The following is a 69,310-nucleotide window of genomic DNA, read 5'->3' as shown; positions in this document are numbered from 1 at the left end:
TCCCGGACCCATGGAGGCAATTAATTACAGAGGTGAAAAGCACATCCCTGTGTTTGCTCAGACTGTTTTACCTTGTGTTCAGATGTCCTGGTATCCCAGCAAAGCCTTTCCTTGGCTGGTTTCAGTTCGAGGGGCCACCAGTGGTGGCTGAAGCTGGTGATTTTCACTCAAGGTCTCAGCGCTCTGAGCAGCGAGGGGACCCTCATTGCACCTAACGTCATTTGTAAGTGCAGCCTCCAGCCTGAAAGTGATCCAGGCATTTCCCACCAGTGGAAGGAACATTTCTCAAAGCAAGTTCATCTTCTGCCCTGCCTGCAATGGGAAGCACCTCACCATGGAAGTTTTTAATCTTCTTCCAAGATCTAGAAATACCTTTGTGAAGAGTTAAGTCTCTTCTAGGCTCAAATTGGCCCATTTTGTGGCCACATGTGTCATAGCTGCTCGCAGCAAGCGAGCAACCAATTGAAAGCACTGAACTTTTCAGTGGGAGCCCAAGGAAGACATACATGTTACGCGAGAAGAGATTGTAGATAAATCTATAGCCCAAAAAGATCAAGCTGTAGCCAGATAAAGTCAGAGTGGTAAAATTTTCTAATATTTTTCCAACAAGTTGTTTAGTTCTATTGGACCAAGTGACTACTGGTAGTGCTGCATTCCCCGCCACTTGCTCTTCATAAGCCAAGTGGGATGGCATCTCTGGAAGACCTGAGTTGAAAATGAAATTACTGGCTTGTACCAGATATAATTACTGCTGGAATATCTTGGCTTGCTCGGAAGATAAAAATTTAAAATTCTCTCTATTTCTGAGCCAACAGCCAGAACCAAACGGAAGGCAGAGAGCACACCACAGGGCGACCCACCATCTCACACCTGACCTGTGTGGAGCCCAGTCCGTGGTGCTCAGCCAGCTCCATCCCTGCTCAGGGCTCAGCTGTGGCTGATACAGCTATTTCTGCTAAAGCTTGCAAAACACAGAGGTAATTCCACCTTCTGTAGCACTGACGTTGAGGAGAAACTGCCTCACCAAAGCAGAGGTCCTGGAAGTTCACCCCAACGTGAGTGCCCGGCAGAGCCGACACGCAGCTTTGCCAGTCAAACCAGCAGGAGAGTTGAGTGTGAGCACGTCGTCCAAGCAGCAGCCAGTGCTGAGCGTTGCAGGTGAGCCCCATCACCCGGCCATTTCATCCGCATCTCAGCTGAGCTCCATGTAAAGTTGTAACACCTGGATTAGTTCTGTTGCAGAGGGCTCCATGTCTCTGGGAGGTCTTGGCGAAGAGGACAGGTCAGAGCTGCCACTCTTCCAGCAGCAGAAGGTAGTGAGAAAGGTGCAGAGGGGCTGCCAGGAGAGCTGCTCAGGCACTTTTTGCGTAGGTGACATTTTGGTAAAAAAGGTGGGTTCTTTCAGCGCAGTCAGTTTGAAGCTGAAGCTCCAGAAATGCTCTTTCTGGAATGTGGTGGAGAGCAACACGTAGCTTGACTACAGTGGCGCAGCATGGCAGGAGGAGACTAAGGCTGACTGCCTTCCTCTACCAGACTTGGTGGAGAAAGATGGTCCCTCCACCAGCCAAAAAAGCTGGGGTGCTGCTCAACCACTTCCAGCTGTGAACTTCCAAAGACCTTTGTGAGCATCTGTTGATGCTGAATGAAGGTAAACTCAGAAACCAAACACAGCTGACTGAACACCGTGTCCTCTTCTGGCCCCTGCCAGTGAGCTGGGGGCACCTCTGGTGGGACCTCAGCTCTGGGGACCCCATCACTAGGGGCCAAGGAGGATGAGAGGTGGCCCAAAGGCTGATCCCTCCAACATCATGAGCATGGGCTGCAAACAACCATCATCTTCTAAGTCCCACACCTGCAGGCATGGTGGCCAGCATCACCGTCTCCCACTCTGGGGGATCCCAGCGTTTCTCCCAATGAAATGGGGATGATGAGGGGACTTCGCAGGGCTGGGACCCTGAGGATGAGTGCACTGCTAGGGGATGAAGACAACACCCACAGCAAGGAGCGGCAAGCACTCCAGGTGAACTGAGAGTCCATCAATCCAAATGAAGGATAGGGCACGGACTCTCACCCTCCAACACTGCTTCAATCACTTTCTGCCACCCCTTCAGCACAGGGTTGCAGTGCGTGGCCCTTACGTAGGTCTTTTTCAACAGATCAGGTGAATCACCATTAGGGCTTTCTAATTTTTCCCTCCAAATACAGCTGAGGGGACAGGAGAAGTTGTGGGAGAGGAGGAGGAACAGCAACAAGCTCTTTGGCTCAAAGGCTGTCCAAGGTCTATTGCTGTCCTGGATAAATTACCCAGATGCTCTGCTCTGCTTTTCAAACGAGGATTTGCTTCTCCGATTCCCAGGTAAAAAGAAGCTTTTGGAAGGTGACAGGTTTTGCTCGTAAACTCAATCCTAAACCCTAAAAATATGCAATTTGATTTTACTTTTTCTAGTTTGCAAGACTACATCTGAGATACCCCGGGGAGAGCAAGGCAGAAGGACACCAGCCGTGCCCTGCCAAGCAGCTCTGCAAACCGTCAGCTTGAGACACCCGAGACCCTGATGTCAAAAATGACAGGTTCCTCGCATCAAGAGTCACCGAGGGAGATTAAACTCCCATGCAAGAGCTGAAGAGCTGGGGAAATTTGAAGTTCAGTGGGACTGACAAGGAGCTTAGCCTAGGAGGAGCTCAGTAAAGTCATCCTCAACACACGGGCTCATAAAGCAAGCCAGAATTGGCATCCAAGGGGACAGCCCTCTCCTGGAGCTATAGAGGGCACAGGCCCAGGGCACTGCACCGTCCATCTGTACTGTGCAGCAAGGTCTCAAGCCTGGGAAAATGAGCAATGTCCCATGGGAAGCCCAGAAATGCTTGAGGAGAAAAAGCAGAACTAGAACCAGCCCGACAGGCAGTTTCTAAAGCGCAGCTGCATTTTTGGAGAAGAAGAGAGCTCAGCTTTGCATTGAGATGTTTGGTTTCCAGGTGTTTATAGCACAGCCAACATGCCCCTGACCAGCCATCACAGATGTTTTACCTCCTGAGCAGTTTCCACAAGGACCAGAAAAAGATCCTGCAAATATTCTTGGAGACCCTTGGGATCTCCCAGCAGTATCACACATCCGCAACCCAAGGCCAGCGTCCCCACTGGAAGAAGGATCACTGTCACCTCCATCTCATGGCCGTTTGCTCAAGGTTACCCACCACACAGACCAGGGTGGAGAGCAACCCACCTCTCCCCTACACCAGCTGCGTTTCCAGCATGCACAAAGCCTCTCCATCCCATCCCATGCTCCGAGGACCATTATCACTCCTGATAATCACAAACTATCAAGTACATTTCCATGGCCCATTCAACATGCGCCTCCCTCCAGAGACTGCCAGCAAGGAGATCAATTAGAAGCAATTAGACTCATGCTTTCAGCAGAAAGATTGTCCTTGCTATGTGTGCGTTTGGACAGAAAGAGCCAAAGCCTAATCCCAGCCCTATCGGAACTGTTTGTGATAAAGCTTCCCCCACAGCTTGGTGGTTTTGGGAAGGTTTTGTTGCCTTCTCCACCCCGCAGCTGTTGATGGCAGCCCAAGAGCTCAGAGCATTTCTGCGGAGATGCAGTCATCGTTGGGGTTTTGGCCATATCTAAGTACATGAATATTAATGTGTTTCATTTTTTGACTTGAGGTTTACACTATCGGAAGCTGCTCTTTTTCCTCCCCTCCTCTGCGTGGTTCCCTGCCTCTGTATTGTTATTCCAGGTACAGAAATATTTCTCAGCCTCCTTAAAAAAAAACAAAATATTGACATTCTGCTGGGTTTCTGCTCTTCCCCGAGCCAAGGAGCAGCTTGTCGCCACCAGCACGCTCGGAGCACACACTCAGTGTTGGCCAGAGACCAGAACGAGCCAGCATCACTGTGTTTCGTCTGGGAAATGCTGGGGAGGGCTTTTGGCACAGGGAGGCTCAGGCTACCCCCACCCCCCCCCCTAGCCCCTGAAGGACCGTAGCACTGAAACCCTCAGCCACATCTCCATATTTGCCTTGGTGGAGCTCTGGAGTGAGATGCGATGGTGGGTCTTGTGGGTGGTGGTGTAGAGAAGGGGACCTCCCTCAGGAGGTTTGAGAACTTCCTGATCACAGATTGCATTTTTATCCTCTCTAGTCCTCCGAACACTTTTGTTTCCTTAATTTTATGCCAATCCCGTAGCCTGTCCCTGATTTTGGCTTCCCCAGAGCAGCAGGTCCCCAGGCTCACTCCCTGCCGGCTGCAAAATTGCTTTGCCATTTCAGTCACTTTAAATAATTTTCTCCACCTCTCCCTCCGGTCTTCCAGAGACCTCAGCAGCTGCAGCTTGACACCATTTTGTCCGAACATGCCAAAGATGCTCTGTGTCTGCTCTCTCCATGATACATCCAGGGTGGCTGCACCAGGTGCTTCCCCAGGTCCTGGCGGTGCCACATGTTCTAGCAAAGGAACATCCAGCCATGGCCATCAGATGCCACAGCCCCTGCAGGGGGACAGGCTGCTCCCCCATTTTCCCACTGCAGACACCGATGGGGACTGTTCGGCTTGTGCTCCTTCGTGCAGTTGCGGTGGTGTCCCCAAGGGACGGGCAGGGATGGCTCTGCTGAGGGATAAGAAGTTTGGTGGGTCTGAGATGGATGTGCAGCAGCTCACGTCTTTTTCCACTGTGTGTTTTATCTCCTTTTTCTCAGTCTGGTTGCAAACGTCACTGGGCCCCCTCCAGGGTCGTGTCCTTCCTTGGAGACTCCCAGTGCTGGTGGCCACGGTCACCCCAGGGACTCAGCAAAGAGCAGGAAAAACAGTCAAAGCAGAGAAGCTTTGCAAGAGCAGAAATCCTCTTTTCCTACCACGCTGCCCCAGGAAAATGTGGCAGGAGAAGAGCAAAATGGAACACGTCCAGTGCGTGCAAAGGCACGTGGGTGTCTACCAGCCCCAGCTGGCATTCGCAGCCCCCACACCCTGCAGCCCCCTACAGCACAGGACCCAGCTCCCAGGCCTTGGCAGAGCCGGTCAATCTGTTGCAGCAGATTCCCTGGCTGGAAACTGTCAGTCCGTCTGTCAAGCGTGAGGTTTGATGCGCTTGGACGTGACGGGCTCACGCGTGGTGGCCGGCAGAGCACCCGGTGCCAGGCGCCAACCCGTGCCAATTAAAGCGAGGGACGTGCAGCATATTGTGCCAGGGAGCGATTCGCTGCGAGAGCCGAGCTGACCGAACAAATAAGCCAGACTCCAGAGATGGCTGGAGGCAGGGTGCAGGCTACAGGGACAGAACAGCTTCCATGAGACACAGGCTGCACAGCAGAGAAAAGCTCTGGCCACAAGTTGGAGAAACACCAAGATGGGGAGATCTCACCTTTGGCTCCTCTCAGACACTGTCCCCAGACGATTTGCAGGGCTGGGATGTGTCAGATGCAGGTTTGCTCTCATGCTGCCACGGTCCGTGGAGGATGCTGCTCACCCAAAGGCTCCTGTGGGCTTCTGTGAGTCTCCCTCGTTGGTCCCTGGGTGGATTTTACTCATTAGGGTTATTAACGGCGGTGCAGCCTGAACGCCCAGCTAGGAGCTTTGCCATCCAACCCTAAACCATTGCCGTCAGACCCACCAGCATCCTGGCCGTGTCCATCAGCAGGGTCTGCTGTCGTGCGAGAATACCCCCATCCCGCACACGCACGGACGCGGCTTGGGGGTGGCATGGGCACGTCCAGAAGAGAGGGCAGCAGCTACAGAGGAAGACCACAGCAATCTGGCCTCAAAATAAAAGTGTAATGAAAGACAGGGTGGTGTGATTCCTGCGATTCTCCTAGAGAGCTGGGCCAAGCTCAGGGTTGCCCCATAGATTCCTATAACTTTCCAGACAAAAGTGAACGGAGCAAAGGCACAAAGCACCCTGGCTAACACTGGGGCTACTAATGAGGGCCAGTCTCTCGGCGACACCGTAGCCCACCCAGCTTACGGCTCTGCCTCCCACCATGTGCACCGCTGGCGACTTCACAAAATGTTGCAATAAATCAGTGCTGAAACGATCTGTACAGGATGTTTCTTCTTAATCCTACTTAGTTACAGCTGACCTGTGGCCTCCATGAAAGCATCTTCTGTTGGTGCACAGCTTGGAGCAGGGATGTAGCACTCTCTGGTCTCCCTGGGCAAGGAGAAAGAGTAGGGAGAGGTGCCCAGTTGCCCCCAGAGACCACTTCATCGCATCACTCTGCTCTTAGCTTCTCCTCTAAACTGCACTCCTATGGTTGTTACCCTCTCCCAGATGCCTGCATCTCCCAGGACCAGCCTCTGACCCCCTCAGGGCAGTGGAACTTCAGGTACAGTTGAACATGCTCAGCTAAACATACTGCCCAGGAAGCTACTGAGAAGCTACTTTTAATCTAGAGCCTGATAACCCATAAGTGTAATAAAACATGTTCCTTCCAACACACATTATTTTCATTTGACAAGCACAAATTTCATTTTCCATCACCTGTCTGGGGAAAAAAAAAAATAAAAATTGTGCTTCATGAGCTCCGTGGAGTTGGTCATGACTCTAACAGGTGAAGTGGGATCAAAGGTGATCACTGATCCTGGTGAGCACCGGGGGCCCCTTTGCAGAGCCGGTGGGAGGAGGGCTGGAGCCCATCCCCAGGATAGGGCTGGGGCAGCAGCCTGATGCTTAGTGTGCCATGGGCGGTGGGGTTGCCTTGGTTGCAAGCTCAGCCTCAGAGCTACAAGCCGGGTCTATTCCTGGTGCAGCCACGCTCGTCTGCAAAAATAAAAGTACAAGAGCAGCCCAGGCCCCGTGAGTAGGTGCTGGAGGCAGAAACCAGGAGGGGTGGGAGCCAGGACCCCAGGAGAAGGGCAGAGCCTGAGGGACACCTCCAGCCGCCTCCAACAGGGACTTCTCCAGCTGTGAAGATGGGAAGATCTTCCCCAAAGGGGACCCCACCACTATTCACCACCAGCCCTGCGGGGGAGAGAAGCTGCTACAGGGACTGGTAGGATCCAGAGGAAAGCATCCTTGTAAACTACGTGTTTGTTTGCTGAGTACAGGATCCAGCGTTTCAATTATGTATGACAAAATAAGGCATAATAGTTGTATTTACAAGGAGCAGTTTGTCATGTGGGTCACAGATGAAATATTTAGAGGCCTTTTTCAAAGCGCCTTTTTTGCCTGGATAGGATTCTTGGCCTTCCCCCTCATGCACAGGTTTGCAATCGCTGTGCCAGCTCCTAGGAAAAACATTAAAACCCCAGAACGGAGTCCCAGTTTGTAGCTAAATTGTACATAAAATATGATTTCCCATTTGTGTTTGATGGCCCGTGGTGGAGCGCTCCCACATGGGACTGCATAATGGTTCTAAGGGCTCAGGAGGGGGGAGTGTCTACAGGGACACAGCGGGGAAGGGAAGCGGGACCAGGCGCCGTGGAAGGTGGTCCAGAGCCCACCAGCAGCTCTGCCAAACACATCCCCAAGGTCGGGAGAGGCAGAAGGACCCAAAAGGCAGGGATTAGGAAGGGAAGGGAGAAGGAATCCTTTCCCCGGTGCTACCAATACCCCCCACCTGGGGGCTGATGCATTGGAAACCGAGTGGTGCAAGAGCATCCCAGGCTCCTCAGCCCTCCCAGCAGGAAGGTGCTTTGCCCACAGAGCTTTAAGATGCATTAACGGGAATAAACAGCGCATTAGAGAAGATGAATCTTGTCCAGGCCGATACGATCCATCTCCCAGAGCACGCTCCATGTGAAATTTCATTAGCTTCCGGAGGGGAGGTTGCTCTGCTTGTAATAATTGATAATTATCCCCTGTGATACATGGCTTAGTGGTGTTGAATGATTGTTTCCCTCCACGCCAGTGACTTCATCATTTCGCCTGGTTTAAGGCTTGCTTTTACGCTCACATCATTTTTAGGGGAGACTTTGGGGAGAGTAATTCAGACTTTTATGGCCTCCATTCAGCACAGACCAACGCTCCACCCCAGCCTCCAGCACCACTGAGACCTGCTCAGCAGGGTTTCCCTAGCGATACTGCAAAATTGCTGAGGAGCCCACCGGGGAGTGAAGGTCATGGATCTACTGCAGAAATCAGTTGTCACCTTTCGTTTGCCCCAGGGCCAAGCCCAGAATCCCTCCCTGATGTCCACAGGGGAGAGGAACACGGCAAAGGCTCGTACGGCTGTGAATCCCTCTGTGCACCGAGTTCCCTGTGAAACACTAGATCCGATCCCTGTGTCCTATCCTCACCCATCCAGAGGGACATGCTGCAAGGTGGAACTGATGAAAGCAAGAGCAGACAGCTAGAAAATCAGGTCCATGAGGAAGAGGAGACCAGATTTCTAAGTTAGATGTGGAAAATCTGCTGCAGGAGCCCCCGAGCCCTTGGTGAGGTGTTCTAGCCCTGGTTCTACCAGCACCCCCCAGGACCACAGGATTCATACCTGCCCCAAATGGCAACCTGGGATCAGCGACTTGAGATCATTTGATAAAACCAGGGAAATCATTTGCATTGTTGGGATCACTGGAGGGAGCTTCTCAGCTTCGATTTGTCTGCTGCTGTCATGGTCCTGCCAAGGCAAACTTAAACGCATAAATTAAATCCAGCTCAGTCCCTCTTCTCCCAAGCCCCAGTGCAAATAGAATAAATCAGTTTCATTTAGAAGATCAAACCAGGCATCACTCACAGACAGGTTTAAAAATAAACTCCTTCGCTGCATGCATTAAAAAAACAACAAGCAATTTATCTTCTCCATCACTCTTCAATTTGTTTATTGTAAGCTGGGCTGGCAGTTATGAAGAGCACTGCGGTTGCCCCAGCACCTTGACCATGCAGAACCCCTCCCGCCATGGTGGCCCAGCTTTGGGAATGAGTAGCCACATCCCTGCAGCCGGCAGACCTCCTCCTTGCCTGCTCTGCCTGGGCTTTGGGGTTTATCCTGGTGCTGTGCGTGTTTGTACAACCTGAATGCTGCAAAGCCCAAGCCTGGTTTAGAAGGAGTTGAAGCTCCCCACAATGATGCTCAGCGGAGGAGATGGCCAGTTCTGCTCCCCCGTGGGGCTGGACCCAGGGAAAGGGCTGGGAGCCGGGTGGTGGTAGCGGGATGAGGAGTGCAAGGCACAGGGCAGACGGGCTGCTCTGAAGACATGGTGTTTTCCAAACTTGCCACCCTTCACCCCTACCCTCAGCCCCTTTAGTCCTGAAATCACCGTGACTCCTGCTAGAAAAGTGAATGAGTGATGCCCCACCACTTCCCAAGGTCAGCCCCGCTCTCGCTCCTTGTAGGAAGGGAGGAATGAGCCCCAAGGTGACAGCCCGGAGCCTCAGAACGCGGGGAGGTCAGTCCCTCTGCAAGCAGGAGAAGGACGGGGCCAAAAGCCCCCGAAGACCTGCACAACAGCAACCTCCCCAAATCGCAAGCCACCTCCTAACCCCACAGCACCCCAAGTCCAGGATGGAGGAGTCCCCCCAGCTATGGCAGCAAGGACGGGAGTCAGAGACACGAATCTGGGCAAAACCCCATGAATCCAGCGGGTAGTGACAGCCGTGAGCCTGTCCCCATGCCTCGGCCACCCCATCAGTGGCAGGGGGGGACTGGGGCGCAGGGTGCTCTGCGGAGAGCGGCTCCATGCAAAGCACCGACTTCTGATTTGTTTTTAATGACATTGTTTACTGCTAGCAAAATCTCCCGGAGCCAAAACTTGTCTTTGCTAATAATAAACAAGCAAATAACAATGAGAAGGAGAAGGAAGCACATTTTTAAGCCATCAGGGTTTGATTTGATTGATCCTGGTAATAAACCCCAGCAAAATGGAGTTGTTAAGCTGGAACGGAGGTTGTAGATCTCCATCAATAATGTAAGTAGGGAAACAGGAACGAGAGCACTGCATTTGAGCATGCAAAAGCCCCACGGACTCAATGCCGAGATAAGGCTGAAAAATGCAGAAAGGCCAAAGTGAAGGTTTCCTTGGTGCTGGGGAGCCTGCCAGCTGGCGAGGAGACTGGGGGCTGCCACGGCATCCCAGTCCCAGTTAAGAGATGGGGCAGGCGCAGAAGCCAAAACCTTTTTCTGGACAGGAGGCTTCAGAAGCTGAAACCATGCTGGCAGCATCTGGTCATCCTGCTCCATCATCCTGCCCTATTTTCTTTTCCCCGTGTCCTTCCAGAGCCAGAGATCAGAGATCTTCCTCCCCCCAGCCCCAGCCCTTTCCCGTGCATCACCCAGCCCACGCACCACCGAGCCGACAGAGGAGGGACTGAAGAGCAAACCCTGATGCAAGATCTCAGGCCACGGCACCAAGGCTGCACCGTCCTCAGAGCCTTCCTGGTGCGTGCAGGGGAGGAGGAGGAGGGGATACGGGGAGGGAGGAAGCCTGGCCTTGCTCTCCTCGTTCCCCTTTCTGCAGGGGGTCCTTCATGCCAACAGCGCTCTGTAAACGGGGGGCGCGGGAGGCAGAGCCGCTCTTTACAAACCGCAGGGAAAGAGGCAAGATGAAAGCTTAATCCTTTAAAGGCTGGCTGGGTAACGGGGAAGCCGATAGACTGTTCTGGGAGCACTCCATCAGGCTGATTCTTATTTAAAATAGCAAATGGAAGACACTTCTGCTACTGTAGGATTTAAAGGCAATAAGGCGTGACTAATACCCCCTTGCTGAGCTCAAGCAACAGCACTTCACCAGCCATGCAGATTGGAGATGCTGTAAGTGGCTCTTTAATGTTGTTTTTTTTCCCTGAAAGAAAGTGATGTTTCATGTACTTGCAGAAGACATGCTCCCAGCCTCACATTGCTGGTGAGGGGGACTCACAGCCCAAGCCACAGGCCAAGAGAGATCTCCACCTTCCTGCTCCCCCACGCCCATACAAGCAGCTCACCACCTCCAGAGCTTTCCAGCTTATATTGTCCCATCTCCATTTCCCCCTGGAAGCACCAGACTGCCCGAGAGCAGGTTGCTGCAGAGTGTATGTGAACTTGCTGCAGGACATCCTCCACAGAGCCCTTTTGAGCATCCCCTGCAGCTGCTGCAGTCCATCTAGATGTGGCCACCTTAGAGCACGCTGTAGCATCCTCGATAGAGGTTTTGGTCCAGTAGGGCCATGGGATGATGGAGAACAGGGCTGTCTGGGGCTACCAGCCTGTCCTCTGCTCAAGTGAGATGTTCATAAAAGCAGAAAGACACCAGTAGCCTGGCTGTCCATCAGGGCATGGTCAGGGTCCCCACATGGCCGAGGGCACGCTGGGCGCCATGGGCAGAGCATGGGCTGCCCGAGCCCTTTCTCTCATCTCCCTGTCCCTCTGTAGGAGTGCAGCCACGGGTACCTGGCTCCTCCAGAGCTAACCCCTCGGGGAAAAGGTTGTTTTATGATGTGTTTTAAAACATCCAGCATCCTCTGAGATCCAGCAAGAGTCCCTCCTTGCTGCGAGGGCCGGCAGCAAGCCATGCTTGCACAGGTGAGAAAGGAAGATGAGAGGTGATGGAGAAATGTCCTGCGTTGACTGCTGCCTCTGGTAAAGCACCACGGGCCCTGAGCAAGCATCTGTGGTGGTGGGAATGTGCAGTTCATGCGTCTCCCTGGAGCAGCGAGGAAATACACGCTTGGCATGCAAGACAGCCCCGTGCCTGCTTCACCTGCTCCCACAGCGCCAAGCAGGGAGGACGGTTTGAAAATTGGTGTCACTGTAAAACACGCTGATGTCTTCAAGCCTTAGAGCAAATCGAATGTACAACGTGGCAGTCGTCGCTTGATGGATTTCCACTGCCTTGGCTCCTTGCAAATTACCTGCGGGGGGAAAAAAAAAAAAAAAAAAAAAAAAAGCGATATTTCCCTAACTGCTTCTTTATGTGGGATCAGCTGGTGCTGATGCTCAGGTGTTCACAAGCACTTCTCCGCAGACATCCAGCATGCCAAGATCCAAGATCCCAGGACAGGTTTCCAAAACCTGGGCTGATGCCTGGGGATGAGCTCAGAGGTGCAGAGAGCAGAGGGTGCTTGTACCAAAAGGCACCCTGCAGCTTTGGGAACCCGCTGGTTATTCCGAGGGGACACCCTCGCTCCATGGTGTACACAGGGTCCCACGTGGTCTCTCCTGCTGTCCACCCTGGCACACCTCCATCACCTGCTTGTCTTGGTGCACCAGGTGGGTGAAGGGTGAACTCCCACATGGGGGTGCATTGCTCCTGGGGGCCCAGACTGATCACATTTTTGCAAGCAGCTTGGAAAAGGGGTTGAATGAGAGTGAGGAATAACCCCCCAGACCCTCCCTGCTGCGCACCTACCTCGAGCAGCCTTCTTGGGTTGCACCTGGGAGCTGAGGACCAGAACTCTCCTCTCCTTCAGCCAGGGGCAAGAAGGAAGCTGGGAACACCCTGTCTGGCCAGGGAAAGGGAGACCGGCTTGGACCCATCCACCAGCGAGTGGTGAACACCAGACGCCAACCTGCGTGCCTGCCCCATCGACGGTGCAGCAACCTGCACAGTTTCCTACCCCTAGTAACCACAACCTGCACAGTTTCCTACCCCTAGTAACCAAACTTCACCCACTAGTTGTAAGAGCCCCAGGCCCTGTGCACCGTCCCCCGCGTGGGAGCCTTCGGACCCTCTCCTCTTCCTCCATGAGTGCCCTGACCACTCCTGGCAAGTGGCCGAGCTTTCTCCATCCCTACAAATGATTAGCTGCTCTCCATTTGCAAGCAACGTAGATTGTGTGAACATCCCCTCCCCACTCCTATCACATTAGGCACCAGGGTGAACATGGGAGGGAAGTTAAAGGAGAAAAAAAGTTTTTACTGGCTGCAACCACCCTGCCAGCATTTGGCCACTGCCAGCAGGAGCGGCACAGGCTGCTGGAGGAGCAGGAGACCTTGTCCTCAACCAACGCTTTTTGACCGCACGTGGCTGCAGGCTCGATGCCTCCAGGGACGTGCCATTCCCTGCCAGCTCAGCAAGAGCTACTCCTTTAATTGCATTACCGATGCCCGGACTTGGGGACAGGCACGCTGTATCCCACAGACAGAGCATGAAGGTCGTGCAAAGCCCTGGGACAAGGGACAGTGTGCGGCGATACGTGCGTTGCTGCTCTGGAGCTGCAGCGGGAGCCTGGCCCGTGGAAATCAGAAATTCAGAGCCACTCTGCTTTCCAGGAACAGCTGTGTCTCTGTCATCGGCATGAATTATGGCTAATGATAAGTTATGCTTATTAAGTATGTCAATAATTTACCCTCTTACAGACAGGAAGGACGTGTTTCATCGCCGCTCAGAGGCTGCTGCAAGTCCAACGAAGCAGAGCGTAAGTCAGCTGAAAGCAGCGTGATCCCCGAGCCGGGCTGCGGAGCAAAACGTCCCCAGGGTGCAGAGTGAGCTCCCCTGGAGAGACACAGAGCTGTGCAAAATCCCCTCTGTCCCCACCCCAGCCCAGCCCCCGGCCCCCATCTCCCTGGGGACCCACCAGTCCCTGTACGATGCTGCTCCCGCAGAGCACGCAAGGTGCAAGGGGAAGGTCAGGCACGCAGAGACACCTGGAAGATGCAACGTCCGTCTTTAAAAAGACATTTTCTGAGTGGTGAGGGGTCACACATCCTAAGGACGTGTTGCACGAGCCTTGCCGCAGGCAGCACAGCCTTGCGGAGCTGCTGGAAGGGCAGGACACACCATCACCGAGGTCTTGAGGGACCACGACCACAAGGATGGGGCGCCCAGGGGAGGCGACATGCCCGGTGTGTAAATACACCCCACAGCCCAGCCTGGGAAGGCCCAGGTTAATCCTCCTGCTGCCAGCCAGGCTGGGGAGACGCGGCCAGGTCTCTCCCTTCGTCTCTTTTCTCCACTTTCCTCACTGACAAGCTTGCTTTCTTCTTTGATTGCAGGGTGTTGGCTGGAAATTTGCCACTGCCAATTTTTTTCAATCAAAAAACCAGAGGATATGATTACATGCAAATGTCTGCCCAAAACATCTGCTTTTCTCCAACGTGTTTGATTACTCACTTGGAAAAAAACATTCCCATTTCCCCTTCTGCTGCTCCGGGTAGAAAATGTCCTTCCCTTCCATTTTATTGAAAGATTCAGTCTAAAACAGCGGGTGTGCCCTCACCCACATCTCCCCCTGCCTCTTCGAGGTCCAGTTTAATATCGATTTCCTTTTCCTCCCCACTGGAAGGGATGAAGAATTTTCCTTCCGACCCACACACATCCACAAATGTTTCTCACATCTTCCTGGACACAAAAATATGTTTTCTCGTAACTCAAGACCAAAGGCATGGGCTTGGAGTGGCACAAAGTGAACCGTTTCTTCTTCACTTTCTTGTCTTTTTCAAATACGTTCCTGCAAGAAATTTAAAATACATTCCTGCAAGAAATTTAAAATACAATCCTGCAAGAAATTTAAAATACATTCCTGCAAGAAATTTAAAATACATTCCTCCAAGAAATTTAAAATACATTCCTCCAAGAAAGGCATCACGGCTGTTTGTGGAGATGGTTGGTGACAGCAGCCATCGCCTTCTCCAGCCCTTCTCCACCCTGCAACAGCGCGTTTTTGAACTATCTCCCTTTGTTTTTCTTGCCTAAGACATTTGATTGAGAAACGCAAGAAACTCCTCCACCTCAAAACTTTGGGTTTATGCTTTCCGGCACTTAGCCGATTTTTCCAAAGCAAGAGGAGCCGCTTCTCACACGCGACCTCCAGTTTTCCCAGTTCTCCACCCAGACACACCACTATGGCCCCACTGTGGCGGGAAGCCAGCGGGCAGCTTGCTGACAGCCCCACACCTCTCGTGGCCTCCAAACCCCGCGGTATTCAACTGCCCCGTTAATTTTAACCAGGAGATGCTTGGATGGAAATAAAACCAGGCAGCTCCCATCTCTCCTGCGGGCTGGGATAGCCCCAGCAAGGCTGATTTAGGGACCATGGTTGCTCCTCGCTATCTTGCAGGTCAGTAAGAACAAGTTACACGCAGCACTACTGCAGGTCATTAACACTGGGTTGATCCTCCCAGCCTTTATGCTTTTTTAATTAAACGCTTTTAAAGGTTTATTGAAGTCTCAGAGGATCCAACTTCATTTCAGCAAGAATCGTGTTCTGCTGTAGCGAAAACCCTGTAGCTAATACAGTTTATGTGCAAACAGGGTTTGCCAGCCCTCTGGGTTGGAGAGTTGTGTAGAAATCAGGGCTGTGGAGCATCCCTTACTCCAGGGATTGCTCCAACTGAGCAACATGAAGTAGGGAATGAGCTCTGCAAGACCCTGGAGCTCCCAGCCGAAGCCTGAACCCACCTCCTGGCTGGGCTGCCTGCAGCATCACTGCCACGGTTCCCACCCGAGCTGTTGCGGAGGTTTTCTTGGCAAGCAGGGACAGCATGAGACCTGGCAGATAATAAAGGGTGGAACATAATTGATTTTACAAGGAAAACAGAGTTTCCAGAACATCCACTCAACAACAAAGAGATGCAAGAGTAGTAATTGGGAGGAAGGTACAGCCATGACTCACAGTATTATTAAATCACAAGCAAACACATTCCCAGCACTCAAACACAGTCCATATGCTCAGCTCCAAAACCAGCTAGATCTGCATTCCTTTCCAAACACCAAAACCACAGGGTTTTGTTTACTAGGGGCATCTGCGTGAAGCTACTCAGAAAAGCTCCGTAGCGGGGAAATGTCAACGCTTTGAACGCACAGACCTCTTGGAGACGGGAGTAAATACTCGTCCTGGCCTTCGAGGGGAACTGTGGTCTGGAAACGATGCTCTTACTGCTACTATTAGCATTAGTATTGGAGTGGCTGGATGTCTCAGATGCCGGCAAACATGACAAACAGAAGCCAGCACACCAGCTAGCCTTCCTTCTAGCTGATAAGAGAAACAGGGACCAGAGGGATGGAGACATCATGGCTCACAGGGAGGGAGAGCATCCTCTATGAGACCCGCTGATGGCACCCCAGAAAATGAGCAGCTCCTGTGCACAGAGTCCATTCATGATGCCCTTCCTGCAGGATTGCACTGAGAAATGAAGAGGCTTACCTCCATGGGAATAAAATCTGTCTCCAAAACAGCTCTAAGCACTGTATAAACCCCTGTGCATATTCTGAATGCTGAGTGTGGCTTGGGTCTCCCACCTCGGGGCGCAGCAGGATGGGAGAAAGTTCAGCGTGTGGTAAGAGGGCGAGGAAAGGCTTGGCACAGCTTCTGGTGAGGAGCAGCCGAGTAGGCAAAGCCAGTCCAAAATGAAAAGATTGCCACCAGAGAGGGGATAAGGTAAATCAAACCCTGAATGGCAAAGGGAAGAGGGAACCAGAAAATAGTTGTTCACCATCTGTTCCACGGCAAAAATGTGGCAGACAAGGGAACTAGCAAAAGCCAAGCTCGTTGCAGACAGCAAGGTGTTTTTCATACCATGCCTGTGATGCCTTTTCCTGCAAGGTGTGTAACTTCAGAAAGCGATGGAAAAAAATCGAGAAAAGAACATTTGGGAAAAAAAAATAATCAAATGTAAAGCAAACAGGTCTGTCCTGGAAAACACCTGCACTAAAAACTGGTGGGGGTGGGGGTTTGGGGGTGGGCATGCATCACACCTCGCTCTCCAATTCTTATATGTTACCCAGAATGTTGGGAAGGTGCCCACGCTGGCCCAGATGTCGGTTTGGACTGAGCAGGTCAGGCTATCCCTAGGTCACATCCCAGCCCCTCGCCCCATCTGCTCCCTGACGTGCCTTCTTGCAGCACCTCTCGGCTGACAGCACATCCTACCTGCCAAGGAACCGAGGAACCCCCACCCCAGGTAATTCGCTGCCTTTTGTTTCTTGAAGCAGCTGAGATTAAAGAGCAGCTCTTCAAATGTGACATTTGGGTTTAAAGCAAATAGTGCAGCATGATGGAGCAGATGCTCCTCGGTGCACTGCTGCGTGCTAGGGAAAAGGAGAGGATTTGGGGGTCCCAGAGACCTGCACAGCATCCACCATGGGGCACAAAGGTGGAATTCTGCAGGGTGCAAAGCCTCAAGGGTACCTGAGGATCCTGGTCACAGGTAAGTCATTGGACTGGGTGCTCAAGTGGACCCAAAGTCCTGGATCTCACCCCCAATTTTGTTTCAGCTTTGCCCAAATCTGAATAAGAGCAGGGCTGGTGTCCACCCATCACCCAAGGGTGCAAGCTGAAGGCCACCAAGGGTAGGGGAGCCGGGGCTGTGGAATTAGCATGGGTACGCCAGGATGTGAATGTGCAAAATGGTGATTTAACTCTAAACTCATTAAGTTTTCTCATTGAACAGAGACAACAATGGTTATTACCTGCACCGGATCATAGCAGAAGAGCAATAGCAAAGCTTGAAATAGATAAAATCCCAAGTCATTATATTAGCAAATTATCTGTTTGGGTCTGTTTCCTATTGACAGTATTAAGCCTATTTTCATTAATATTTCACTCTTCAGGGAAATTAAACTTTAATGAAAGTATGGTACTTACAATGCCAGTCTGATGACTCAAAAAGGAAAAAACAGCGAGGCCACGGCATCTGAACTATCCCTTGCAAATAAGTCATCTAGGAAGCAGAGTCCTTATTTATTTGAAAATTATGAGCCCAGACGCAAGTTTCTGGGAAGAGGCAGGTTACCTATGAGTAACTGCTGCACCAGGCTTCATGTGGCACGATGCGATGGCCTCACATGGGACAGTACGGGGGAAAACACGGTGGCCACGGACCCCCTCAGGGTTATGTCCCACTAGGGCACCCTGTCAGGGGTCCATTCGGACAGAATTAGCTTGAGCTCCGCGCTTTGCTCTTCGCATCCTTCACCCTCTGCGTTTCCTACCCGAGGGTGGGCGGCAGGCACCCGGGACACCCACCGCTGCCCCTGGCACCACATGCCGGGGTGAAGCAGGTCCAGGAGCCAAGGAGTGAGCTCTGAGCCGAATCTGTTGCTGTCTGTGTGACAGTGATGGACGGTGCAACACATCATGTACGAAGCCTCATTTGGAGGCTGAATTAATCTTGTGTGGTCCCAGCTGCCTCGGTCCCACCAGCTTCCCCCACCACCCCCAGAGCCCAGCACTTTGGAAACCCACTTACTGCTCAGCATTAAAAGAATATTTTTCTCTGTCGCCACTTGACATTTCATTTTTACTAAGACAAAGTAACTATCACTGCGACTTAGGGGAGAGCTGCCGCTGCAAAATGGCAACGCTCCCCGCTCTCCTCCAGACTGTGTTTGCTGGCACCGTGGCTGCTGATGAAAGAAAATTAATTAAGTTCTTGGAATGCTTCCTGGGCACCCAGTAGCACCAGCAAGAGAAGCTTTCTTGTAGAGAGAGCATGTGGCAAGCCCGGTTCTGCCCTTTACCTCGCCTCCCAGCACTCCTCCCCCAGCAGCAACGACTTCCAAGCAAGCTGACCCACTGCCCAGCAGTTCATGGTAGCTAGAGAAGGATTTTTTTTCCCCCTTTACCACCACACTTTGCAGCTCCAGGTCCCTGGGTGACTGGCTCTGCCAGAGTGAGCCCAGCAGCAAGCCTTTGCTGGGCTAAAACGAAGGGAGCATCATCACTGCTTGAAGACAGCTTTGCTCTGGACCACGCAAGGCACTGGTAGCACCGAGAGGTCTCTGCTTCCAGCACCACATCACCCCGAGCTGCAGCTCTCCCCAGGCCTGAAAATACTCGCAGACAACAGCAGACAGCTCACGTGCTCCTTCACTTCTCAGCCAGCACTTGCTCCAGCCATCGGTGAGGGCAACACAGCTCCTGCAAGCACCCACCTTGCCCTTGGGAAGTGCCTGCATCCCTCTATCCCAGGGGACCTGTGGCAGCTCAGCTCCCCAGTTAAATATCATCATTTTGTGCCTTCATCTAACCTGCACCTCTCTCTGCTGCCCTGCAGCTGCAGACGCATGAGTGTATCGATCCCTCTCCACCGTGCCAACTCCAGCTGTAGGATCCCTGGCACAGGGACCTGCTGCCAGCACCGAGAACAGGGGGCCACCGAGGTGCCAGCAGCCTGGGGCTACTCACCCACAGCCGGGGCTGACGTCCTTCTTGTGGACCCTGGGGCTGCACTGAGGCCCCTGTGCATGGCAGAGGCACCCACCGCCCCTACTCCATGTGGGTCTCCCATGGAGCTGGATGGAGGAGCTGGGGACAGCTTGGTGGCCAAAGCATGGTCCTGTCATCCCCAGGCTTCAGGTCCCCCAACAGCAGCTGCTGAAGTCCAGGGTCTCCAAGGGAAAGGCTTTTTTTGTCTGAAAATTTTACAGAAAAGGTCACTTCCTTGAAATCCAGCTTTTTGCAAGGGCACAAAAATCTCGGTTCAGGAAAAGAACCTGCGACCTGACATTGAGCTGCAAGTCAGAGCTGGAGAGGAAGCTCCCCAGAAGCTGCTGGCCCTGTGGTTACAGCTCACAGCTGGAAAGGAACGCTCCAAAATCCTCTTCCAGGGATTTTTCATTTTTATAAGGATCAAGCTTGAAGAGAAACCACCAACTGAGTAAGCATGGATGGGTCAACAGTGGCTGGGGTGAGATTTCACCCTGAGGATGCCAACAAGCTCCACATCCCCATATTATTTCTCTCCTTTATAACAAAAGTCTTAAATAAACAAAACCTGGGGCCAGAGGGGGAATAATCCCCATTTTCTCCAACGCGGAGCAGTGCATTTTACAAGTGGCCAGAAGTCTGTATTTTCCAGTCCTCCATGCTCATCATCAATTAGCAATTACACCGTTAAAGCTTTATTTATAAAGTTTGGCTTGCTTTTAAGACTAGCCAGAATGCATTTTCTCTTCTTTTATTTTGATTAGTAAATAAAATACCCCTGGCCCAGGAGCTGTTAGCGATGACATTTGGAGTAATCCTGAGTGATTTACCTGTCAAGAGCCACACGGCTGGTTTCGATGTGCCTGGGCTCGGCCACCAGCATCGCGGCACGGATGGGGCTGTTTGTTTTCCCAAAGCATTTTTAGCGGAGTAAACGACTGGCGGCTGCCTTGCGCCGTGTAATTTGAAGTCATTAACCGCAGCTGTACACACCGCTGCCGGGCTGACAGAGGATCACAAGGTGGCATCCCGGGTCAATGGAAAATTAAGGGAAAGTTGGCCACGTTGCAAAAAATTGTGCTTCATTTCTCGAGGAAAACTGGGGGGAAAATCTCCCCACTTGTCTGTAATTACAGGGACCCTGCGCTATACCAGCTATTCCGCAGCTCCTGAGACTTGTCTGCGAGGAAGCTTGAAGCACTCTCCTGCTTCTCACCCTCACTTACTCTTTTTCTGCCTCAACTCTCCATCCTTTCTTGCGGATACAGCCAAGCCTGGGAGAAGCAAAGTCCTCCAAGCAGCAAAGCTACCTTCCCCTTCACCTTGCTGTTTTCCAGTTGCATGGGAATAAAAGCAGAATGATTTGGAAGACTTCACGTGCTTCTGCTAAATCTGCAAGATCAGTTGTTTTCACGGCTTTCCCACCTTTCTGGTTGCCTGGGAGCTTGTTGCTTTTCACCCCAGGCTTTCAGTCCTCTCCCGTTCCTCGCTGGATGGTGTCGGCAGCATTTGTAGATGCTGGGACACGAACAGGTCGGTGCAGCAGAGGAGGATCGAGAACATGCTGCCAAGTTTCCCAATTCAATAAAATTTTATGCAAACAGGAATTGGCTGCTTCTGTGCAATCCTGTTCTTGCAGGTCACCCTGTTCATGTAAGGCACCAAACACAGCTTTCTGACCTGTCTTACTGGTTAAACTGGACAGAGGTGGGTGATAAAACCTGTAGGTGGCCTGGACTCGAATCCTTACAAGACCTTAGATCCCGTCACTGTTATCCATGTACCCAGCACAACCGATGCAGCTGTTTCACTCTGAAATATTACTAAATCTGCTCCCCCCCCAACCTGTGTTCATGTCTGGTTTTAGGGGGGGGGGGGGGGGGGGGGTGGGGAGGTCGGTCTCTGGGGTGTTTTGGCAGGGGAGCATCACTAGCCCTTTGGGTTTTGATGAGGCACGAGATGCCGGCAGCCCTCACCTTCCCAGAAGTACCTTGCTGAGCCCCAAATTAAGAAGCTATTTGTGCATTTTCAGCTTTGCCACTGTTCTCCCAGAGACCAGCCGTCACACACATAACATCACTTGGGGCGGGGGGCGGGGAAATGAAGTTTTAAGCTTTATTACAAAAAGATCATATTATCGGTGATTAAAAAAAAATAAACAAGGTACCCCCAAAGCACTACCAGCTCTGCCTGGAAATCCAGCAGTGCATGCTGCCATCCCTCCCTCTAGTGACTAAACCCTGGTTGTACAATCCCCTCCTTGGGTTTAGAGACATTCTCCTCCTAAAGCTGAAATTAAAGACCTGCCATCCCCACCATGCCCAGGGAGTCGCGACTCAGGGGTTGAAGGCAGATGAGCCAGTTGTGGTGGATCCCCAGCCAGGTGGGGATGCTGGAGGAACAGGCCACCAGGTCTCCCCAGTGCTGATAATGCTCATGGACCACCTCACTTCTACCCCCAGATTATTATATGTACTTTTAAAGAGGGCATAGCCCCGCAGCAGAGCTACCCTAGGTATTTGCAGAGCAAGACAGGCAGGACGGCGATGGGACAGGAGCATGTCCGGCTGGTGATCCAAGTACCCATGGGAGAAGAGGGGTTGTGAGCTGTTGGTCCCAGTTGTCAGGTTGGACCTCCAGCCCCAGAGCACTAGGTCCTGGTCCCCAGTCCCACTCTCACCTTGAAGCCCGAATACATGCCTTCACCATAGATCCTCCACTTGAGCAGCTTCAGTCATACCCCAAAGCCATTCAGGACAAGGAACTGCAGCTTTTGCCTAATGCTCCTCTCCACGCATCTCCATGCCCCTCCTGGAGCCCAAGCAGAGCTGGAGATCAGGTGAAAAACTAAATCCTGCTGTTCCCCACTGCAGACAGCCCCGAGCATCTGCAGCCAGGCTGCTCCATCCGAGCTACAAGCCAGCAGGGAAGAGGCTGGGGAGGAAAGAGTTGATGCAACCATCACCAGCGGCACAAAACTTGCTGCCATCACACACCAACCTCTGAGATCTGCCAGCCTGGTCTTGGCAAAAATTCTGCCTTTGTTGTCTTGTCAAACCCAAGCCCGGCTGCAGAGCCAGGCCTCCTCAGACAGCACTCCCATGCAATAAAAGTAAACAGGTTTAAGACATCACCCCCCATCTCCACAGGCATCCATCTCAGAGGCTCCCAGCGCAGTGCAGAGCTGCTCAGGCACTGCCACAGGGCTCAGGGCAAATGTTGAACCGAACGCTGATAGACAGCTTGCTTTGTGGTAAAGCTTTGGCAGAGTCTCTCAAAAGCCACCCCTGTCAGAGCTCAGGAAAACACCAGGGATGCTATAAAGTAAAACAGCCCTTTATAGGCAGATTTATGCATGAGCAAACGGCAGCGTTAAATCTGATGTCTCATCTCCAGCTCTGGACTAATATTCCAGGTCACTGCTAAATCAGGGAGAGGAAAAACGATTGCAGCACAGGAAGGGTGAGGATGGACCATGCATCCTTATTGTTTGCTGTACCAGATTTGGTCTTGCAGACAGCATCATGCTAAATCTTTTAATCAGCTTAGCTCTTCCCCACCCGTCCATGGGCAAGGGCCCCCAAGCCCTGCAGGAAAGCAGAATTGAATTGCAAATCTCTCACTGCAGCTCAGGAGCTCAGTCCCTGGGGCAGTCTGCTGTCCGGATTCTGTTCAACCTCCTTCCCAGGGCCGCAGCACCACTGCTCACACACTCTGCCCCAAGGACTGGAAGGGGGTTGAGGGAATTTGCCCAAATTGCTGGGAGATGGGGGAGATGTCATCAACCAGGACATCTCCGAGGTCTCTGGAGCTGGTCACCCAGGTTAAAGCACCCAGGAGCTTGGTCTCCCCATACAGCAAAGCTGCTTGCTGGGATCAGCTCTGGTCCCTTCGGGAAATGCCTGGTGAAATGCTTCACAGGCCAAATTTCACAAAAACTCTGAACCGAAGTCACATGCTGAAAACTTTCCCCGGGGGGGGCGGAAAAGAAAAGAAAAAAAAAGAGAAAAAAAAAAAGAAAAAGAAAAACAACCAACAAAACACCAATGTGCTTTGATCCAGAGCCACGTTTCACGCAGAGGTTTCTGCTCCCCGTGGGAGGTATTGCTCCTTACTGTAAGGGACACAACCATGTGACGAGTCCCCAGCACAAAGCTTTGTGTAGGAAACATCGATGGCGGGTCACGGGCAAGCTGAAACTCTTCTTTGGGTCAGGTGAGACCGCATCTGCCATGGGGTCATGGATGGTAAGGATACCACGGGAGGTGCAGCACGGGCAGAGGAACAGCTCAGCCCCAGCAGCAGTCACCTGGGGAACCTGCTCCCTGAGGCCAAGCAGAGCTCCCCAGTTGCTTGTTTTACCTGAAATTTAAAATAACAAACAAAAAAACATTAAAAAAACCCAACCCTAATCTATTTTTTCCCCCGTTACTGTTCACTGACCAAACTAACTCAGGAAACTACAGAAGGAGAAATAAAATTGACATCTCCCAAGGAAATCTAAGTGCAAATGGGGACTGTCACAGCAGCTTTCACGTGGGTGCCTCTACCTGAGATGAATGAAACGGAGCTGTAACTCACACTTGAGCTTGGAGGTGTGTGGGCGTTAAATGTGCGTACCCCGCTCCCACGTGTGCTGCTTCGGAGAGGCAAGCCTCCCTCTGCCTGCGCAAACAGATCAGTCTTGGCTATTTGCCTGGGATGCTGTGGCTGGTGGAGCAGGATGGGGCTCAGGATGGGGCTTTGAATCCTGCTGTGCCTCTCTGGGGAGGGGAAGAGTGGCTGGGGACTCCTCCGTGGGTGATCGCCAGGATGGAAAGAGCCAAGGTCCCTCTCCAGCATAAGGCATTAGTTTTATTATGGCATAGGTTAGGGGCAAATATGCAGGTTTCCATATGGCTTGAGTCCCAACTTCATCTACCTTATGTACCGTGAGCAAAGCCATCGTGGAGCACGCTGCCAAGAGACGAGCTATTTAGGGAACTGGGTCACAACCATAGTGAAACAGAACACGTCAGGTACGAGGCTTCCAAAGAGCACAAGCACCATATCATCGAGGGGTCACCTCCGAGGGGAACGAGTTGAGGACCCAAGATGGGGACATCCCGCCTTGAGCTGCTTCGCTAGTTCGTGGCTCCTAAAAGCTGTCTTCCACCTGGGCAACCCAAAGAAGTTCTCACCAGGGAAGCAAATGCCTTTTCAGCCGCTAAACCAGACCTTATGGAACATCAGCCACCATCCACTGTCACACTCTGTGTAGCTAATTAGTCACGTTTTGTGGGGAAGAATAGATCAATATTTTAGTTTTCTATGGCCAACTTGACACCAGCAAGACAACTTTATGACTCCGACAAGATTTCCATCTGCCTTGGGAGGAATTTGCTGTCAGAGAAGAGCTCTCCATTTGCCATCTGCAGCAGGGGAGGAGGGAAAGGCTTCCATCCATTAAACATGAGGGCGGTCAGGAGAGGGCTGCAAAGGAAAATTAACGCTGGTGCCAACTGAGAGCATCAGGGAGGAGAGAGAGAGGCACCATGTAGACGATCAGCTTCCACCACTTGGCAGAGCTGATTTGTTGAACCATCTGGGACCAAGAAACCCTCCTGAGCTTTGCTTAGGAGCCCCACGAGCCCCGGAGCAGATGCACAGTCGGGGTACACTGTGGTCACCTGTTTGGGTGCCTGTTTGGGATGCCAGCCCTGCTCCTGTGGCCAGGAGGTTGCGTGCATCACAGATCTGCAACAGGGCAAGAAAAACGCCCTCTGCAAACATCAAATAGAAAAGATCACCTCAGCCCAGAGTCTCAGCATCCAGATGTCGGGGGGGACCGATGGCACGGGCACAGCTCTGCCAAGCCAGGCACCAGTGGCCTCAACTCCCCCCTCCAGCCCCACATCACCTCCTCATCCATCCCAGCACAGCACCGTGGCTTGAGCAGACCCCTAATACGTAACCTAGTGGCGTGTAAGCCTCACACCTCCCAACCCCAAGGCAGCATCACAGCGTTTGCAATCACCTCTATTAAACCAAGGCTTGTGTTGACATTACTACCCCCGGCGGAGGTTTGCAACAGACCATAATCACCTCGAAGCAATGTCACGCAGGCTTAAATGATATTATAACATGAATTATTTAAGAAGGTCTAATGGGCTGGGAAGTTTAAATATGAAGAAGTTGTTATCCATGACTATTGCTGGCTGTAAAAATGTTTATGCTGCTTCATATCATATTACAGGCTATATGGTAATTTGCTAAAAGTAAAAGAATATCAACATTTGGAAGTGCTGTTTAAATAGAAGATCTAACACTGAGGGGATTGGGGCTGTCACGACAGGCAGCCCATGGAGGCTGCTCTGCTAACGGGCACCCCAAATGCAGTTGTGATCCCAAGGGGGCTCGGTGTGGGCAGCTGGGTCCGGGTTGGAAGAGAAAATAGAAGCAGAAATAATAATAAAACACTCCAGCCTCTGCTTTTTTTTGCAGTAGGTGATGACCAGGACCCCACTGCACTGCTTGGCCCCCCCAACCCAAACCAGGGCTTGTGTCCAGCATGATGCAAAAGCACCAAAAACCCCTGAACCTGGGACCCACTGAGACCTGAATTTGGCCCAAGCACAGCCGCGGCGGGGTGCTGAGCCTGCCCACACGGGCTGTGCCGTGTGGGTGCCCAAGCCCTGGTCCCCAGATCCTGGAGGTGCCCACACCAGGGTGAGAGCACAGGAGGCTGCTCTGGGCCACGCACGAGGTCAGCCCAGCACGGGGCACCGCGCTCCAGATGGATCCCTTCCTTAGCAGCCTGCGAGGGGCTGCCAAGCCCAGGGTGCAACACCCTGTGGACCAGATTTTTGGCAAAAATTTCATTTCAGGGAGCCTTCAGAGACAACACATGCTCCCAAGAAACGGCTAAGAAATCCACTTCTCCAGGCAGCACAGATGCACTGACTTTTCCTGCTGCTACAGTGAAGTTCCAGATCTCCTCCTCCCCCAGACCTAATGACTGAGCACAATAAAAAAAAAAAAAAAAAAAAAAGCGCACCATCCCTTCTCTCCAAGTGACTGGAGTATGATGCTCTAAATGTATACGCTCGGAATTTTTTTCTTTCCATAGCGTAACTTATTACCTAGAATTTTTAGTGAACTCATTTCTCTTTGAGAAGCGTGTTGGATGTTTGTTTACTCCTTTCTACCTCCAAGCAATCAGTTCTTCTAATCATCGCACATTTATGTGCCGTGTCACACCCAAGCGGGTCCAAAGGCACTTTACAAATCTGCTCCCCATCCCACATACAGCTCTGCCCAGCGCAAGAAACAAATAAGGGGGGGTGAGACCCATATACACACTTCTCAAGCGATGGAAAAAGCCGCTTCTTGCTTCTATTTTCATCTGATTAAGGACGGAGCGCTTTGTTTCCCACACAAACAGATATGAATCTCCTGTCCCTAAATAGTCCAACAATGCTGAGCTGCAAAATGACTCCGTGTTCGAAGAGGCTAATGCAGAACAAGCCAATAATGGACAAACTTTATCACTTAGCGGCGACGGGCAGGTTGCATTAGCATGCGGCGGCACTTGCTCGCCACGACCCACCCCGTGGAGGAGGCTCAAAGCAGCTCCGGAGCTAATGGCTTAGCATAATTCTGCCAGCAGCGTTATTGTACCTCACACTTGAAATGCAATCTGCCTCCATCACCGGCAATCCAGCGGGAAGCACAGGCAAGCAGCATTTGCCCCCAGCCACATCGCCTCCCCCCCGCAGGGTCCCCTCGTGTCACATCGGTTGTGCCGAGTTCCAAAATCAGCGTTGCCGCAGGGATGGAAATCAATGGCTCTTGTTTATAAATATAATTAGCTCAGTATGTTAATGATGTTCTCTCTGCTGGTCTGGGAAGTCTTTGCTGTGGACTGCCAGCCAGAAGAGGTGATGCTGCAAAGAGCTAGTGAGTACCAAGAGGTTTCCCTGTGCCCCAACAGGGAGAGAAAATGCTCTTCCCAGGGCTGAAACCCACTAAAAAGCCACTGGGTCTCCTGAAGCTATAAAACTCTGCAGGTTTCCCCCTTCTGCCTGACACACTGACAGTCAGAACAATTTACAGGGGAAGCAGTAAATGAAATAAGATGATCTGCACAGTTTATTTGCTACTGCTTTTCCCATAAAACACAGCTTAAATTTCATTTCACCTGTGTTCTTGCTTAAATGAAGCCTCATCTTCAGCTCCTATCTGCCTAACAACCCTTTTTCCACTTATTTTTTACTGCCTTGAACATTTCTCTCACCTTCACTTACACGATGCCAGTAAAAATGCTGGAGAAGCACCTTCAGGGAAAACTTTTCTTGGCTGAAACAGGTAGCTATGAATCAACCAGAAGCTGCAGGCGCTGCTGCAGGAGCTCACCTGCACCCCACCTCTGCCAGAGTCCCATCAGGGGCAGGTTTAATCAGAAAGTCACTCCAAAACCACTCCAGTTTGATGGATGAGGACTCAAACACTTGGGCTGGGGGTGGTCACGAGCAGGGCTGGGCTGTGCCAAGCAGAGGACGGGTAGGAAGCAAACCCTGTGCCCCGGGGAGCCACCACACCAGCATTTTCTTGCTGGAAGCAATCAGGTGAAATGGAGTTTTGCTCCCCACGGCCAAGATCTGGCTCCCAGGTTGCAACACACACTATGCAAACCCACTTCTGACCCAGCAGACCCCAAACCCTTCACTTGAGCCTCCCAACCCTTTGCAGCTACTTACACCACTACAGGCTAGCTCAGCCTCATCCTTCTGGTGGGACCATGTTTCTCACACCCTATCTCTGCTAGTGATCTTATAGGTGCAGAGAGCCATTAGAAAACAGCCCTAATTACTGCACAGGTGCCACATGCCACCTGGGGCTAGTTACCCCAAAACCCCCAATATATTAAAAAAAAAAAAAAAAAAAAAAATTCCCAGCAGCAGCCAAAGCTGTCAGAGCACACTCCAAACTTTTGCAAGCAGGAGGCTACGATCAGGATTGTATCTATTCCCCAAAATTGGGCCAGCAGCATGCAGTGCGCTGGGGAAAACTGCTCTTTGGCAGGGAAGGGAGAAAAGAAAAAGAGAATTTTTGCTGCAGAGCAGCTCCCTGGGTGCCTGGAGGCTCCAGGCTGGGACCACCTTCCTCCGTTGGCATGCATGAGATAAGCAGCTGCTCCTCCTGCTCCCATCACCAAAATCCATTTCTCATTAGAAATCCCAGCTTTTCCCCAAGTCACTGCCCACTTCCCCCTCAATTCCCCATGGGGACACTGGTCTGTTCATTCTGGTTGCCTCCATCCCCCACCCAAGCATCGATGTCACCCCCTCCCTCCACAACCCCCGCTTAAACCCTCACTTTTCTCCAAGCCTCACCTGCACCACGACTGCATTTATTGCATTTTTCACCCCCTGCTGACAAACACCAGCCCAAACTTCCAGCCCATCCAAGCAAGACCCTAAGGCAGCAGTGCTGTGCCTCTTGTTATTGTTATCTGTGATGTTTCTTTGCTTTATAGCAACATAAATAAAGCCTCTTATCTCATTTGCAGCTACACTGGTACCCTGATGCGCAGCCGGCCCTGCCTGGAGCACAGCCCCCTGCCTTGGATTAATCTTCATCTGTTTACTGACAAATATACATATTTCGTTTGCTCTGTATCACTCTCCCATCTGTTGTTTGATGGGAACCCATGAGCCAAGTGCTCATTGCTCTGCACTTGCAGGTGCAAAGCGGATGCACCTCCGTGCAAGCGAGAAAGAGCAGGAGGCAGTGCAAGTGCGCCGGGGTCTGCATCCACAGCGGCGCTCAGAACCCTCCTCCAGCTCCTGAGGAATTGCTTTGGGAGAGCATAACGACTGTTGTCCCCTGCCCGGCTGGGACACCACGTCTGAGCTACAAATCAGCACCTAATATTGCCTGGGAGCCTTGGGAAGAGCTTGGAGTAGCACCTAAATCCCTTGGGAAATGCTTCCTCCTGAAAGCCCACCAGCCTGGGGTGGCTGCGGGATTGTGGCTGCTCCGGGGATGTTATCATGGTTTTTATTATCTTTTAAGAGAACCAGGTAGAAGGTTTTTTGCTTCTTAGGTGTTTTGGTTTTTTTTTTTTTTGGTTTTCTAATGCTTCTTTTATCCAAACCAATCAAGATCTTCTGCAGAAAGCCAGTTTTTCCAGGGAAAAAAAAAAAAAAAAAAAAAAAAAAAGGATCAACAGGAGCTCCACGCAGCCCTGACCCCAAGTTCTTGTTGGTTTTCTCTACTGCAAGTGCTGAATAAACCCAATTTTGCCTGAGCCAGACAATATGCTGGATATCATCTTGCCTAACCTGTTGTTGCCATGACCAGTAATTGATAGCTGCATAAAACATCAGCCTTCTTCAGAAAGGCCTTACTGTCCCCTCGTGCTAGAAAAACCCGATTTTTCTGGCCCATCTTTCATCATCTACTGCACAAATAACAAATATTGGATTTTCATGAAGTCAGAATCCTGCAACGAATGAACGTCCTAAAGTCCAAGGTTTATCCTGAAAGACCTGGCAACAACATCCATCAGTGGGCTGGGCTGGCTGGAAATAGCTGCAGTATTCAGAAACCCTCAGAAAAAAAAGAAAAAGTTAGTGAGTTGTTACAGCTGAATCCACAACAGGGGCTGAATTTACTGAATTTACAAACAGAAGCACCTGGCTTTGCACTTCCAGTTAGGACAAGTCATCTAAAGAAGCAGCTTCTGATGTTTTAGTAGCCTGGGACTTTGTAGTTTTTCAGCAAAACAGATACTTCCTAGGCAAAAAAAAAAAAAATAAAAATAAAAATATGCAAATTGGGGGTTTTCATTATGAAATGTTCAGTGGAAGTTCTGCCTGCCTTCAGTGGCCATCAGTTAACAGGAGCTGCACCCCATGCCCAGGGAAATTCTTCTGTTTGAAATATTTGCAGTGAGGCTCACACCTGTAATACCGTACCGACACGCACCACCACAAGGGAAGTTATTTCAACCATTAGGTGAAAGCACTGTAAACCCCCAATTAATTTTTACATTCCTCCAGGAACCCCGAAAAGGCTCCTTTCCTAATATTTCTATCCCTCTATTTTCCTTCTTTTGATGTGAATGGTAGGAAAATACACGGCTGAGTTGTATTATTTGCTCTGACTGAACAAGACAGTCGCTCTGGGTGTTTCTATCACTATTTTTTTAGTCAAGCTCACCCCAAGAGCTAGCAAACCTGCCGGCAGCCAGCCTTGGGTTCAGTCAGGATAAATCTGCCCATGACAAAAGGAATATTAACAGGAAAAAAGTAGGTTGTGTGGGGGTTTTTTGTTTGCTTGCTTTTTAAAATCATAAATCGAGCAAGAAGTGCAGAGATTGGGCAATGCACCAAACAGAAGCGGGGCTGGTTTAAACAATCTGCCCCGTTTTGCTTTTTGAGAAAGAAATTGAAAAGCATCAAAGATCCTCCAGTACAGGGCAGGCACCTTTTGCACCTCCACAGTGAATCCCATGCCCAGACTGCCCAAGTGCTTCAGGACCCAAAGTTACGCCTCCACCACATGCCACAAAGCAAATGACCCCAGGAAATCCAGCCCGCTCCCTATTTACCCCTCGGTGCACGCTTTGCTTGAGGCCACTGCGTGTTTTTGGTGCAGAAGAATAAAAGAAAGGAGCAAACGGCAGGTTGCGTTCGCGGGATGCAGCTGAACTTCGGGATATCTTTTACCTTACTTTAAACCCACCGATGCAGCTCCTTGCAACAGGCTTCTCCTGCGATCCATCTCTCCTGGCAGAGATGCTGCAGTCAGAGGTACTGAGCGCTGGAGAGTTTGTGGGATGCATCACTTGTAACAGTGAGGGGAGCAGCGGTGCAGCTGCTGGGGAGCCCCCCCAGCAGACTGCAGGGGTTGCAGGGCAGCCCACGGTGGGTGAACCCCTGGGAACAGGGACAGGGCATTTGCTCTGGTCTTGGTGGGTGCAAATGCAGCACACGCATCCAAAGCTGCTGGGGGCTGGGGAAGAAAAACCTGGAGAAATAACAGATTGGAGGGTGGTTTCCCTAAGTTTTCCTTGTGATGGAGGAGAACAGAGTGAGGGAGAAACAGAAAAGGAGTTTGTAAAAGATTTAAAAGAGATCCAGATCTGTGAATACAGATTTTACAAGACTCTAATGAAGACCAGAATATGCTGAGAGTTAGCAGTAAAATACCCACAAAACCTTCAAGCAGTTTCTTAGGGAGATGATTATGGTGCCAGGAAAAGTAACGTGCATGTGCCAAGGGCTAAAAATCCAAGGAAGACAAATAAACCTCAGGGAAAGGCCCAGGAATAGTTCATGAGCTGAAAAGAAGCCAAGTTTTGGTTCATCCGTGCCCAGCTGTGAATTCAGACACTGGCCACTTGCACTGGCTGTGCCCTGAAGAGGCAGAATTCGGGGCACCCCTGGCCACCCCCCCCCCCCCCAAAACCTGCTCCATCACCTGGGCACCTCCAGCATCAGTATGGGACCTCTGCTCCACCAGGCAGGGGCTGAGCCCGTAGGGCTTTTCTCTGGAGAGGGTATTTCAAGGGTGGGTGGCAGGAAACATGCTCTCTCTTTCCTCTGCTGCTGCTCCACTTTGCAAAAAGCACTTTACACACCCTCTTGAACGGAGACCAACCCTCGTCACGGAGCTTCCTCGCCACCACAAACACATACACCATTTCCCTTCCCTCTTACTCACACTGGACCAAGGAGATCCAGTGGAAAAAACCCTCCTGGACCAAGGAGATCCACTGAGAAAACCATCCACCAAAAGCCCAACCCCACCAAGCAGAGACCGCCCAACCCAAGGCTTATCTACTCTTTGGGGAGTGACCAGGAAGGACCGGGCTTGTTGGAAAGACCCAGGGTCCATCAGTACTGGTCCTAAGGCAGCCCAAGAGCATCCCCCCACTCGAGGCCACGTAGCCCAAAGGCAGTGGGAAAGTTTCATGTGGATCCTTTGCTCTGGCAGCACCACGACTGTGGTTGAACCCAGACCTGCAGAACCTTCCATATCCTGGCTCCCAAAGGGAAACCAAAAAGTGTCTCTTCTGCCCAGAATAATTCATTCCTTTCAGCACAGGGAAAAATAAACAAATGCGTCCTCATTCGGATTCAACCAGAGATTTTTTTCCCCCAGAAATTTTAGTTAGAAAAGCAATTGTTCTTGCAGAACAATGTAATTGTTCATGGCTTCCAGCCGGCGAGGGGCAACAGCAGAGCTAAAGGAGCAAGGGGGGATGGGGTGGCAGAAATAAAAGTCTTCCAGGGTAGCAGCAGTCAGCCTCAAATAAGCAGGTACCCAGCTTCCAGACAAATATTCAGAAGCCCTCATAGTGCCAAGCATTGTGAGGAAAAGCTGACGGTGCCTATATTAAGAGCAGGAAAGGTGGCTTTGAATGGCATGGAAGAGCTGTTGCTCAATTCAGGGATGGCTTTACAAAAGCGGCAGAGATTGTGTAAGCAAAATGCAGCCTGATGGCTTAGACATGGTCTGTCTGGTACCACTGAGCCTCAGGTAGAGACACGATCGGCGAGGGAGTGATGAGAAGGATGCGGAAAAGTGGCAGGGAGGATGGGCATGGGGACTAAGGAACAAGGGAAGTGGGAAGACAGGAGCCTGTGGCCACACAAAGAAGTGAGAAACCTGATTTGGCCATAAACCCCAGACAGGTTTCCTCCTGGAGCCGTTCAGCCTCTCAAGCACACAGCCACGGCTGGATGGGACATCGTCCCCCGACAGCAGGCAGCGGCGCTGTGCACTTCGGTGTGCTCAAGAAGCTTAAAACCTCCTGGAATTCACAGGAGAGAGGTGGGCACCTACCAGGGGAACATGATTTCGCCCCCCAAGGAGCACAGAAAGGGAGACCAGGTCTCCCTTCAAGGCATTAGAAGGTCCAAAGGACTAGAAAGTCCAAGATCTTGGTTTCATCATCAACGATACAAGTCAGCTCCACTAGGAATTGGGATGCACAGACATATTTCAGGGCACAGGTGGGAGAAAAACTTGGTGAACTGGGTGCAAGACTCTCTTCAAAGCACCTGAGAGCCTGGAGAGATGAGCAAAGGGAGAACAGACATGCAAGATGAAAATAATCCAGATTTATCTCGTTATTGATATGGAGAGTTACTGGCACTGATGTGGCAATGCAAGGATTGCTGTCTGTCCCCAGGAACTAGAGGAGCAATGAGGACATATCATGCTCTATTAAAGCAATCTCTAGAATAAGGTGCAATAGGGTTTATTGTCATTTTCTTTTTAATTAGCAGTATTTAACTTGTGCTCTGAAGTCCTCTAAGAAGGGCAGAAGGGACCCAGCTCCCTGCACAGGGTTTTATATTGGTTGGGTTTCCCGGGGGATCGGCAGTGCTGGATACTGAAGGGAGCATGGGCAGAGCAAGCCACCACTGCTAGAAGAAACGTATACATTGTGCTGCCTTATTTTCAGTTATTCTCAGTTTTTACTAAAGCATCAACCTTGATGTTCTCCATCACCAGCGAGCCAAGTGCACGGTAGGCAAAGCAAAGTCTTTCGCAGTGAAACAGGTGGAATTCCCTTAATACTTGTTCCAGCAGGGACACTGGGGGCTCCTTCAGGCTCCAACCCTTTGTTGCTCCCTTACAACAGCAAAACTATTGGACCCTTTTTGAAGAGTAACAACTTACACCCTCCTCCCCGTGGGACAGGGAGGCTCCTGCTACTCTGCTGTGCATGAAGCATCCTCCAGACCACCCCAGCAGCCCCCTCCCACCCTCCCAGCCCACCCTGCACATTGCCGGCTGGTGGGTCTGCTCGTAGAGGGAAAGCAGCTCTTATAACCCTGCAGACACTGCTCACCCCCATCCTGAGGCCACACACAAGACCCTCGCCCCACAGGGGGATGCTCACGGGTGATCATCCCATGAGGGGATGCTCAGCCTCACAGATTCCTTGATTTCCTGCCTTGTGGGGGATTTTAGGAGCAAGCAGAAGTGGAGGCAGCTCTGTTCATCTCTGCTGGTAACCCCAGTGTACTGGGTTTGCGTGGCCAGGTTTTGGTAGGGGGGGCTACAGGGGTGGCTTCTGCAAGAAGCTGCCAGAAGCTTCCCCCACAGCCGATGGAGCCAATGCCAGCTGGCTCCAAGACGGATCCGCTGCTGGCCAAGGCTGTCCTTACCTTGACCCACGAGCTTTTGGTTGTATTTTCTCTCCCCTGTCCAGCTGAGGAGGTCAGTGACAGAGCGGCTTTGGTGGGCACCCAGTGGGTCAGCCCACCAGCCCCAGGAAAAGAAGTGCCGCTGACGGGCTGCACTGATGCTGGGCATCACCTGATCCCAGCCAGCTTCATCTGCTGCTCTATCAAGTAATTTATCAAGCGACCAGGGGACAGTTCAGACAAAGCGAATGGATCTCATTAGCATGGCGCTAACGATTTGGCACTTTAATGGAAAGAGAGGAGCGTAGGAAAATACAAGGGGTGAGTTGCCCATGAAGCTCTCATCCCATCTGCCCACAGGGCTGGCAGCACAGCAGATAGCGCATTGGTCTTTGCTATCAAAGCCTGTGTCTGAAGGCTCTCATTTTTAAAAGAGCTGTTAGCACGTGAGAAGACTTGAAATTTTGGCTAATTCCCTTGTTTGCAAGAGCTTACAGTTCTCAGGAAACCCTAAAGGGTGTAATAAAGAGAAGACATCTTTACTTCAGGAGTTGTCCAAAAAGTCGGGGCGGGGGGCCCAGCAGAGATACTGGGACTTACATAGGAATGGATGCTCCTGACAGGCCCTGGGATAATCCCACCTCTAGCTTCACACTCCAGAAGTGCAGAACCAGAAGGAGGTGAAAGATGCCACCTGACACCACGCAAAACTCTGCAAGCCAGCCACGGTGACTGCCAGGTCCTCCCTGAAAGAGATGGGAATCACCGGAGCTGGGCTGCATGGGAGCATGGTCCATAGGGAGATGGACCAACCTTTCCTAGAGATCTCCTCAGCCGTATTTTGCTGTTGGCACGGTAAGCTGAAAGCCTCAGTGATCTCCTTCACTGGTAGGGTGGACCTTGACAAAGTGCGTCTGAAAGGGCTGGGCATGACCCAGCTGGGAAGCCGGGAAGTGGTGGTCCGGAGATGTTCAATGCACTGGCAAAGCTCATGCTCCAAAACCCACTGCAATAATTAAATCCGCAAGCTTGGATGCATAATTTAAGTGTAGGTGGATCCATCCCATCAGGATCCCCAAGGAGAAGGAAAATGGGAACTTGGTAGGGAAGTTCCTGCTTCCTCAGGCCCTCCTGCAGAAAGTGCCAACCTTATAGCTCTGTGCTGATGCATTGTGAGGGGGCAGCTGAATGAGTTTCTTAGTTATCTAAGAAATGTCATTAAAAGGAGCAAATTGGGCTGAGTGAGCTGTTTGGTATTGCAGGGAGAAAGGGCAGCTTGGACCCAGAGGGCTCTGTGGGGTCCTCCTGCACCTGCAGTGTCCGGGGGGAGCAAGCTGTGTCCTCTTCCCACTGCACCGAGCCCCCACAGGGCATTGCCTTTGCTCAGCCTGCCTCCCTGGAACCTCTGAGAACATCCACCCAGTCACCTGGAACTACTGTTAAGTGCAAACAATCCAGAAAAAGGTGTCTAAAAACCTTCCCTTCTGTTTAAGAAGGATCGGCTGCAAGCTTCACCTAGCCAAGGGGAAAGTTACGGATGATTCCCAGTACAATTGAAGTGATGCCTCAGCAGTAGGAGTGACAGCACTTTGTGGCCAGGACCAAGGCAAAAAAAAAATCACTGGAAAATTCCTAATTCAGTGGTAAAGTGAGAGAAGCCAAGAGCCAAGACTTTCCAAGCAATGGGGACATGGGCAGGAGCCAGAGATGCCCTAGTAGCTCAGTGTGATGGCATTTAGAAAGGCAGAACGGGGCAAAGAGAGGATGGGCTATGCCTTGTTCCAGGTCTCCACACACTCCAGCACTTGGTCTGTCCTCGTGGCCACAGACACATCGCCAAGGGACCACCAGGGTCCAAAAGTTTTGGTTGGTGACTTAGCTTGGCATGAGCTCAGCCCCCAGATCAGCACTGTAGGGACCAAAAAGCACGTTAGATACACCTCGCCTACAGCGTGCAGGGATGGCCGATGTAGGGAAAGCAGAAAGAAACATCTGCACGTGCGTGCATAATATGCAAAAAAAAAAAAAAAAAAGGAGTAATATTTCTTCAGAGCACTTTACTCAGTGCAAACATCTTCAAATTGCAGCCCAGCTGACCGTGGCTGTGCAGCCTCTCAGCAGCCTGATGCCCTCATGCCATTAGCGCATCCTTCCCTCCCCTGCTGTAAGGATGCTCGCAGCAGCTCTCCAGCAGCAGAGACAGGAGAGGGCACAATCCTGCCCTGCTCGCAGCAGGTTGAGCCTGGCGGTTTGGCTGCCCTTCCCTGCAGGGTGCTGGTCCGCACCGGTGAGGTGTGCAGCAAGAGGAGGAGGGCGGCTGGTTTCCATGTACTGACAGACCCTCCACTGGCGTCCCCACCGCTCCCGTCCCGACCTCCGTGGCAGAGATGGAGCGATAATATTGACGCGCTCAGCCTCCCCTGCTATTTTCACCTTGCTGCCAAGGCAAGAAGCCTGTCAGCTTTGAAGACACTTGGCTGAGGAAGTGCGAAGGACAGGAGAGACCCTCTGAAATGTTTTCCCAGCTGATTATAATGAATATTTATAATATTCATATTATAAATTAATTTTATATTATATAATATAAATATAACTATTTTATTTAAATATTTTATTTATATTTTCTATATATTATATAAAAATTATATAAATTTTATATAATATAAAATAATATTATAAATTATAATAGATATCCCCACCCCGGTCTCCCCAGACTGGATCCCTTCTGGGGTTGAAGGCTGAGCTGGTCCATGCCTGGTTTCGCATGGGTGGGTGAGGGGCTGTTTCATAGGTTTTCTCCCTTTCATCCCCTATCAGTTAACAAATAATTGCTGGAGCTAACGATGATTACCTCTAGAGTGAAGCCTGATGAGTCCTGGGACTCCCCATGGGATTCTCCAAGCCCTTCTCTCATGACTCCAGACTGCGGTCCCCTCCCAGCCCCAGCTCACCTGCTGGCCCCTGCTCTCCCTTGGCACAGGACCAGCTTTTCCTCCTCTCCTGCTCTGCCTGCCCCAGCCAGCTCCAAAACACCCATACCCTGCCACCCCACAAGTGTTTTAGAGACAGCACGGGCAGCACCGTCAGCAGGAAACCAAGGGACCGAAGCATCACCCCCCAGCATGCTGTTCGCTGCTCCGTGGGCACCTCTCCAGCCCTTTAGTGATAAATTCACCTGCAATGGGCAGGTTTGATCTCCTGGAGAGCCCAGTCAATAAGGCTGTTGGGAAATCCAGAGCAATAGCACAGTCTTGGCTGTTATTACTTGCGTTCCCTCTTGAGGAGCCAGGTAATGGCCACCTCCAGGGTCCATTCTCCATCAGAGACTGCTCCAGTTCAGTTCATGGTCAGGTTTTAGCCTGGGTTGCACCTCAGCACAGGGGCAAGAGGAACGGGAAGATACAACCAGCCCCAGGCTCTTGATCTGCTGTGACGGGGTCATTTCCCCAGGGAAACCTTCCAAAGGCAGCAGCGGTCCTGAAGATGTGCAGTGCTCCTCTTGCAGTTCAGCGCTGGCTTCGTAGGAGTAGCTTTGTGTTCTACAAAATACAAAGTTTAATTGTCTTCTGCTGCCTTCCAAAAGAAATTGTCACTTTTCTGTTATGACCTGCCCACCAGCCTCTGTGCTAAATGTCAGCTCATTTATTTTTGTTTTCTCGTCCCAGCGAGTATCTTCACACGCTCATGTGAGGTACAAATCCCTCAGAAGGGCTGACTTGGGTCACAGATTAGTTTCATTATTATGCATTTTATCAAATGGGGTTTATTGTGAATGGAAACTCAGTCACTGAGGAGTTTTCATGCAATTAACTGGTTTTGCTGAGAAATTAATCAGTTTTGCTGCACAAACTGACTTCTAAGGTTAAACTTCTCCAGCTGGATCTATACCAGTATGCCAATACTTTTGGGAGCCCTTGGGAGGCTTTCAGGGAATTAGCCATTCATTTTTCATTTATATAATGTTTTTTCAGCCCAAATGGTCCTAAACCACTTTGCAAATTCCTTTTCCTTAGTTGGTGGCCCACTGAGCTACTCCGAAGGCACCCTGCATCCAGAGGATGCTCCTCCAGGCACAGAGACATCTCCGATGCCTGCAGCTTTCCGTCCTGCCACCGCTGTGATTCCAGCAAGGTTGCGGTAATCATGATGAATATTAGGGAAATTCAGCAAAGAAACACTTCATAAATCAAGACAATTTAAAAAACATTAGCATTCAAAGCATATATAACCCTGGTTTTACACCACGCTACAGTTTTTTGGTTGGTGGTTTGCATACACCAGCTATGCACCAAAGACATTAATTTTTGTTATAAAATGCCAGGCAATGAATCAGTTTTACCTGGGTTCAGCTACAAAACAGGAGCAGAAGAACAAAACCTTAACTGCTGCACAGGCAGGTGGCACAGATCTACCCAGCCTTTTGCCATCACCTTGCAAAGCCCCTCACCATAAATGCCTTTCTCCCCTCAAAGGTATCCCATCACCTGCTTTGCACCGATTTATTCTGCAGGCAGCTGCTCTCAGCTGTTTAGAGGCTTAACCCCCTGTTTTGCAAAAGAATTTCTCTCCCTTTGGCATAGCACTGGCTTCCAGTGTCAATCCAGACATGCAAGGTGAAAGAGCTTCTTCCAGGAGAGCACAAGAGGTGCTGGTGGCTTTGGCCGGAGCATGCTGAGCTGGGGAGAGCCTTTGACCTGTCCCATAGCCCAGAGTTCAACCCTGCAAACAGCAGAGGCAGTTAGGGCTAATAAATCCGAAATAAACCAATTAACCTATCCTAAAATATAAAAGGCAAGAGTAGAGGTGAGTTAAAGGTGTTTGGGCATGACCACGTTTGAGGATGGACAAAATCATCATAATGATGGACAACCCCAAGGTATTCTAAAGAACAATGAGGCTGCATTTATGAATTTATGAGGTTGCATCAAAAGCTGGAGATTTTGCTCCTTTGCTGGGGCATTCGCTGCTTTCCTGGGATCCTGGGGATAATGGGAGGAGAGCAGTGGCCTGTTTCAGAAAGTCCCATGGCAGCTATTCTGTTTAATTGTGCCACTAAGGAGACGAAGCCCCACCGAATGGCCTGGCACTGGAGCTGAACCCATCCCTCCCACAGGGCTGCTGGTTCACAGAATTGACACCAGGCTCAGGAAACAAGGCTGGTTCCTGAAACCACAGTTCCCAGGATCTCATCATTTCATGGGAACACCAGCGCTCATTTTTACTTTAAGCAGGTTCCCAGCTTTCCTGGAGTCAGAAAAAAAAAAAAAGAAAAAATAAAACCCAAAACCACAAACCACAAGCTTACCTTGAAACAGCACTCAAAGGCTTAGATTTAATGGAGGAATAAAAGGGATCTGCCACCCCCTTTTGAAAATCTTGTGCTTTTCAAGGACGTGTCCTGATCCAGGGTTCTGAGCCTCTGATCTGTGCACGGCCGTGGATGCAGGGACCATGGGAGTGGAGCATCTCTGAGAGAGATGGGATGGAGCTGGTCCTGCAGCCCACAATGGATGGGGACTACGCTCGTTCCCAAGCACTGATGCTATTCCCCTCTCTCAGCACAGGAGGGGGAAAAAAAAATTACAATCAGTGACTGCATTTCCACTCCTGGGAATTAAAATCTTTTCAAAGGCGCTCAGCTCATGGCCTCGGTAATACAGCATAAACATGCAAATCCCAGGAAAAGCCTCCCCACGCAGCATGCCAAGCTTTCACTCCCTCCCAGACCCATCTGTCTTTTTAGGGGAAGCACTGCTGAAGCACATGCGGCTGTTGGACCTGGGGAACTGCTGCTGCAGGTGATCAGCTGCGTCTCCTGGCCGGGAACAAAGCAAATCGCACTGAACAAGACAAGTGCAGATGGCAGCTTTCTAACAAGGCTGATGCACCCACGATGAAACAGCCAGGGCACGTCAAGGAACGTTCAACAAGCGCCAGGGATGGTTCCCAAGCCTGCAGCACCTTGGGGTAGCTGCTGAACTCAGGAAGGGGTGTTGCTGGCACCGTGTGTCTGGTGAAGCTGGTGGCAACGTTCTTCCTCCCAAAGCACGGTCCGGCTGCAGGGAAATAGCTTTTTCCATTTTTAACCCGATCCAGGCCGTGCAAAGTGATGATACTTTTTGCCAGGCTTGCTGGCGTGGAAATACCTGAAGAGCACAGTGCTGCGGAAAGACGCTGCTCTTGCCCCTGTGCTGCAGATTTGGGGGCTTGTCCCCACCTGTGGCTCCGTTGCCCGTCCCACCTGAGTGTACGACACTGAAACAAGGGCAGGGTGCTTCAGTGTAGGCAGGCAGAGGTGAGGGAGGTGGGAGAGCTCAAGTTATACCCTCCTATTGAGAAGGACCCCTCTGATATCACCCCAACCCCAGCGTCCTGTTCTCTGCTTCGCTCCAACCCCAGCCACGTGAGACGAGCTCGAAGCAGCGGAAGATCAACATATAAAGCTGATGATTTATTCTGCCAACGTTCGTGCTGATTACTGGGGAGAAAGAAAAAGAACAGAGCTGGGATTACGGTCTTAATAAGGGCGAGCGCTTATTGTGGTATCTCTTATTCTCTTTGTAACAGTTGTGCTGGAGCCCTTGCAGAGTTACACCGATATCAGCGTTACAGCATCATCCCCCAGCGCAGCCTCAGCAGTCCCAGTGGCTGTAATAAGTGAAAATTTCTCTTGTTGATGCCAGGGCTCAACGACGTGCTGATCTCTGGCTGCAGCAAGCTGCCCGTGCACGGGGTGAGAAGAAAAACAAGCCTGCTGCCAACAAGGCTCTGCATCCCTATTAATATCCACCGGGATCTTCCTCTGCTCGCAGCTGATAGCGCTTGGGGAAGAGAAACTCCAGAGCGCTGCAGCAGGTCCTGCAGCTGCCAAGCATTGCACTCGTTGATGCAAGACTGCACCACGCTGCAACGCAGCCCTTGCATTTTTAGCTGGCCTGTGGCTCTCTTAGGGACAGGACCCACGTTCAGGCTCTGCGGTTTCAGGGTGCGTTAGGGTGGCAGATGATGGAGCTGCCGGGATGGCTCCACCTTCCTCCAGCTCTGCTCCCCTCCAGCATCACCATGCCCAGCACCCCCCCCTCCACGCAGCCAGCCCTGCACCCACGGGTACACCACACCTGGGTGCTTGTGACCCACCTGTGGGTCGAAGGAGAAGCCACCACCACACGGGACAGCCCAGCTCACCGAGGCATCTCAGCACCAGCACAAACAGGCAGCCACCGGTGGGCTGCAATTCTCCCACCCCCTTCCAGCAGCATGGTCCTGCAATGATCCCCCTCCTTCCACAACAACCGTCGAGTGCCTGCCAGGTTACGTGACATCGAGCGATTCGCACTTGGCCGAGTTGAACACTTTACTGAAAATCAAGATATATGAACGCCTACCGCCTTCGCTTCATCCCCTAATTTAGCAGTTCTATCAAAAATGTAATTAAGTTTGTCTAGCATGATTTGTTCTTAATAAACCTGAAGCTGCTCGCAGTTCTGCTATCCTCTTGGTGTTTATAGCTATTAATATTTGCCCAGCAAATTTGCTGGGATTTGAAATGAGATTCATATAAACTTGTATATATTATCTAATTAATAAACAATACTAATATACAAGTAGAAGCAAATGAGTGGTGCCCAGCGCCTGCACTTTGCTAGCTAATTAATTCTGCCACCAGTCCCTTTTGCAGAGTGGGCTTCAGCTCCCCAGCACAGCCATGTGGATGCTGGCACCGAGGCTCCGGCACGGTCCTCAAGCCAAGAAGGGATGAAAAGTCAGCGGGACATCAGAGCTGCTTCTGTGCCTCAGCCCAAAGGCCCCGTGTCCCCTCGGTCCATGGCAGCAGACTTTGCCTGGAGAAGAGAAGAGGGATGTCCTCTGACCCTCCTCCTGGCTCCATCTGTCACCCTGCGGCTGTCAGTGCTTCGGGGACTTCCCGAGCCCCCAGGAACACCACACCATCACGCCTGGAAGCCTCGTCCTCCCCATCCCCTGCTCTGAGACAGCATCTCCTGGTGGGACCATGGGCATTGCCTGCCCTGCTCTTCTCTCTGCTAGATTAAAGCACTTTTTAATATTCGTGTTTTCCCTGTGAAGATAATTAAGCACCACAATGAAATGATAAATTATTAAAGATCCTCTTTGTTTTTTTTTTTTTCTTACCACACCAAACAGCCTTTGCCCAGAGCACTTTTAGGAAGTGTCCCATGGAAGCTAGTTTCCTATGGATGTGTGTCTGTTTTCTGTCCCATACCACACATGGGGACATCAGCCCTTACCCTGGGCTCCTGGGTCCTCTTCTGCGCCATTGCACGCCCATAACGTTAGCTGCCATGCAAAAAAGTCTCCTTGAGCATCTTTGGTGCTGCAGCAGCCAGAAGAAAGTCACTGGCTCCTTTAGAGATGTGTTTCTAGAGAAATCAAACACATGGATGGCTAAAAGGCTCTCATCTATACAAACCATTAGTTCAATAATACATTAAAATAAATGTCAGTCTTAGGTCACAGCGTATTGTGAGGGGAGATGACACAAGCCATTCGCCCCCATCGCCTCTGCATGATTCTCACCACACCCTTTAAATATCTCCAGAGAAGAGTTTAAAAGAAAGGCTGAAAATCTAAATCAAACAGCTTTTTTTGATGGGAAGTTGGCATTTCAGCAGGATGAATACATGCACAGAAAACAGAAAGCAAAAAAAAATATAAAAAGGATAATAACCCAACAAGAAATTACAGAAGAAGGTTTTGGTTTCTCAGAAGTTCTTTTCTTTCCTTTTCCAGTGAAAAGCCCATGTTTTCTGCAGATAGCCTCCATGTCCAGCCTGGTGCTTGCTGGAGGCTTGGGACATGCCCAGCCTGGGATGGGGAAGGGGATGCTGAGACCAAGCCTCGAGGCAGTGGGTGATGCTGAACAAGGGACAAAGCCCAGAGCCAAGCTTCGAGGACAAGGTGCAGGAGCAGGATTACTTCTCTGCACCAAAAAACCCAAAGCATCCATCTCTGAACAGAGCAAAATTCACACATTTTGATGATTTGCCCCAAAACCCCCACAGGGCCGGTCTGCAGCCCCTTTCCCCATCACCTGGAGCCGGTGACAGAGGGCTCTGCTCCCTGCTCTCCTCCTGGCAGCCACTTCATGCCATTCCCCACTCTGAGGCATTTAAAGGAGCATTTGTAGCACAAAGTAGATGTTTACAATTTATAATGGTGTTTCAATTATGGGCTGGGAAAGCGCCTGGAATTGAGCCTGTCTCCATTATTTATGGGCAGTGTAATCCTAACCCAATAGATACCTCTCACCAAGAAAGCTAACATTTTTCACTGGAGCACTGAAAGCAATACTTCATGCTAATAGAGTCTGTTATCAGAGGGAAATAAGCTTGCACAGCCAGCTAGCCAGCTCCCCAGAGAAGAACATCTTTAAAGTACGGGGATCCAGAGGTCTTGATCAAAAAGCAACAGGCTGCTAAACCCAGACATCTGCTTTTGGGATGCACCCAAGAAAGCAAAAGATGGGGCCGGGAGGAGGAGCAGGGACATCCCCCTCCCACCGGGTGCAGGGATGGAGATGGAGGAGAATGGGGCAAGATCCTCATCCTTCCCGTGCTGACAGTATCCCTCCCCATTCCTTGCGCTCCATGGGGCTCAGCTGGGAATATCTGCATTTGGAGACTGTTTCACACCTCTGTGACACCCCCGTTTTATCCAGAGCTTGCTACTTGTTTCTCCAAGAGGAACTAGCCATCGCTCAAGAGGGACAAGGGATGATCAGACCAGCTGAACCAGGACACAGTGCCAGGTGCTCCCTGGGACACTTAGGACACCCACCTGCTTGCTTTTTCCTTGCCTATAAGGGAGGACCTGCCTGCTGGATGGTGACACCAGGGCTCACAACACTTCTTGCAGCCTGGCAGGAGAGGAGCTCCAAAGCCAGCAGGTCTCAGCCATGTTTTGGGGGGAGCAAATCTTGTCTTGGTCTGTGTCTGCACAGAGTGGTCCATAACAGATTCCTCTAAGCATCCTTGTCCAGGGTGCACAGGCTGAAGGGCCTCTAGCACAGTGAACGATGTATATATAAATTATAGTCTTGGCTCATTAAGGTCCACGAGGAGCTAGATTCTTAAATAAACCCTTTCCACTCTCCCTAAATATCTCCCCCCCCCTCCTCCCCCAAAGATGCATGCTGGGCTGTGAGAAGAGCAGCGGTAGTGGGGCGGTCATCTTCATTTCTATCTTGATGACCTTGATTTTGCATGACAAGCTGCATACTTAATTAATTAAAAAAAACAACCCTCCATTCCTTCTAAAGGGCCATTATTTTCATTTTGACAGGTAATTACAAGAGAAGAAATGATAAATCTTCCTGAACACTGTTTGTCTTTAGCAGAGGCATTAATTATGGATGTTTTAAAGCTGAGGCTGGATGTAGGCTGAAGACGTGTCAATGGATGAAGAAGTGCTCAAGACCACCTTGAGCATGACTTCCTGATGGGTAGGCCCATCACCGCATTTCTTCCCATACCAGAGGAAGGATCGTGCTTATCTGAAGCTCCATAGCAGAAGAGAGGGATTGAAACAGCTAAATAAAATTCACTAGAGAAACTCATAACGGCATGACACACTTGGCCTCCGGAACTCATTGCCATCATATATCATCTGGCAGCGTTTAAAAAGGGATCACCGTTTTATGCAGATAATAAGAAAATCCAGAGTTATATCAAAGGGGGAAAAAAAACCAGAGAGAGAGAACCAAGATATTCTGTGAACAGTGGAAATAAGACAGCCTGATTTCTCATGCATTAGTGTGCTCACTCCCTTAAATGTGCATCCCACAGCAATTCCAGCTTTTCCCCATTCCTCTGGAGGAAGAGGAGCCCACCACCTCACTGGCTGGCAAACCAGCTGCTTCCAAACTCACCATTTAACGGCCCAGTTCTTCCCACCTTCCTCTTGGAGAAGGCATTATTAATCTGGGTCCCTCTTCTCTATCCAACCATCTCCACAAAAGCCGTGGGATCTCCATCAGCCCTCAGACCATGCTGTGGACAGAGACCAGACACTGGCCGTCCTCGTGCCCCCATGTCCCAAGGGCTGCCAAAATGCTGGCATGCCAGCAAAGACGGTGCTTCTTTTAAGCTACCATGGCTATTATTTGCTTCTCACCTCACCCACTGCAGCTCTAAAAGGCAATTCATTCTGGTAGAGGTGTTAAACCCAAGTCATCAAAGCACCCGAGACAGCCAGAGAAGTACTTTCACTCAGACCTGGCATGGAAACAGCAGCTCGGATGAGCCCAGGTTGACCTTGCTTCTGGCTACGAGCCAACCCGCTGCTAACACACAGGTAACGTGGAGGGGTCCAATTAAACGGCCATTAGCCTTTTCTGAGGCACGAAAGCCATTTACATCCCCCAGCCCAGGAGCTCCACAGGCAGTCGCTGTGTCACTGGTGGGCAGGACGTGGTGTGGGGCACTGGCTGAAAGGATGCAAAGGGAGCCGGTTCCACCAGGAGCACAGATGGCCCAGAAAGCATCCTCCCATACCGCTGCCCCTTCCTGGCAAAATATTAAATCGGTAGAGATCAAATTCCCTTTCCTTGGTTTCTATTTCAGCTTTGCAATTGTCGTACCGCAGAAAATGGGCTCATCCCTTCCACGTGTTGCTCCAAGGAGCATCCCTGTGCCAGGACTGCCCAGGAGGAAAGTCCACATTCTGCTCCCACTCCATGGAAAGAGCCCATCCCACATCCGAGCCCAGTGAGGAGGTACAGCAGGATGGAGCAGCAGCTGGTGGGATGCTGGAGACATCCCCTGGGAGAAGAGGTCCAGTTGCCAAGGAGATGATGCTCTCCCATCCCGCTCTCGCTCCTGACCTTTCAGCTTTAAATGATTTTCTGCCTGGCTATAGGAAAAAGCAAAGGCATTTAGTACATCTGTAAGTGTCATTAGCAGGCTAATTTGCACAAACTGTAGTTGTAACTATCATTAAGAGGGCGATTTGCAAAGACCAGCAATGAGTCAATTAGAGTTGATGTGATATTAAAATCGGTGCCTTCCGCAGAGGGGAGCCGACAGGTGGGTCGGACCCCTCCGTGGTGGCCACCTCCTGCTTTTTCCAATCTGCCCACAAAGTCCAGCTTAAACAGAAGGATTTAGGTGGTGTCCAGCTACCCAAGCAGGCAGCCGCTCCAGTAATTAGTCAGTGCTAGACTGATGCATGTGGTGGGGCCCTGCGTGCTCCAGGGGAGTGTTGGCGTAGGGATAAAGGACCCAGCAGCATCCCATTTCCATCGACTTACTGGGAAGGGCTTGGCCAGGGGGATCTGGTGGGCCAGGCATCAGCAGGAGCACGCTGCCAGAGCGCATCCACGCCAGCGTTTGTCCCAGCGGCACTTTGGGGGAGGATTTCTCTCATCCCGGAAAAAAATGGATTCAGCTGAGAAAGAAGCCAGCTTTTGCAGACTGACAACACATTTGGGTGCAGATCCAGGCAAATCCGGGCTGATGGAAGGTGCCAGGTGGCAGGTGCTCACCCCCCTTCCAGACCCTTCCCCAAGCTGTGATCTCGGCTCCTCTACAGGCTCACGCAGCCTTTGTATCCCATTACCACAGAGGGCTTTTCCCCTGGCTACGAGTGCTGGATTCTCATTTTTGCTGGAAAGCTGAGCTCTCCGTCACCCCAGAGGAGAGGCTGCTGCCCTCCCGCTCCCCCAGCCTCCCTGCCCCTCCACGTGCTCTGCGGCGGTGCAGGTTTCCATGCTTTGCTTTCCACACTTTCCTCACCAAAAGGCAGGGACAGCATTAAGACATCACAGCAGGGCCCTGAACGCTGGGCTGGAGCCACGTGAAACACAAACCCTGTCGATAAATAACCGACAAGGTAGAAAAGGCTCCATAGCCCATCTGTCAGGCGCACGCATCTCTTTTGCATTTGACTTTGCCCAAAGGAAAATCCAAAATTCGCTGCAAACCACCGTGAAGGTTTTACACATGCCCAAGATGAGCCCATCCCGGGTACCTAAAGATGTCCCCCTGGAGAGGCATCCTGCCCTTGCAGGTGTTACCACATCCCTGGATGCATGAACTAAGCCACAGTCACGCTGGAGTCACTTGATTGTTCTTTGAACAGCCTCAGACAGAAGCAAAGAATAAATCCAAATTATTAAACCCCTTAATCACTTCTTGTCACCAAGCACAGAGAGAAGGGATGAGGTTGTAAGCACCATCAGTGGTGGAGCCAGACAAGAAACCCCACTATGGGGCTGAGCAAAGGTGAAGGTGAGCAACCAGTGATGGTCACCTCTGCCCTGGACATCTGTCCACCACCTGGGTGACCACACCAAGCCTCTGAGGCTTTCAGGGGCTTTTTGGTCCCCACTTCACTTGAGCTTTTCATCCTAGTGCCTCTCTCCACTGTGAGTATCGTGGGGACAACAGTGCTCCTCTCCCGCGCAGGAACGCTACGAGGATGAGTGCACTGAAGGCTGTGAGATGCTGAGACACATTACTATGGTAACAGGAGTACCGCACACCTGAGACAGACCTGGAGGAGGCGGCCTCGACAAAAAGAGCAGAGAGGGGCAGAAGAACAGGAGAACTTATTCTAACCCTTGCCAGCTGGGAGCAGACCCCATGCCATCACCCAGGCTGATGAGGACATTCAAGAAGAGGTGAAGGAGATGAGCTCTGCTGGGAGCCTCCTCCCACAAGTTGGCCATCACTTAAGGAGATGATGTCCCCGAGCTCATCTGCTGCACGTCACATTAAATTAGCTGGGGCACCATGTCCGGGGCAGGGAAGAAGAATAAGGTTACAGTGTGGTGGGGGAAGGGTGGTTTGAGACCCATGGGTACCCTGGAGTGTCTGGGGAAGACAAGGCTTGTCTCTGGCACGGGGACAACTGCAGACACATCCCGTGGCTTTGAAGCCCCCTGTTCCCCAGCTTACTCCTTGTTCCCCCTTGCTGCAGATTCATCAAATGTTCAGCCATCAAGACCAACCCTCTCAGCACCACAGGCCACTTCATCTCCCCCAGTTCCCCGATAACTCAGGGGGGCATGAAGCATCTCTCAAACCATCCAGCCTGCACGGGAAAACCCACCTCTTCCTTAAGAGTTTTCCTCACATGGTTAATCACCCTGACTGCCTGAAGCACGGGTCTCATTTCTCATCCAATTCCCTCCCAGCCACGGCTTCCCTCTCGTACCTTTATTCCACGGGATGTTTTGCTCTTCCATAGATGCAATAAGGCACATCATGGTTTTATTTTGGAGGGACTGAACAGCACAAACTCTTCCCCCCCCTATCAGACGCTTTCCTCTGTTCACCCATCACTAAAAAACATAATGCAAAAGAACCTATCCTGCATCCCTCTCAAAGGGTGATGCTTCATAAATTCATTTTATTCTCCTCACCTGCATAAAAACTGCTCACACAGGTGTCTCAGGGCTTGCAAAAGGGACGTTTTTATCATTTAGTCATTGAAGGTTTTCAAACCCCTTAATTATATGCAATTCATAGCGGTGTGAAGAAGCTGAACAGTATCGGCAACTTCTGTAACAATCGACACAAAAGCATCTTCCAAGTGTCTCTTTTATGTGGTTTTGCCCATAATCATGGCAGGGAGATAAAGTTCTGTAATTTATTTCCACTAATATAGTCAGGCAGCAATTGATGTTTTTTATGAGGGTGAATATGTCTGTGGGATGTACTAATGTTTATAGGCTAGTAAACTTGATTTATATGGAATAGTCTGCGTCTCTATTGGTAAAAGCCCAGTGTTTCTAGGAGAGCTAATATGATTTGCATTGATGAGATTAGTATCAATTAAGTGCTCCCAGGTTTGCAGAGCACCGGCTGATCCGTGATTTCCACCTGCTCTGACCCCCGCCGGTGAAGGGGCTGCTGGCTTTGGTGGCAGGGAGCAGCTGCTGGACCCCACCAAGCACAAACCTCAGGGAATTCGGCCGCTCTCGTTGGTCCCAGCACCAGCACCAGTGGGGCTGCTGACGCAGGAGTTGCTGGCTCCACTCGCCTCTTGCTCCCCACATTTGAGGCGATACAATTTACTGGGAAGGGCACAGCATGGCCGTGCACGCTGCAGGGCAGGGCAGGAGCATCGTCTGGCTGTGCCTGCTTGTCCCTCCTGCCCAGTGACCCTGCGGAGCCAGGGGGAAGGTGGGGAAGGGACTTGATGGCTCCAGCAGCTCTGTCCGTGCTCATGAACAGGCTGGTGGCGGTGGTGTCTCAGTGCCCTCTTGTGCCCAAGCACAGAGGGTTTATGGAGGGGCTGAGCCCAGGGAGGTGCTGATGTGAAGGTCTCCTGGGGAGTTTTGGGAAGAGGGGAGGGGGTTTTCCACCGGGCTCAACCCCCTTCGCATGATCCTGACCTAATGCCTAAACCCCATGAAGAGAGAAAACCACATTAAAGTCAGGCTCAGTGCATTTCAACACCGGGTGCCTCGGATGGCGAGGGTGGTCTCCCATACGGGGGAAAGCAGGGGGGCCTGGGGTGAGTCCCTGCGGAGGTGGCACAGCGAGGCAGCCCATCGCTGCTGGACAGGCATGGGAGGAAGCGATGGGGCTGGAAATGACACCAGGGATCTGCCAGGAGAAACAGCTCACCTGCTAGCGTGGGTGCAGCTTCCCGGCACGGTGTCTCCAGGACTCTCAGCATCCACAGGCTGTCCTAAGCTGTTTGTTCTGCCACTCTTTTCCCCCTCAAAGCACCTTGGCTTGGCTGGAAAACACAGGATTTATCCCAGCTCTGTCCCACGGTACCAAGTGCCACACAACCATCTGCTCTCCAAGCCAGCCTTTGCCACCTGACCTGGGGGGACAGAGAGGGGTTGTCCCCAGCCTCCAGGCAACACAAGCCAAGCCAAGCCCATCACACAACCTTTTAGTGGTGGATGGGTTTTGACAGGCTTCAGCGTCAGCCTGAAAGCTTACAGCTGCCAAACGACACTGGTACGGTGAGATGACAAACTCAATCTCATTACACCTCGGAGCAGGTTGAACAGGAGCCGTCTTCCCAGCATCGCTTTAACTCTTCCTGGCAGAGAAACCTTCCCTGCACAGGTAAATAATTTAAAACCTGAGTTACCTGACTGAGAGCTTAAAGCTTAATCGTGTGCTTTATGCGAGGTGTCAGGCAGCGCTGTGTCACAGGTTGGACCCAGGTGGAGCTGGGACAGACTGGGGTAGGCATCGACTTGCAAAGACTCATGGCTGGATGAAGATTTTGCAGCAGCCAGCCTGGTGATGACACAAAAAGCAGATAATTTCCTTCCAAAATGAGAAACACATCTGCTCAGGTGAAGGAAGTGATGTCCTCTGAGCTTGGCATCTGCTCACCCCAGGACCAGCATCCACACCGCTGGGAGACTTCCACCATCAGCTCCAGCCCTGAGACGCTGAGGGGCACCACAAAGCCGGTGGTCCTACAGCTGGGAGGGGGAACTGTCTCCAGTGATGTCACCCTGCCAGCAAGGGAAAACCAGGAGCTGTTGTCCATGGATTCATGGGCTGAGGCTGCAGCTGCCCTGGAAGCAATGGGGTGATGGATGGCCAAGAGGCAGAGCAGGCTCACTTCCAACACATCTGCAAGATGCAACGTGGTCATGGCTGGAGGCTGTGGGTGGGATGAAGCACTGCAGGGTTGTACCTGGTGGTGGTGCAGTCCCACGTGTGGGCTTGACATATTGAGCTCTCTGCTGTGAAATGCCCCTGCCACTCAAGCTTCTGCATCAGTCATGAACCAAAGCCATCTCCATCCCACCAGCGCCAATAACTTTTTGCTTTAATGGTCTCCTGGGCTCTTGGTGGCCACCGGTGTCTGGGAAGGAGTTTAACACGTGGAGAGCATGTCCAGGGCTTGCACCAGACCAACTACTTCAGTCCCCCAAGAAATAAAATCTAACCATGGTAGAAACTGCAAAATCCAGATCTTGGCTGGTGGTTCCCTAGTGATTCCCCTCAGCCCTTCCTCCAGAGAACAGCTTTTTTTTGGAGATATCCGCAGACATCTTGGCCCGGGGGCTCTGTGCCTTTCCTTGACATGGTTGAAGCTGCTCATCAAACAGCATTGGTCCCTGCTGCCTTCCTCTGCCACCCGTGACTGTCCATCTGGGAGATTTTTCCATCTCCCAGGAGCATTACTGTGATAAGCTGAATATCTCTCTTCCATCCCCAAAGTATGAATTGGCCACCAGCATGGATTTGCAATTTATATGTTAATTGTATCTGCCTCCAGGGAATGTGCTGACCTCCAGAAAGGGAGTTTTAATTGAAAAATATGCAAAGGATGCTTCTGACTTCATCCAGAGAGGAAGTTTCCCCTGGTCTGTGCAGGCAGCTGAGAACAAGCAGTCTTTCCAGAAAGGCACTGAGCTTCACCTACACTAACGAATGGGGTCTTGCTAATTAGGTTTCAGCCTGTGCCACATAATAGGAGAAGAAGCCAGAGTAATCACGTTTGCTCCTAGCTGGCAAAGAGAAGGTCCTTTAATCAGCATTCTCTGGGCTTTGACCCCCGTGCTAATGATCTGGCACCTGGTGGGATGCTGGAAAAGTTCAAAATTTTAAGAGGAACTCCAGCAAATTAATTGTTGGGGTCTCCACACGTCTGAAAATCTCACGAGATAAAACCAGCATTCGAGTAAGTGGAAAAGACGGTGTGGTGCCTAGCGTTCCTGGAGGCTCCAGACTTTCTGCATTAAGGCAAAAAGGAAAGTAGGATGTTTCCCCAAGCGCCTGCTGATCCCCGGAGACAAGACTGAAACAGAGAGGGACTGCTAAAGCTTTCAAAACTCTCAGGCCACAAAACAATTGCAAAGATGCACCCACTAGGAACTGGAAACACCCATGGAGATGTTCCTGCCCAGCCTGGCTCTGCTTTCCTGCTGGGAAACTGGCACCATGATTTATTGGCAACGCCTGCCCCATGCAGGGAAATCTCCTGCCGGCAGCAGCAGACCAGGCGGATTGGGATGGAGGATTTTCCACTGCAACAGGGGTGGGAAAACTGTGGAGATGGGGCAAGAAGCAACTTGCTGAAGGTCGTTCAGCAAACCAGAGACAGGAGGAGGACCTGGAGTCCTGGCTGCTGGCCCATGCTTGTCCCCAAGCCCCTGGGATTTTTGTGCGCTCACGGTAAGACAACGGGAAGAAAACAGAGCTGGAAAAGCAATAAAACCCTAATCCTCACAATCCTTGCCTTCTTTCCCCGAAAGCCCATCGTTTCTGCAAGGGCCCTGCGGCATCACAGCAGGATGCCTTGTACCTACCGACTGCATTGCAGAGCACACAAGCAGGCAAATTAAATTACTGTTGTGCTGGCATTTCTTCATCTTAAGCCTTTTGTTTATCTACCTTATTTCCAGAAGTTTATTTGGGTTTAGGAGCATCTCTTACATTTTGGCAAAAGAAAAACAACAAAACACAAGGGGTAAGGATTCTCTGCTTTAGATTTCTTCCCTACCTATGAGTAGGAAAAGCAGCTCTGCACTCTGGAGAATGGTTCCCCCATGGGAAAGGGAACTGGTGCCCAGCACGGCCCACTCTGAAACAAAGCAGGAAAATGATCTTGGCGATTGCACGATGACCAGCAGAACTACATGTGTCCTCCACAGGAATGAAGACCCATCGTTGCCGCTAGACTTAAACCCTGTAAGAGGGAAAGGGTTGAAAGAGCCTTTTCTAACCATTAATATGTAGGAAGTCTGCGCTGGGGAAGGTCTTCAGCAACAACCGCGATGTTAAGAGGCTTCACCATCACCTTCAGATGGGTTTTGCCTGTGCCCAGTGCCCAGGACACCGTGGTGAAGCTGCTGAAGGAGAAAGATCATCACTTTTACTGCCCATCCTGGTGCCTTCACTGAACAGACAAGGACTACACCATACCCACGTTGTCCCCCAAATCCTAGAAATCTTCCCAGAACCGCTGGCAAACTTTCTGCGATGGCAGAGAGCAACTAAATCTGCAGCAAGTTTATGATGCCAGCCCAGAGATCAACTCATCAGATGAACAACTCCCAGGCACAGAGTGCAGTCCCCAAGCATCATGCACTGCCCTGTGCCACCACCGAGAAACTCCCACGCTAGAGCAGTATTTCAGCCTTTCATGGGATTTCATTAAGGGTTATTAACTGCTCTGTAATCACCACTGGAGCAGGGTTTCGTGTTCTGCTTAATGAAGTGTCAGTGCTTCTGAAGGGATGTGCTTTAATGATGGTTTAAGGCTGCCATGGAAGCGTGCAGGCGGGGAGAAAGCCGGACAGTGGGGAAACCAGGATGAGCACAGCCCCAAGCACCAACTGCCCCCAAACCTCATTTCATCTCCATTTCATCCAGGCACAGGGGTCCACCACTGGGACCAATTCAAACAGCAGGGGATGCAGGATATGCATTTTAACAGGAAAATCTGCTTTTTTGGTGCTTTGCTCCATCTAGTGCCCATGAAGCAAGGCTCAGAAGGGACACGGATGTCAGTGGTACCTTCAGGAGTCCTTTAGAGAACCTGCCCCTGGGGAAGCCACCTTGCCCCACAGACCTTCTCCCCCAGCACTATGGATCCCTGCTCTCTGTGGGGAGCAGCCCTGGCTTGTCCCAGCCTCTGGGGAGGAATGACCCCACTTTCAGCCTCGTGGGATGAAAGAAAGAACAAAAATAAGCCCAGGCATGCCAGTCCAGCTCCATATTCCCAGCACAGGGGATAAGAAGCCACCCTGGGCAAGCTGGCACGCCACGGGCCGCTCTGGGGGGAAAAGCCCTGCGCACCCCCGCTCAGAGCCAGCACCTGCAGCCCCATGCCGAGGGTGCCAAGTGGTGGCACTTACGGCTGCAAAGTTTGGGCGACCACCTGAGGGAGGGGGCACAGGGACCACAACAGGGCCAGGGCCATGCCACCCAGCTCTGGGCCATGCCCCTGCTCAGGGTTGGGACTGGCGGGGGGCGAGGTCCATGGCCGTGCTGGTGTGAGCAGCAGGACTGTGGTTCACACTGGCGCATCCCACAGCAGGGGATCCCTGCCCCACAGCGGGGGATCCCTGCCCCTCAGCAGGCCCTAGGCCTGCCTTACCCCACGCTGGGCCCTACCCCATACCAGGCTCTGCCCCACAGCAGGCCCTGCCCCAGCCCTGCCCCATGCCAGGCCCTGCCCCATGCCAGGCCCCACAGCAGGCCCTGCGCCTGGCCTGCCCCACACCGGGCCCTGCCCCACGGCAGGTCCTGCACCTGCCCTGCCCCATGCCAGGCCCTGCCCCGCACCAGGCCCTGGGCCTACCCAGCCCGACGCCGGGCCCTGCCCCACACCAGGCCCTGGTCCCGTCCTGCCCCACGCCGGGTCCTGGCGGTCCCAGCACGGCCCCCCGGGGCCCCCCTGGCCCGAGCGCAGCGAATCACAGCGGGGACCGCACCGAACGCCGCCGGGCCCGCGCTGGGACCCCCGCGCTGGGACCCCCGCGCTGGGACCCCCGCGCTGCCCCGAAAGCGCCGCCCGGAGCGGACGGGCCCGGCCCTGCAGCGCCCCCTGGCGGTCGGGCCGCGCAACGGCGCTGCCCCCGCGGGGCTCCCTCGGGTCCTACCGCCCCCCCGCCGTCAGCGCTGAGCCGCCTGCACTCGCGTGTGCCAGGACCCCGCGCTTGCACCCCCGCACCCCCTGCCTGCACCCCCTGCACCCTTCCCGCATCCCCCGCCTGCACCCACGCGTGTACGTGCACACGCTTCACGTGCAAACGTGCCTGCCCTAACGCCTGCGTGCCATGCACACACGTGTGCCTTCGCACCCTCATCTGCACACGCACGTGCTGCTCGTGCAAACGTGCAGGCCTTCGTGCCTGCAAACGCACACACCTCACCGGCACACGCGCCTGCCCGTGCGCACGCGCACGTGCTTCCACACTGATGCCTGTAAACACACGTGTGCCTTCACACGCCTCTGCACATGCAAACACCACTTCACACCTTCCCGTCTGCAGACCCCCGCACACGTGTATTCAGACCTGTGTGCGTGCATGCCTGCAGACACACGGACATGCACCCTCGTGCCTGCATACGCACGCTCAAACCCACGCGTGTGCACACCCACATGCCTCCTGCGGCACTTTTGCACAGTCATGCTTTCACACCCAGACGTAGTGCGCACACACCACTGCACCTGCACATCCCTTGCACATGCAAGCACAGACTTGTACACATATGTGCTTGCATGCACACACATGCTTTCACACCTACGCCTGTAAACACATGTGCCTTCACGTACACACCTGCACATGCAAACACACCCACGCACACGTGTCTGCACACGCAAATGCACACACATGCGTAAACCCACGCATGTGCGTGCCCATCTGCAGCGCTGCCTCACCCTCAGGCTTGCACACCCATGTGCCCACACACCCCTTGCACACGGGCAACATGCCCCTTGCACACGGCCAACATGCCCCTTGCACATGCCAGCACACCCCTTGCACACGCCAGCACGCCCTTTGCACACGCCAACACGCCCCTTGCACACTCCAGCACGCCCCTTGCACACGCCAGCACACCCCTTGCACACGGCCAACACGCCGCTTGCACACGGCCAACATGCCCCTTGCACACGACCAACACGTCCCTTGCACACGCCAGCACGCCCCTTGCACACACCCAGCATGCCCCTTGTACACGGCAAACATGCCCCTTGCACACACCAGCACGCCCCTTGCACACGCCAGCACGCCCCTTTACACACGGCCAACACGCCGCTTGTACACGGCAAACGTGCCCCTTGCACACGACCAACACGCCCCTTGCACACGACCAACACGCCCCTTGCACACCCTCACCCACATGCGTGCACCGGGCGCGGAGAGGCGGGCCCGGGGGGGCGGAGCCTCTGCTCAGTGGGCGGGACTTTGTCGCGTGGGGCGGAGCCTGCGCGCAGTGGGCGTGGCTTTGTCACAGGAGGTGCCTGCGCACAGTGGGCGGGGCTTTGCTCCGGCGGATGGCGGGGGCGGAGCCTGTGCGCAGGGGGCGGGGATTTTCCTGGGGGCGGGGCCACCGGGCGCCGCGCGCGGACTCCGGCGGCCGCCGCTTCCGAGTAAACAGCGCGGGAGGGGCCGCCCCGCCATGGCCGGCCGCGGCGCCTTCCCGCTCAGCCCGCTGCCCCCCGCCGCCGCCCCGCCGCCCCCGGGGCCCGCGGCCGCCATCCTGCGGGGCCCCAGCCCGGCTCCCGCCGCCGTCGCCGCCGCCTCCCCGGGCTACCGCCCCATGGGCCCGGCCGCCGCGCAGTACCAGGTAAGGCGGCCCTGGGGTGGGTGAGGGGTGGGCGCGGGGGGAGCCGAGACCCCTCGGGGCCGGGGCGGAGCCGCCCGCGGGTGGGGGGTGCCGGGCCGGCGGTTAGGGCCTTCCCTGCAGCTCAGGGCCCGCGCCGGGCCTCCGGCATCCTCCCGCCGTGCCCCGGGGCCAGGTCTCCGCCGGCCCCCCCCCGCCTGCAGGCCCGGGCCGCGTTATTGCCCCGCCAGCCATGGTCGGGAGACCCCCGCGCTCCATCGGCCCGTGCTTCCCCTTCCGCCCTCTCAGGCCCCCGGTAGGAGCTGCGGTACCATCGCCGGGCGCGTCCCGTCGGCCGCAGCGGTGCCCGGTGGGCGCCCTGCCCCCGGTGGGGGATCCCTCCGGGCTGAGAAGCCTGTAGCGCTCCCGGGAGAAGCCCCACGTCCCGCTCCGGCTCCGCAGCCGTTTCCCGTAGCACGGACCAGCCTTGAGACCCGTTTATGTGCGTCTCCAGCCAAGGCGGGCGGACCCTTCGGTGCCGCTAGTTCTTATCCCCAGGGAGAGGCCGAGGAGACGGTTCGGTGTCGGACGAGGAGAGCAGGCGCTTGCTGGTGTTGGGGGAAAGTAAATCCGCACGGCGAGCAGCCCTCCAAAAGCAAAAGAAATCGCTCGTTTTCCATCTCTTACAAGAGCTACGTTCTGCCATACACTCGTTTTTCTGCCTCCCCCTTGCACGCCCAGCTTGTCGGTTTGCTTTGGGGTGCACGGTGATTATTTTGGTTATTCAGTTTCTGGTGTAAATCAGTCTTCCAGGCAGGCTTGAAATGGAGGAGCCCAGTTGTGCAACACGTTCTCATCCGCCGCTAATCGCCTCCTCCAGAGCTGCTGCCTCGTTTGAGTGAATTAAAACTTGAGAAATAAATCAAGCCGAGGGAATTCCAGCTCGCAAGCTTCATTAATACAAGATGAGGAAACAACTTGCCCCTGTAGCCTTAAAAACGCTGAAAACTGAGATGGCACAGCCAAGGCCGGTCTGAGCATGAATCAACGGTAACTCGACTCGGGCCGAGCGGGTGCTCGATCGTTTGTGCTGACCTTCCTTCCATGCGGCAGGTTGCAAAATCCAGCCGGGAAGCTGGAGCCTGACGGGAGCAGCCAGGAACTGTTCACTGCTGTGGATAAACAGGCCAACATATGCTTGCTTTCCCCACCCCCTCCCTGTTGCTGGCCGGTAGCAGGTGCTGGGCGCACACGGTCAGCGTAGGGTGATGTATGCCGAGTATGTGGCACCACCGTGTCTGGCACCGGCGAGCCGGTGCGGGAGCTGGCTGGGTCGGCAGGACCAGTCGATCCCGGGGGCTGGCGGAGAGTGCCGTGCCTCGCGTCTGGCCGTGAGCTGCATCTGGCCGGCAGCTTGGTGGCAGGGCTGCCTGCGTGTGGGAGGGGAGAGCGGGCATGATCCGGAGGGGCTGCCCTTTGTTTTGCAATCCCCAGGTTGGGGAAAGCAGCCCCTACCCTCCCAGTGCCATCCCTGTGGTACCCGGAGGACTTCTCTGCTATTATGCCCTGGCTTAATGAAGAACTTCATTATTTGGGGACTAGGAGACACAATGGGCCTCATCCGCACCAGCGAGTGCTTAGGGGCTCTTTAATCACTGGATTATTAAACATATGCTCGTCCTTTTGACATACTTGCATGCCTGCTGGTTGTTTACGGGTAGCTCACGCAGGGAATGGAAGCGAGTGACTCCCTTTCAGAGTTCCTTTTGGAACTCATCCGGGACCCTTTTGGGAGCTGATGTTTCCAGAGCAGCCAGGTGCTGGTACTGAGCCTGGAGCAGGAAGGAGAGGGTTTCCCCCCCACCCCCCACCCCCAAGGAGGATCAGCTGAGCTGTCAGGCTACTTGGTGGTGGGTCTACGGGCAGAGCCCCTGTCCTGGTGGCTGGTGCCAAGGCCGACTCCCAGCCCTTAGCATCCAGGTTGTACTGGCTGGTGTAAATGCAGCAAGAAGGAGCCTTTTCTGTTTACTCAGGTGTTAGTTTCGGTCTTAGGAGAGTTTTTTCCCAAGCTGCCGGATTGACACTGTGGCAGGGAGCAGACTTGGCTCTGTGTAGTGGAGATGGGGCTGTACAAAGCAGTGCTCCAGCCTCAAAGTTACCCCGTGCTGATGCTTCACTGGTGCAGAGAGATGGTAAAAAGCAGCGCTTCTTAGGTGCCCTGTTAAAAGGGTTTCATGGGTGCATGCTGGCGAGAAGGAGCCTGGTTTCTGTGGGACAGGAGGGCTGCTACAGACCGAGCAACTCCTAAACTGACCCTGCAGGCGACTGGAGCTCGGTGATGCCGTCCCTGGCAGGCGGCAGTGTGAAGGAGAGCGGAGTCACGCTTTGTGGAGGAACCTGTGCAGGCAGCTGGGATGGAGGAGCTGGAGAAACGCGGGTTGCTGGTATGGAGCCAGCTGAAAGATGGGGTGGCCTGGACATGTTGGAGAGGGTGTAGTGTGGCACGGGAGAGATTCATCCCATCTTCTTGGGAGCAGAGGAAAACAGCGTTTCTGCTCATTGGGTGATTGGGAATGGCTTAAAAAATGGGCCTGGGGACAACAGCCAGGGCTGGAGCTGTACCAGAAAGCTGCATGGAAAGCTGTGATGCTGCTCAGGCTGGGTGACCCCACCCTTCCCAAGGGAGAGGGTTTCCAAGGCAGGTTTCATCACAGACTGAGCCTTGAGTTAATTTGAATGATGATACAAAGCAGATGAGCGCTGTCCTCTTGGAACAAGAGGGAGGAAGGCAACAATGGAGACCACGGCCCCCCCTTTGTTTCTCCTGAGGAAATGTGATGGTGAAATTCTAGGTGGACAGCATCACCAGAACTGGCTGTTGAAGGCCCTCGCTCCATCTTCCTCCACAGGACCTTCCCGGGAGCTCTCAGAGCTGTTCCGTGGGCAGTTTAGCACTGCAGCAGCACCAAAGGCAGTGCTTTATGCCAGGTACCTCTTCTGCTCTTCCCATGTGTGCCTCCGCGCTCTGTTAGCAGCTGCCGGGGTTTCTCTTTCAAGTGGGAACCCAGCACGTTTGTTCCTCGTTCCTGCTTGCGTTAATGCCCATGCTATGATTTGAATCCCTGTGACCTTTTCTTTCTCTGACCTGCAACATCTGCAGCTTCAGATGTGAGGCCGCAAACGGGCAGGTTTGTCTGGAGCCAGACATCTCCACTGGTGCTTGAAACGTTGCCAGCACGTGTCCTAAATTTGCTCGGCGTCTTTGTCTGTTGCTTTGCCCTTCTCCCTTTGATTTACTACTTCCTTGTCTCCAGTTTTTAGCTGAGAAGTGATCTGTCTCCTGGAGCTCCTCCTGTATCAAAATATGGCAGGTCTTCTAAGCGTGGCGAGCTGCGTTGGGGCAGTTTGGGGGCTTGCTGGGAGCAAGGTGCTGGGTGAGGGCTTGCAGCGTGCAATGGCGTCTTGGGAACAACGCTACCTCCTGGATGAAGACGTCCACCAGCACAAACCCAGGCTCTATCTGGCACCCTCCCAAGATGGATTTGCTCACAGGAACGAACAAAGAGGGGGAAAGCATCCTTTTGGGGTGTGCTGGAGGGGGGCTCTGTTGGTCCTGATCCGTGCGAAGCTCTGGGTTGAGCAGAGGCTTTAGGCAGCTGAGCTCTCTTTGAGACCAGCCTGGTGTGGAGTTCAAATCCTGTTTGAACAGGGTTTGCTTCTGCATCTGTCCTAATGGGAAGCGCTGCTGTCCGGGCATGCGGGGAGGAACTTGCAGGAAGAGTTTTTGTTGCCTGGCGTCTGTCCAGGGCTCTGCTCCCAAAGCCCTGGGCGAGGATGCATGTGGGCTCTCGCTCCCTGACTGTTAGTGTGTACAAAGTTGGATCACGCCTTTCTGAACGGAGCAAAACGGGATGTGCCTTGGGACGAGCCTTTCCCCCTCGTTGGGGAGATGCAGAGAAGAACTGCGGCCTTGGAAGGAAGATGAAGAGACGCTCTCGAGCTGTTTTCTGCATTGCTGCTTTCCTTCAAGCTCGCTCTCCAGCCCAGCTTCGTGCAGGTCCATCCGGCAATTTATCGCTCCCCTTGTTTCTCCTTTCTGCTGCCAGCCTCTGGTTTCTGAGTGGCCCTTCCTCAAGAAGGGGCCTTTGGCAGGCGGGGAGGCTCCTGTCAATGCCAACGAAGGTCCAAGGGGAAGCCTTCCAGCATGCCATCGGATTCAGCTGAAGCTGGCTCTCGGCAGAGCTCCCCCAACGCCAGTGGCCTGTGCATTGACCTGGGATGAACCGCTAAACCGCAGCCAGCCCCGATTCGTTCCTTCGGCTTTGGCAGGGAACAGAAACAAGCTGTGTTCTGTCCCGTTTCCAAATGGCTCTGCTCGCTTTCCGCAGGGAAGGCTGGATGAGGTCCAGCTTTTTCCTCGGAGCTGAGCTTGCAAGGTTTGCCCTTTGTCCGCCCCACTGGCAGGGGCGGTGGGGCAGGGAGGGGAGCGTGAGGCAGTGCCCGGAGGGGATGGGGTGGCAGCGCTGCTCTGGGCAAAGAGGAGAGGACAGAGGGACAAAGGGTGTTAGGCAGGAATGAGCAAAGGGAGGCCTCCTTGGTTTGAGCTGGGCTAATAACATTTCCTGAATTTAAGTCCTCTTGCATCCTGCTAATTTCCAGGGCTTCCGAACGGGGATGGAGGCAGGCTTCACCCCGCTGGGGCTGTAACGCTGCTTCGTGGCTTGGCTGAAGCTCGGGGGCTGCACTGTGCTTGCGTGAGCTGTTGTAGGAGCCTGCAGCCCTCGGACGGGAGGCGAAGGGGCCGAGGCTCCCCCCGACAGGGATGCAGTCACTGGTTGAACACAAGGCAGAGTCTGGCCTTGCTTTGCCAAGAAGCTTCTCTTAGCAATTTGCAGTCCTGCAGGGTAAACTGAGAGGAAAAAAAATCCTTGTGGAGGATTCTGCCTTCCCATGTTTTTACTTGTGCAGGTCTCTAGTGTGCTGGAACTCGCTCCCCTGGCAGCTTAGCTGTGGCTGATGGCTCTCAGATGTTTGTGGAGGCGACACTAAAGTCTTAAGTATGACAGATTCCTTCATCCTTGCACTGAACCTCTCCCTGCCAACAGAATGGTCTCCTCTTCTTGCCACCAAGCAGCCTCCTGCCCTCTGAAAAGCAGATGGACGTGTGGGAGACCTTGCACAAGGTGTTATCATCAATGTGGAACTGTCAAAGACTCTCAGCTAACTTCAGCCAGCCTCCAAATCTCTCATTTCAGGGATAAATCAGAAATGTGAGCCACGGATTTGCAGAGGGGGAAGCAGGAGAGGTCTTGGGGCATGGCAGTGGTGAGAGCTCCTCCTGTAGCCACTGTGTACTGGCAAACAGCATTTACGCAGTACCTGTGTTTTTTAATTTTGCAAAGGGTGTGGATCTTGGTGCTGCCTCTCCTAGCCTGCCACGAAGGATTTCTTGATAAACCCCAAGAAACCAGGTTCTTTCCTTGTGATTTTTGGCAGAAGAGGAGGTGCTGCTGGCTGCGGCTGGCTCTTGGCAACGCCAGTGCAGTCCTGCTTGTCACAAGGAGTTGCGCAAATGTGGCTGCTTAAAAGGAGAGAAACATCTGGGGGCTGTTAGGAGGAAGAAACAGGCTCCTGCTTTGTAGCAGGGGCAGGTTAGCAAGCCCGGGCTCTGGAGGGGCTGCTTCAAAGGAAGGCTGAGCAAAGGTGGAGACACTATTTGGTCATGTAATGGGCTCAGCCCGCACCTCGCATGTGTGTTTTTGGAATTTGCTTTGCCAAGAGGCTTCTCTTAGCAATTTGCAAACCTTGAGGGTAAACTGAGGGGAAAAGCAGTGTGCGGTGCTGCTCCTGTGGCCTGCTGCTCCTTGGCTTTCCAGCTGCAATACGCTCCTTGACGCAACGCTTGGTATGTTTTTGGGATCTCCTGCTTGCAGAGAGACACCTGTGGCATTGGGCTCTGGCATGGGAGCAACTCGAGCAGCTCAAACTCTTGGTTTTGTGTTTCTCAGCTTTTTGGGGAGGTGATGGGTGCATTTTGGCCGCAGTTGCCATCAGACCAACTACCCTGTTGTGGCTCTGAGCCTGCCCCTAAAAGCTGCGGAGGACAGGCAAGTTGCGGCGGTGGTCTTGTGCTCCCAGCCCTCCTGCGCCCAGGGTTTGTGCTGAAATAATGTAGATACGGTCATCAGTTCATCACCCAAAGAATGTTTTATCAGTATGGTGATAGGCGCTTTAAATGTATATAAATAAATAGTGGGGCATGGAGGTGGCTTCATTAGTTCTCTTCCATGGCACGGCCACGTGCCCCAGCAGGGCGGTGGGAGGGGAGCGGTGGGGGATGTCCTGGCACGTTGGGGAGCCTGCGGCAGGGGAGAAATGTTGTTCTGCCGGCTTGGTGGCTCTCCCAGCCTTGCATCTTGGCAGCGGGGAGCTTCAGGATCAAAGGATCCTGGGAGGCTGTTGCTGGGGCCGCTGGTGAAGCCAGCTGGAGCACGTAGGGCTGGGCAGCGGGTTGTGGGGTGCTGTGACCAATTGTCAAGGGCCCTGGAGGGGTGCAGACCTAGCGGCGCCTGCGAGCCACCAGTGTGGGTGCTGGCTTGCCAAACTGCTCCGCTCTAAGGCATGCAGAGGGGCTGTGGGTGCTGTGCTGGGTCGGGACCCCTTGCAGGAGGGGTTGGGTGTTGCATCGTGGCTTCTAAATGCCCTTTCTGGGTCCCTGGAGGGGGAAGGAGGGGAGCTGGTGTGCTGGCAGGGGGTGAGCTCTTGCCTCCATCCCGTGCACCCAGGAGCCCAGCTGCCAGCCTCGTGACCGGTGCCGTTAGGAAGTGGGATTGCTCCGCTCCCCTGCTCTGTGTCTGCTGGCACTGCTGCTTTCTGGAGAGGAACCCACACCCCAGCCCCTGATGTCCCCATGGTGAAGGCTTTGCAGGGAATGACCCTCGTGATGGGGCCTCGTGATGCTCCAGGTCCGATGCTTCCTGCTGCACGGTGGTGGCTCAGGGCCACGCGTGGCTTCGGCTCCGTGCCGGCTGGCAGGTTGGCCTTCCCCTGCCGTCAGTGGCTTCTGCTAATCCCGGTTCTGCTTTCCCGTTGCTCTTCCTGCCGCGAGGAAGGCTGCAGCTCACGATATCCTTCCTTCCTCCCAGCCCTGTCCCTTGCCCACACCTCAGAGCAGGGTTCAGCCTCAGAAATCTCTCCCAGGGAAGAAGCAAGAGGGCAAATGGCATCCGCTGGCCCCAGCGAAGGTCAGGGCCCCTTGCAGGGTGGTGTTTAATGCACAGTCTTCCTCTCCTCTCTTCCCTATTAGCGCCCCGGGATGCCGCCCGGCAGTCGGATGCCCATGGCAGGGCTGCAGGTGGGACCACCAGGAGCCCCCCCCTATGGAGCAGCCTCCCCGATGAGACCTGGCCTGCCGCAATCGATGATGGACCCCTTCAGGAAGCGCCTGCTGACCCCCCAGGCACAGCCACCGCTGGCCACCCAGAGGAGAGGGTAAGGGGCCGGGACAGACACCCCAGCAGGCTGGAGGCGGGTGGTTTGACCCTCGACATCCCAGTTGCACTTTGCTGCAGAAACCCACAGCTCCCTGCCCTGCTGCAGGGGGGGGAGCTGCCTGCAGCAGGGCACAGCCAGCACAGCTCACATGCAGACTGCCTCTGGCTGGCACCGCTTGCGGTGGGAAACCTGCCAGAGCTCAGGGTCGGGATGTTTTGTGATAGTGGGGTGGGGATGGGGGCAGAGAACACCCAGCTTGCAGCTTCCTCGCACTCTGATCTCTGTGCCAGTAACCAACAAGCCTCGCTGCATGTGTTTGTGCTTTGCCAGAGGCCCCAGCACTGGCTCCTCAGGTTCTTTCCCCTCCTCACGGGGGTTTGTGCTGGCTCTGGCCAGAGTGGAAACAGGAGACAGGGGTGGCAGGTTGTAGAGACGCTCCCCGGAGCTGTGGTCTGGGTAGGACTGTTTGCTGGGGCTGGTCTCATCGAGCTGTGGGGCTCTGCCAGCAGCTCCTCGCTTGTTTACGACACTGCTAATCCCTTTGCTCCATTTCTGTTTTTTCTGAGGGCTTCTTGATTACTGGAGGCTGTTTCTCAGGGCAGGATCCCCTGGTCCTAATGGATACTCGGGTCCTGTTCCCTGTCCTGGCTGTATGACCCGGCTGAAGGGCGACAGCTTACTTAGGTCCATGATCCCTCCGCAGGGCACCACAACCCCGACACAGCATCTGTGCATCCCTTTGGTGCTCTGGAGCAAGCTGGGGATTAAGGATGAGGGGCAGCTCGCCACCAAGCAAGGACGTCAGCAGCCAGATAAGGCTGCGGCTCTGTTCCGGGCGGCTGGCTGTGTGGGATCAGCCATGCTCGGCTGGCTGAGCATCCTTGCTCCCAGCTGGCTGTGGATCAAGGGATTGGGAACAGCCAGCTGCTGATGGGGTGGCCAAACCCTGCTGGGCAGGAGGCATTTAACGTGGCAAGAAGAGCTCAGAGAAGCGCTCTGACCCTCCACTGAGCTAGGGCTGACCTCCCGACGTCCTCCCGTGTGAGCAGCCGTGGGGCAGCCAGCACACCTTGGGCACCTCGTGATGGCAGCAGGAACGCCCGTGTTTGCTGCCCTGCTGCTTCACCGGCTGCCAAAGAAAAGGGACTTCCCTTTGCCTGCTGGACTCTGCCCCATCTCTTAACTCACATGTGCAGCAGAATGGGAGGAGAGTGTTTCCCTGCATATCCAGGCACTGAGCATGAACTTAGTGGGTTATTGGGGTGATGGGGCGGCTGCGGTGTGTGGGATGGGAGGAGGGCTCAGGGCCCTGTGGTCTGACACAGTGTTACAAGCTTAGAGCTAAAATGGCTCTGAGCAAGGCTGCAGCCGTTCTAGTTCACCCTCAGTTCTAGAGGCCACTCTGCTTCCTCTCCCCGCAATGATTTTGGCCCCACTGTAGCAAGGCTGATTTGTTTTAAGCTGGTTTTAAGGGAGTTCCTGGAACTGGGCTTTGGTTTGTAGCACTGGGAGAATGCGACAGCCATTTCCAGAGAGGAAACTCAAGAACGCTGTCCTGCAGACGGGAGCACACCTGCTGCCGCAGCTTTGCAGAAGCTTCTTCCTTCTCCTTGCTCCTGCCCTGCAGCACCTTCAGGAAGTGGCAGCAGTGAAGCAAACTGAACCCAGGGACCGGATTTCCTTCCCTGGTCATAGGCTCTAGAAGTCCAGCACCTTCCCCCTGGAGTCCTCTTGGCTTGCCCACAGGGATGTATTCTCTTACTCCTTTGCTTTCCACCACTGACCCAAGGTCCTGTGGTCTAGGTGCTCCTACAGCCTTTCTTTGCTCCCCTCCTCCAAGTCCAAAGTCCCTGTCACAGGGAGCAGCCCCAAAGGGGACCTACTCCCCCGGACCTGTTTGGTGCAGCAGGAGCCTCGATACCTGGCTCAGACCGAGCCATCCACATGGCACACAGCTGGCGCTGCCGCTGTGCCTCCTCTCTCTGGAACCTGGCCCTGGTTGTGACCTGGAGGGGCCAAAGAGCTGCCAGGCTCCTGGCGTACCAGCAGGACTCGGCAGTATCCCCCGAGACCCGCAGCTGCCCAAGCACGCAGCAGCCTCCCACTGGGCTGGCAGCAGGATGTCCTGCGAGAGTTGCAGGGTTATTTATTTTTTTGTTTTGCCTGTCTCGGTGCTTTTTGCAGGGTGAAAAGGAGGAAGATGGCTGACAAGGTCCTGCCGCAGAGGGTGAGTGCCACCTCGGTGCGTGGGGAAGGAGCTGAGCTGCTGGAGGGAGGTGGTGCAGCTGGGGTGGTGAGGTCCCCACAAGGACAACAATCTTGCTGAGCCACCTCCTGCCCTCTGGGCATTTCTGCTCAGTCCCAGACCAACCTGGAAGATTTCTGTCTCTTCCTCCGAGGTGTCAGGAGAGTTTGGAGTGTGTATAAGTTGGACAAGCAAGGATTTTGAGCAAGCAAGGAGCATCAGTGGCTTAGGCTGGAGACCCCTGAAGCACCCTAAGCCTCTCCTGGGGGGGGTCCCTCTTAACAATCCAGGGTTACATTATCTGTGTGTGACACCAGGCAGACTACTGGGCACGGTGACAGGCTCCACACTGAGGTCTGCAGCAGAGCTCTGCGACTTGGGGAAGAGAGGTTTGCAGGGTGGTAGTTTAAATTTAAATAATTTCAAATGAGAAACTGGTGCTGTTGTGCTGGGCTTGTCATTTGGCGACTCCTTGGCATCTCAATCTAGCGCTGGTGGTGGTGTGGGGGATACAGCCCAAGCCCAGCCAGTAAGGCACTGGTATTTTCTGTTTGACAGATCCGGGAACTGGTCCCAGAATCCCAGGCCTACATGGACCTCCTCGCCTTTGAGCGCAAGCTGGACCAAACCATCGCTCGGAAGAGAATGGAGATTCAGGAGGCCATTAAGAAACCACTGACGGTGCGTGGCAGCCCTGGCTGGCTGGGGGGGGGGGGGGCTGTGAGGGGCATGCTGGCATTCAGCCTCTTGCCTCTAAGCTTTCCCCGCCCTCTTTTTTTATTCCACAGCAAAAGCGGAAGCTGAGAATTTACATCTCCAACACTTTCACCCCAGCCAAAGAAGAAGGGGAGGGTGGTGAGCGTGTGGCCTCCTGGGAGCTGCGCGTGGAGGGCAAACTGCTGGAGGATGTAAGGATACAGGCAGGGATGAACCGGCTGTGGTGCGCTGTGCTGGGAGCTTGGCTGGGCTGGATAAGGCCCCTCTGCAAACTGGGTGCTGGCGGTGGTGTTTGGGCTGGGGCCCTCTGTGGCCGTGTCAGGTGAAGTCTCTGCCACGCTCTTTTGCAGCCGAGCAAGCAGAAGAGGAAGTTCTCCTCCTTTTTCAAGAGCCTCGTCATTGAGCTGGACAAAGAGCTGTACGGGCCAGACAACCATCTGGTGGAGGTGAGGCAGGAGGTTCCTGGCTGTTCCGGGGGCACCTGGGCAGGGTGGGGAGAGGTGCTACCCCAGCAGGCGGTGGGGAGGTGGTGCTGCCCCTTATCCTGTGGGTGCTCAGCTCCGGACTGAGCAAGGTGCTTCTGGGTGCAGGGGAGCAGTGCCTGGCCCTCCTTGGGGGGACCATGCTGCCTGCCGTGCTTTCCAGGCTTACCCTGGTGTGACGGCTCCTGGCAGCAATTAACTTCACCCCCTCGTGCCTGCAAGTACGCAGCCAGAGCTGAGGTACGGGGCTGCAGCGAGGACGTGGCTCTGAGGGGCAGCCCGGGCAGCCCTGGCTCCCGCAGATTTGCAAAAGCACCACAGCGTTGGGCCTCGATGCTGCAGAAAGGCTCATCTGTGCCCCCAGCACCAGCTGGGACGAAGGGTCTGTCCTGCTGCCTAGCTGGAAGGTCCTCAGGGCCATTAAGCACTGCCTGTGAGTGGGATCGGGGTGGTTTTTGGGTCTTCCTGCCGTGAGCGGGCTTTTCCTGCCCAGGAAACGCTTGTTTCTGAGGCAGTGCCTGCTGTGGCAGGGATGAATCCCCTTCCCCTACACAGGGTGGTTTGTGAACAGCTCTGGTGTGTATCCCCTGCGGTGGCCAGGGCAGGATTGATCCCACATTGACTCCCGGAGCTGCCTGAGCCCTTGACATCAAGAGCTGAGGGCTGTAACTCTCCCAGCCCATCCGAACTCCCATCTGCCTCCGGGCTGGAGCACACCAAGCTGTAGCTGTTGGACTGGGTGGGCTCTCGGCTGAAGCCCACTGGGGTCAGACTCCCAGGAACTGCAGGGGTGGGATCCAGCCTGGCTGCCTCGGCTAGACCCCTGCACAGAGCCCGAGCACGGCTCTGCTCCGCTCCTGGCTGCGGACACAACTGTCTGCTAGTGGGTGGCTTGTCATGGTCCTGGAGTTGACCAGCATCCCCTTGGTCTCTTGTAGTGGCACCGGCTGCCCACAACCCAGGAGACCGATGGCTTCCAAGTGAAGCGTCCCGGCGACGTCAATGTGAAATGCACTCTGCTGCTCATGCTGGATCACCAGGTAAGGGTCCTGGGGCTGTGCGGGTGCTGGCCTTCTGCTGCTGCCCTTCCAGCGTGGCTCACGCACGGGGCAGACCAAGGAGGGGCAAATGGGCCTGGGCTGGGCCTTGTATGGGGCTGTGGGACTAGAAGGGTTCCAGGCACGGACCCTGCAGCAACCCAAGCCATGTGGGGCACCACGCTTGGAGGAAGGGCCCTTCCAAGTGCCAACCAGATCCTCTTCGTCCTGTGTGTCCCTGCAGCCACCACAGTACAAACTGGACCCTCGCCTGGCCCGCCTGCTCGGGGTGCACACCCAGACCCGCGCCAGCATCATGCAGGCGCTCTGGCTCTACATCAAGCACAACAAGCTGCAGGACAGTCACGAGAAGGAGTACATCAACTGCAACCGCTACTTCCGCCAGGTCAGCCCTTGCCCCTTGGCACCAGCACGCTTTGCTGGGAGGAGAGCACCCTTCCTTTGCCCAGTAAGGCCAGAAAAAGAATATTTTGGGGTTTGCCATGGACACCCCAGGTTGCCTAGTCTTGATTTGTGCCCCTTCCCCAGGCTCTAGCTTGCATCCATCACCTTGCCATCCATAAACCAGGCTGGGTGATTCCCCCCGGCTCCTGCCTTTCTGTGGCAGGTGGAAGGAGGCTCTGCCATGGACAGCAAATGTTCTGCTTTACCCCTCCAGATCTTTAACTGTGTCCGCATGCGCTTCTCTGAGATCCCCATGAAGCTGGCGGGGCTCCTGCAGCACCCAGACCCCATCATCATCAACCACACCATCAGGTAGGGGTGGAGAGCGCGCTGGTGTGCCCTGCAGGGTGGAGGGGCAGGGCAGTACCTGCGGGGGCTAGCGGGGGTCTCCAGCCCAAAGCAGCAGTGAGCACAAGTCACTTGGGAGGGGAAGAATCTGCCAAATAAACTCAGGGGCTTCTTGGGGCAGTTGTGGGGTG

At 53.3% G+C, this 69,310-nt stretch overlaps 1 protein-coding gene and 1 long non-coding RNA gene across 2 annotated transcripts in view; one reads left to right on the top strand and one right to left on the bottom strand.

Annotated features, from left to right (window-relative positions):
• Positions 1 to 8,763: 8,763 nt before the first annotated feature.
• On the bottom strand, positions 8,764 to 36,334 carry LOC308055498. The gene is made up of 2 exons (XR_013924540.1): positions 12,487 to 36,334; positions 8,764 to 12,454 (listed from the first exon to the last, which is right to left on the bottom strand). It is a non-coding gene; the product is annotated as an uncharacterized lncRNA (long non-coding RNA).
• A 19,837-nt stretch (positions 36,335 to 56,171) lies between these two features.
• Positions 56,172 to 69,310, top strand: part of SMARCD2 (SWI/SNF related BAF chromatin remodeling complex subunit D2) — a 14,981-nt gene continuing 1,842 nt past the window's right edge. Inside the window, exons 1-9 of the mRNA XM_080369460.1 lie at positions 56,172 to 56,415; positions 63,698 to 63,882; positions 66,070 to 66,112; positions 66,689 to 66,811; positions 66,919 to 67,038; positions 67,198 to 67,293; positions 68,268 to 68,369; positions 68,611 to 68,772; positions 69,046 to 69,143. Of these exons, the coding sequence (XP_080225586.1) occupies positions 56,248 to 56,415; positions 63,698 to 63,882; positions 66,070 to 66,112; positions 66,689 to 66,811; positions 66,919 to 67,038; positions 67,198 to 67,293; positions 68,268 to 68,369; positions 68,611 to 68,772; positions 69,046 to 69,143 (1,097 nt within the window). The 5' untranslated portion in view covers positions 56,172 to 56,247. The remainder of the gene's footprint in view (positions 56,416 to 63,697; positions 63,883 to 66,069; positions 66,113 to 66,688; positions 66,812 to 66,918; positions 67,039 to 67,197; positions 67,294 to 68,267; positions 68,370 to 68,610; positions 68,773 to 69,045; positions 69,144 to 69,310) is intronic.

Source organism: Falco punctatus (assembly GCF_963210335.1).
Source record: "Falco punctatus genome assembly, chromosome: 19".
NCBI classification, from domain to species: Eukaryota; Metazoa; Chordata; class Aves; order Falconiformes; family Falconidae; genus Falco; species Falco punctatus.
This window is presented reverse-complemented; position numbering and strand designations above follow the sequence as displayed.